Raw genomic sequence first — 72,089 nt, forward strand, 5'->3', positions numbered from 1 at the left:
ATAGAAAAAATTAAAAGATCAACTGGTAAGGAATGATAATGAGTAATATGATAATTATAATAGCATTGCAACCAGTAGCATTTGCCTTTTGGAGTTTAAGTGATTGCAGAAAAACAGCTATCCACAGATTTATGGGGAAAACTGAGCCATCCACTTTGCTGCAGTGAAGTCCATTTATATATATGGAGGTACAGTTGACATTCAGACAGATTACTAGCCATCAGTTTCAAAAAAAGAAATTATAAGATGGGTTTCATGCAATTACAGAAGCTTAGACTCGAACTTCTACATTATTCATTCAACGTAAACTATATGCCTGGTAAAGACTTGTACATTAGAGGTCTTTTGTCAAGATCTTACCTCAAAAGAAATTAGACAGAGATGTTAAGGGATAAGGTGGTAGTTCCAGTAAAACCTTATTGCAAAGATGGATGGCTAGCCAATAAAATTGCATCTGAAATCTTGTCACTTTATAAACTTCAAATTACGGCTCATTACTTAGTTAAAGCTCATATATTATTATTTAATAAAAAATAATTAAGCGCATTTTTATGAGAGATTTTGATTGAAATATTTCATATGGGTTCTTCATTCAAGTGCTATTTTAATCGGCACTTTAAAAATCATAATAGGTTGGATTGACTAATCAAGAATGCAACATTTTGGGATTCGGCAATTTAAGGACTTCTCTATGCAGAGCGAGGGATTGATAATAATGAATAAATTAAGAACAGTAAAATATTTTAAAGAACGAAAGAATAGCGTATGAAGTATAGTTTAAACAGGCTATCCCATTGAAGTTTTGTTCGGCGAATCTAATTTATACAACTTCAACGGTCATGCTTGCACAGCTTTGATAGATGTACCCAGACGGCTCAGTTGGGCGTTTATTCTTCCCACAAAGCCGGAACACCATCGGCATAAGTTAAATATTATAAAATTTGACGTGGTTTTAGTTTTTCCCTTCATCCAGTCAAGTGAAAACATTTTGGCTTGATAAGGTTTAAAACCATTTAACATATTATTCTCCGAAATTCCATTTATGCTTGTATTGTTTCACTATGGCAACGGCAGTTACTTACACAAAAGTCGCAAACATAAATGACGCCTTTGAATTTTAATAAAAAACAAAAGAGCTTTATAAACTTATGGCGCCGGATTGAAAGGCATGAATCAGCGGTTGCATCCCGATGGAATGCGTTAACAACTGCTTCAGCAATTTAAAGACGTCAATTACAAGGTGCTGCTTGTTATGCGTTTGCCGGACTAATCATAGACCTGTGGAAAGAGGATCATGTAAGTTTCCTACTTAAAAACGTGGTTTATGGTGTGTTCGTTTCCTTATGATTATGAACCAAATTTCCAAATTGAACCAAAGATGCATTATTTGAGGGCACTAAAGGTGACTATGAGCGACAAAGAACGGGGTTCTTTGTCACTCATAATTTATCCCTAGCCTCTATTCATGTCTCAAATAATATTCTTTAAATTATGGTAGTTTTATAATCTTGAGATCTGCAAATGAAGTATAAATAAGTTCGATTGTTTATGGCTCAACTTTGTGGAAGTTCATGTTCATTAAATGAAGAACGCGATGTATTGAGTGTTGAAACTAGTAGTACCAAAACAAAGAACAGTGGAAGAATACATTGTGTTCTTCATTTATTGATGTAAATAAGTTATTTTTCAGTCATTTTTCCGATTTGAAAAAGTTGCATTCAAGGCAAAATATCTTTCTCTCTATCCAAGTGATAATATTCTTTAGGAGCTGCCATGTTTTTTGCTTTAGAAGAATTAACCCAGAGTGTTATATCACATTTGATACACTACTAAAAAAATACAAGATATATATTCATAAGTATAGACACATACAATTGGTTTCCATATTCTTATTATGTATAATACTTGGCTAAGCTTTGTGTATAGTTCATTTTGTGAATACCTGTATTACTGGATAGCCTTCTACTTGACTAGAAACAAATATTTAACTGATTATATTGCATACCTTACAGTTTCAGGTTTCACTTTGTGAAAGTATTTAGTATCTTTATTAAAATATTTTATACTTTTCCATGCCTTATTTTTAGGTACAATTTATTTCACTGACTTGTGTCATCAGCGATTTTGAACCTGATGATGCCGCGAATCAGTGAACTGCATTGTACCTTAAAATAAAGTCTGTGGAAAAGTACAAAATATTTTTATGTGTATGTTTTTATTGTGCTTTGCTCTGTTGAAAAGTTACTCTTAATTTTATTTCCATTTGAGAGTAATTGATTACTTGCAAAATGTAACTCCCAAGGGTGCTTCTGCAATGCAATGATGAAAAAATAATATGATTATGATTGTAGGCTCCCTGGTCGACGACTATGGGGCAGGTCAGGTTCATTGAATACACACATTAAGGCGATCAAAGCAATTTTTGTGATTGGTTGTACAGGCATTTTTTTCATCAAAGCTATTTTCTCCGAGTGAGTCTTTCAGCATACCATTTAATACCCAATCATCAATATAAAGCAAGACCTCCCTCCATCTAAAATGCTAAATTTCCCCAAGTGTCATTTTACGTTAACAGGGATCTAAAACTGGAATGAATAAGAGAATAGTTGTTCTCAGCAACACTCTACAATAATAATTTTAAAAATATCCAAAGAAGACAACAGAAACCAAAATTTAAAAACTATTAATGATAATAATCGATTTAATGTTTCATTTTGATGCCAGGTTACATATATTGGAAATATCTTGTACTTGCAATATGTACTAATTACGGGAGTTAACCAAGGTGTAAAATCGTTTGTATCAAGTATCTTCTACTTCTCTAGACTCGAACATCAAATTTTATCTCTCTATGATCTATTTTTGCATAGTAGGCAGAGAGCATAAATCTATACACAATTTGTCCATCTGCTCACTTATATAACACAAGAACCAAGCAAAGTTTATGCATTAAATAGTGGGGGCTGTGTAAGACATACTATCAGTTCGCCAGCTTGGCAATAATATTTTTCAATAAGCTCTCAGGTAGATTGTGCTCAGTGACCAACTTAAATTTTAAAAAGGCAATTGAGGAATGGCTGTTTACCAATCCTTTGTGTTCTATCGGTGAGTATTTTGAGCTAGACCATGGGACGGTTATATTTTAAATGTGCAGTTGTCCATTGCTCTCATAGCATCCTTATGGATATTTCCATGGCATAGATTAATTAAAGTTTATTATTAAAAATAGAACTATGTTATTCAGATGTATAGGCCACATAATTCAGCTGTAAATAGTTGAAATTTAATGTAATCTCTGTTTTATTGTGCAATTTGACTGAATGTCATATTTCTTCTCAAAATCATTACTTTAAAAGAGTGCAGTATTCAATAAATAATGCACCAAGATTTATCCCAGATGCATTTACTTCATTGATTTTTCATCAAGGTAAAACTTAATTAATTTTGGAGGAACTTCATATATTTTCATAATCCTATTATTGGTATTCCTAAAATGTGTATCCATGTTTTGGATACCTCTGATTAGAGTACATTTTCTGTAGTTAATGTGTTCACATGTCATTTCTGTATTCTTAAAAATAACTCCCAGTCAGTAGCCGTAATCATTTGACATTTTGACTACCTATGTATGGGAAAGAACCTTATTCAGTCATGTTTAGTGGAAATGTTATGAAATCTATTACAAGATCCTTATCTTATTCAGGTCATCGTAGGGATATGATCGAGCAACTTTTGGAGGACAATTATCTGCTATTATTACCCCTGGATATTTTAATTTTAAATACATATTTACATTATTTTTCTGGTATTTTCTTTTCTTGTGATGGCTCATATATTCATTTTAGAATTTTCTGAGTTTACAAATATTATTTGTTTATGAAAAAAATGGTACAGTTCTCTTGGGAAATGCAATTAATTTTGACTACATCCAACTACGTCTTCAAAAGGTTTTAATTTAATGGGGAAAAAAAATTATTTTATAGTTTACCGACCAATCCGTCGTGGACAATTTTCAGTCACTGCCTCAGAGTACAGACGACCCATTAAGCACAGATATGCCCCATGTTCCCCGAGAAACTTAACGCCAGAGACCTTGGAAGTTATTTGTAATGCGATTGAGTCCTTAGAGAAATTGGACAAAAAGGATGTGTATCCTGCCGATGGAGATGGAAACAATGTACAAGATTTAAAAATTTGAAGATTATGAGCTGCCGTTAATTTTGAAGCTTATTATACTTATCTGAGATCACAGATCAGATGTCTTGGTTCTACTGACTATTTTATTGTTGTTTAATTTCATAGCCAAGTAACTTTGTATGTGGAAAAATGACATAAGATATCAATCTTCAGAAATTCACTGCTGAAGTTTCATCTACTGTGGTCGTAACAATGCTAAAACTAAAAAGAAATGTTCAGGGCTATCGAAACAGGATGAAATGGAAATGTATTTAAAGCAAAGGGCATTGAAATTTAAGTGGTTGTAAATATGTGGTAAAATTGTATGTGCACTACTCTTTGTTACCAAGTCTTTTATTTAATAAAATTGGAAAATGTCATTTGAAGGAAAAATTCACAATACATTACATGAAACTGATTGGTGCGTACACAAGTAATCTCTTACCCCTGTCAAAATGAACAGCTATGTATTATTGGCAATGTAACACGTTTCTCAAGTGAGAATAATTGTAAAAAATTGAAAAATCAGATAATTTTCTAAATTATACCATACCCACACTCTAATGGGGTAGTATATTAAAAAAATATAGTTACAGCATGCCATTTTTATAAAATTGTCCGAACTATATAACTGTCATTGTGCGATGAAGTTACATGCCTGTAGGTTTTATAAAAAAACTCTGTGAAGGAAAAATTCTACAAATGAAAGTTAATTTAATTAGGCTAATGACTAAAATTCATGTGCTTTTGATTTTTTCATGGATTGGTTTCAATTACTAGGATTAAAATAGTATTGTAGAAGTTTTATTGAAGCAGACACAAAAAATGACTCTCATTCCGGTTAATAATTAACTTGGAGATTATAAGAGGCTATTGAGAAGAACTTTGATGAAGTCCACTGGTGTGTCAAAATCTATGTTCAGATAATTCTTTCAAATCATTTCCTTTTCCCATGCCACACAAGGCGTCTATGATTCCCTGCAAAGCGCTGAGAATGGACTTGAGGTGTTTGAGACGACTCTGGTCTTGAATCCAGTCCATAAAGTAAAATGAGGGAACCTTAGTGCAGAAACAGAGCGTAGAAAAATTTCCATGAAATCACAGTTTTTATGTTTTAATGCTTAACATTTTATGTTATGCTGAGGGGGTATCTGTGGCTGATGATGGGAATTGAGATGGGCAAATTGTTCCAGAAAGCACAATGAAAAACCACGCAAATAACTCGAGATAAGTTGAAGATTGGTGCTCCAAATTAATGTTGAAACATTGAGATTTGATCAGTATAAAATTCTTACAGCCAAATTTATCAGACTTAATGCTGCATGAGCATTTAAAGCTCTCGTCTATGTTGAAGTGCCATAATAATGCCCTTCATTGTGTGGTGAAGTGGAACCTATCAAATAAAACTTAGTTCTTACAAAATTTCCTCATCTGAATGAAATAGCTTCCCTACTTCCTTATTACTGTACCTTGGAATTTTTAGCTTAAAAGCCTCAGGAAACGGCCATGTGGATATTTTAAGTAATGTGGACCTTAAATTTACATTTATGAGGGGGTGAGTGAAAAAATGCATGTGCATCAATATGGTACACAAAGAACATTCAATCCCAATTTGAGACTGGCTTCACGGTGAGTTCGGCTCAAGAATGGTGGGTGTGGTATGCCTTATATATTTTTCATGGCTCTAAATATGAATGCCCTCCAATCGTTAGACACAGAGCCAGGGTATTGCCTTAATATATAATACATGGCTTTCGATCAAGATTGAGAAGTGTTAAAGAGCATAAGATTTAATGCCACAGTAATGTTATTAAAACATTAGAGGGAGTGAAGCCATGTGCAATATGGAATCGTTACTCCTGAATATTGTAATCTATGCCATATTAACAGGAATGTAAACAGGGCTGAATGAAAATTAAATGGACTAATTCTACTGAGCTGCATTATTGAAACAATTTATTTTGGTTAAGTACTCAAAATATTGCTAATGCTATTCCTAAATGGAACTATTATTGTTTTAAATTTAAGAACTATGTTTTAATAAGTAGAGGAGCTCCCTTAATGTAAATCCTAAGGGTAAACAAATGTTCATGACCTAATAAGAAAGGGATGAAGGGAATAATATTTCACAGTGTCCTTCCTGCATAAGGAGACATAAATGGCAAGTGCATCGGAGGGCTGAATACATTTTGAACATTTAAGTGATTGACAATTGAACAAGTGTTATTTGAAATATGGAGGCTAAAATACTATTTTTTAAATCAATTTATGTCAACTTATTCAGCTTAAATTTTTCATGATAGAAATGGCTGGCATGCTCTTTGACTCATGTGGATTGTTTAAAAATATACCAGGGTGTCGCTAGAAGTCTGTTCAAAATTGGCAGCTGCTTATTTTTTTGGGATTTACCAAAGTAGTTTTCAAAGTAGTCCCTTTTAGGCTTTATACATTTCATCCAATGCTGCTGCTCCAGTTTTTTGATCCCTTCCAAATTATTTGATTGTTCCACCTGAGCTAAATAGGAATTTGTTTCCACAATTGCCTCCCCGTTAGAATAAAATCTCCTTCCCGCCAGCCATTTCTTCATACTGGAGAACGGGCAGTAGTCTGAGGGAGTCAAATCTGGATAATAGGGGAAGCAAATTGAAATCATCTTGCCAGCAAATTTGTGGCCAAAACCCCAGAGGTTTGAGCTGGTGCATTGTCATGATGGAAAAGAACATTTTTGTGGGGAAGATTGCAGATACATTTCTTACAGCTCAGTTTTCAAGTAGTCCAATACATAATGCATGGCATGCACCTTTAATGTTTGGACTCTTCTCCAAAAAGTCAAAGAAGATTATTTCTTGCAAACCTCAAAAAAAAAACTGTCACCATCGCCTTCCCAGATGAACGAATGGTCTTTACCTTCTTAGGTGCAGACTGCCCACTGGCAATCCCTTTCTTGGACTGATCCTTGGTTTCAGGCATGTAGTCTATAACCATTTTTCACTTACAGTGATGAAACATTGCCTGAAGTACTGTGGGTTACCCTGGCACAGGTACAAACCAGCCGTGGAACATGCCAGACAATTTAGTTTCTAGTCGAGAACGAGAAATTGTGGAATCCATCGCACAGATAGCTTTCTGATGTTAAATCTTTACACAAAAAATTATCTACCCATTTACTATAGATGCTGACAGCATTAGAAATCTCATATCACTGATTTCATCAGTATTTTCTGGAGTAAACGTCAAAAGGACATCCAAAACTTTTTTCATCATTGGTACTCGTATAGCCACTCCAAAAATTTTGAAACCAATTATAAAGGGTGCAGATTCACACCATTGTGTTTATCAAGCTCCTCTTTTAATCTCCTGGGGTTATTTGTACATTATTAAATAATGTTTGATGAACACATGAAATTCTCTTTCATCCTTTTCTTGAAAAGCTCTACTTGCTCAATTTAAATGTATGCTAAATAAGCACAGAGTAAAGGTTGAAGGAATATGGCTGAAACTGGGTGTGTTCCTTCTAAGAAGGTAATAATAAAAATAATTAAGATATGCACCAGTGATACTATCTCCCTGCCTTTGCATGAACTTTTCGAAACATTTGTAGGCTGCATTACGAGTATATCAACCAGTGTATTAATCTGGAGGTGTAAGGTGTTAAATTCATTCATCAGGGCAAGGGGGGGGGGGTTGTTCGTTTCCTTGTGCAGCCTGTGATTTTCCTGTAAGATCTAGTTCCAGAAAACCCACTCCACAGCTTGAGGGAAGCTGAGGTTGACAAGAGGCATCAGTCAGAATCGATCCTGGGCCCTCCACCCAGTAACCCAGTTCTCTACTTATCGATCTATCATGTCTTATGCATATCAAAAGGTTTTCAAAATATATATAGCCCAGGTAATATTTGCTGAATAAAGACAAAGTTAAGCTAATAGAATTTGGGAGACCTTTGTTCTGGAAACAACACATGATAGCCAAAACTTGTTACCTGCTCATAAACCAAAGTGTACCTTTAATCTTTTCCCTTTTCCTTATCATACCATTGCTGTTTTCTCTTCAATCCATTCTCTCTATGGTGAACTGTAAGATGTTATCATAGAAACCACTGGTTCTCTGTTCATTTAGGCATATTAAAACGCCTTAATTCTTTAAGTTATTACTTAAATCTATATGTGCATAGAAGAATTTGGGAGACCTTTGAGGGATAATGTGCCATATTTTCTCAGCTACGTGAAAAAGTTTATTTAACAAAGATGTCATTAAATGTATACAAAAACTAACAAATTACAACAAAATTTTTTGGCTGATTAGGACTTTACATGATTGTATGAATATGCATATGTGTATGATGTGATAATAGATAATGAATGTAATCACATGAATGAAGGTCATTATGTCCTGTCAAAAAATCCACAGCATATCAAGTACATACAATCTTCATAACAATTTACACACTTTCAGGATATTAAACATTAATTATGTTATCACGATTGCTGTTTCCACTTCCTTCCTGAGGAGTTATTCCATCGGAGGAGTCATCGCTTCTCTTTGGTCCCGAGTGCTGCTTTTTATACACTGGCTCATGTCCAGAGGCCCTGAGTTTCTCCTGCATTTGCGTGAGTATGTCTTGCATTCTTCGAATCTGTGGATTAACAAAAGAATTTTTAATTATAGATCAGTTAGTTGCATGAAGAGCTTTTTTTTGGTGTTTTACCAAGTCTCCTTTTGAAATCAGGAATTTGTTATAATTTATAACAGAAAACCTAGTGTTGTGTGGTGGAGTGTATGTGGAGGAACAAAGTGTGTTCTTTTCAAAAATGACCCTCGTTGTCCCCGCCTACCTTACTCCTCACTCTTTTCTGACCCCTCCCCTTCCTCAAATGGGTATAAATATGATGTATCACATTTTGACTCTTGTCTTGTACCTGCAGATGATTCGATGACCCGAAACGCATTGTAGGTTATGAATTAATATGCTGGAAAGTGCAAATTTTTTCTCATAATGACTAACTTCCACTGCATCTCGCCCGAATATGTTGAATATATTAGAAAACCTATTACTTAAAAAGTACTTCGTGGTTAAAATGTGATACATCTCTGATATGAACAAACCACATTTATTGTTTCCATTGGTCATATTTCCATTGGCTATAATTCCTATGAAAAGCACTTGAATGTTGGAGAACTGTGGCATAAACAAAGATATTTGATGGGACTTGGTTGAATTTTATTGATTTGTTGGGTACATTGAATGCATATCAATGATACACTTAAGCTGTCAGTCCACTAGCCTATGAAAAACTCCTCACTGAATGAAAACTCCTATTTTTAAATTGTCCTCTTTCTCTCTCTCTTGCTCTTTAAATCTGTTAAAAATATCCACTAGAAGGGCACCGAAGTGATTTTCAGATTGTATTAAGATGTTAATAGGCCTTGGCACCATCCTATTGGTTGTTTAAAAAATTATTTTCACATGTTACGGGCATATCTTAAGTTAAGGCAATATGTCATCACCATTCAAAATTGCTTCTGATATTAACATATAAACTTACCTCATTTTGTTATAATGATGAAAGAAACTTATTACTTAAATTATGTAATGACACATGACAACTAATGTATTATGCGAGTACAAATATATATAATACATCACTTTTGTATTTCACATACACACTTACGCTGCTGATATATATGATTCAGTAATTACTGATAAACAATTACTGATACTCCAAGAGATCATGAAATATGTGCATCAAAATCCATAGTAGTGTGTAGCAATTTTTCAAGGAATACAAATCCATCATATTAAATGTAAAATGATGACTAGCAGTTTAAAAACAACACACTTGATAGCACGTTTTTGCAGGACCAAACCCTGTCATAAGTGTTAGGTAAGCTTGTGTCATATCAACATTAAGATAGTTATACGCATAACTCTTTCTAATGGCAGTGCTTCCACCACCAATAGAAAGAAACAAGCTGATTGAGCCATAGCCGAGTATTTCCAGCTAATTATGGAACGACAGAAATATCTCACCTCTTCATCCTTCTGTTGCAGCAACTTATCTGTGTCAGTAATGGTTTCAAATTGTGGGCCGGAATCTCTTTTCAGTTTACTGAAAAAAAATCATTAGGACAAACACGATTAGCTCAGAATATAAATATCATAGACATTTGAAAGATCTAATTCTACTTGTAATTGTAAAAAACATTTCAGATCAATCTATCTGATGATCAATATGGTATATTTATTACCTTCGTTCTCTGATAGCTTGTTGAGAGATCTGAGATATACACTGCGTACGGAAGTTCTCATAATGGACATCTTGTGTGATGTCCTTAAGGTCCTGCATGTGGGTGGAAATGAGCATTGTCCGAAGTTTAAGAAAGTCACTGTGCTTAGGGTTGTCGACTGTTAAAAAGAATGAATGTGAGCATTAATTTTGGAAAATATTATAATTGGGTATGAAATCGTCTCTTTAAGCATTATGGTTAACGTGAACAAATAATCTCACACTCGAAATGAGAGAGTGAGTGTAAAATCTGCCATCAATTGGGTTTAACAAGATCACTTAAGGGACAATGGGAGAGAGGAGTCTTGAATCTGAAATTAAATCTTTGTCCTCAGAAGGCTGACAGCCTCATTTATAACTCAATAGACCACAGGTCTGGAATCAACTGGAGAAATTGATAAATATCATGGGTTTAAAAGTTTGTATGCGATAAGTGTGTAGGCTCAAGCATTTTATGATGCACATGCATTATGTAGAGCATTCCTAATTCATTTGTAACTGAAGTGATGAAAGTTTATAACATTCCATGTTTGAGAAAGCTTAACTTGTTATTTTCCAAATATCAAACTTTCATTATGGCATTGTGTAATTGGGAAAAGTAAAATACGGCTAGAACTGGAAAATATAAATCACTATCACTTCCCCCTACAAAACATTTTTGCTACTATATATTATTGTTTGTGTTGACCATTGAAATGGTTGAAACTTGAATTATTCATCTTTGCATTCTTCAAATGCAATGCTTCTTGGTTTATGTATCACTGTGAACATATTCAAAATCCTCCTTACCCTCCACAATGCCCCATGGATACTGGCGTCCCCTAACCTTCTTCCCTGCCACCTCCATCACTATGTTGCTCCCAATGACCGCAAAGGGAATGCATGCCTTCAGCTCTCTATCTTGCTGTTGAAATTCTTCATCTTCATCGCTGTCACACTCTGGGAACTGGTATATCTGTAAACATATGGCCATAGTATGTATGCAGTTATTATTATTGGTTCAAATGATGGATAGCTTCGGTGTTGACTCATAAAAGTACACTTTCCTTTTATTATCATATCATCATCATTTATTCACCAGTAGACCATGCTAAATAGGTTTTGTCAAAGCAGAATATACATATCCGTATGTAAAACAGTAGAAAAATGAGGATACACTTCAAGCTGAATACAGACACATTCATTGATTATGCATGTGGGTGGAAATGAGCATCGTCCGAAGTTTAAGAAAGTCACCGTGCTTAGGGTTGTATTCATCCACACTATAAAACATTCTTTCCAATAACATACATCTTAATTTACTCGAAAAGGTCACTGAACACATATTCCAGAAAAGAAGGAAGTTTATTGTACAAAATAAGTCTAGTGTCCTTGGGCCCTTGATAGGTGCATCTTGTGCCCACAAAATTGATGTGTAGATTGCTTATATTGTGGGAACTGTGATTGTGTGAACGTCAGCATTGGCAGGGAAAGTCTTTAAGTTCATTCTTGTGTATACTACAGTAGCAAAAATATAAGTATATACGGAAGAGGTAAAAGGTTAAACTGCCTAAATAATGGAAGACTAGGAGCATCATATCTAATATAAGCTATCAATCGTACAACTTTTTTTTGTAATTCAAACCAAAAACCATGAGTAATCAAACCTGCAGTTGTAGAAAACAATGGTGCCTAAAGCAAATGAGACAACATTTGCAGTAAAATTTGTTTGACTGTGGACACTTAATTATGCATTATAAAATATATCCTTTAGTGTCTCCCAATTAATCAAGACTTTCGTGTAGTTATTTAAATTCAGTATACCAAGTAATACAAAGTGTGGCTAAAAGAATTGGTATTTTAGGGATGATCGGTAATAAAAGAAAGCAAATATTAATCTCAGGCATATCCCAGAATTGTGAGATCTTTTAGAAATGCTGAAAATGTATATATTCAAAAGAATGCAGCTTCCTTCATGTGAAGCTAAGTCTGCCCATGGTTATGGAGTGGCCCGGCATTGCTACATTTAAAAATATTTCACTATGTAAAATAAAATTAATTACCTGAATTTTGTTCTCTTCAAGGTCAGCCATAATTTTGGCTTTAAGTCTTTTTACTTCCATTGCAGTCAATGTGTCAGCTTTCCCAATAACTGGAACAATATTGACTTTGCGATGTAACCGACGCATTAATTCCAGATCGATTTGCCTTACACTGCATACGAGAATAGAAATTAGAAAAAAATGATTTAATTTTCAATACTCAAGTGTGATGATTTTCAGTATTAATAAAATTATACTTTGCACCCATTTTAATCGTAAATTACTTAGCATTGTGGCATTCATGAAATCGTGAACATTTTGTTCCATTTGAATCGAATTAATCTCTTTGGGATATCTCCTTTAATAGTGAAAATATCCATCCACATATACTGTTGAATTTTTGATAGCCTTTTGATTTACAGCTTAGGTACTTGTAAGATTCTTCAGAATTTTTGAATGGAGTTAAATTTACTCTCAGAGGCTGTGATAATTGTTATCATCTTGCATTTAAACAGTGGGCCAGAATCGTATTGAAATAATTCGTATATTACATAGGCTTTGAGATGTGCGCCTATTAATTAAGATGGCTTATTTCCCCATCACTGATGCTTTCTCCATCACAAGTTAATAATTATATCAATTAATTAGTGATTACATAAAGTGAAAGAGACACTGCCAAGTCACTCACCTATGGCCATATGGTGGAATAAAATACAAGCAACAGTGCACTCGATTGTCTTGGATATTTTTTCTGTTAACTCCACTCTCATCTTGGAAATACTGTCTAAACTGCTCATCCACATAATTACAACAAGCATGCCAACTTTCTTCACAGTTTATGGCATCACCAAAACCTACAGGGTCAAAATAAAATCTCTTCAACATTCATTTTGCGACTGTATGATCAGACATTACAAATGCATCATGCATCAACTATTGCTGTAAATTAGTTACCTCTTACACAATAATTATTATATGTGTGTTATTTTCACCCATGTGTACCAACATAAAATAGATTTGTTTTGAATAGATTATTTGATTCTGATTTTCATTCTACGAAAGAGTATAAAAAAACTCTCCCATAAACAGATTTATGGACATCTGCTACAAATTTTATATTTGAACTTCATTAATTTATCCACATTGTAAATTCATAAGGACAACTTAAAATTTGACCTTTTATTGAAAGAACTGGTCATTGCTAATTAAATACTTATGAATCTATGCTGTTGTTTTAATTTTAAGCTTACTGGTTCTCTCCTGAGTGTTAATTTTTCTTTTCAAATCTGAGTAGGGGCTGCATTAATTTTCTGTTACAGTTACATTCCAAATATTTTCTCCTGCCATTTGCAAAATTATAGCTATCATTCATAGGCATCATATATCAATGCTAGTAGATATCTTTTGACTCCAGGTATAATATGTTTTCGTTTTGTTTTTTTTTTGCTTTGTCAGTATCTTAGGTCCATCAGTATGGTTAAATTTTAAAAATAAGATTATTATGCTGAAATAGGGTGCTTACTGTATTTGTTTCTGACTCATCCTATTAATGAATAATCTTTGCATTTTAATCAAATATCTTTTGCACAGAAATCCCCTTAACAAATTGATTTCATTTGCTGCAACTTTTAATGTGGTTGATTACTGGTGGGAATACTTTTCGTGGGACCAAAGTTCTTTGGATATGGTGCGGTAGTATCTATTTGTTTAATTTTCTCTGGTACCAGAAGCCACTTATCATGTCTGACACATTGTTGTAGATGTAAATGGAAGTTATTTCAATCGTGCCTTTGAAATAGGAAAATGCAGCATCAGAAACCAGGTCTGGACAAATGATTTTGGCATTTTTATCATAAATAAGACCAAGAAATGTAATGTAATAGCCATATCTTCTCTTCTCATCCATGTCTCTTCATCAATGGTAGGCAATTTCATTACTAACCCATGTAAAGCCATCATGTGCCTGCTTAAAACGTCTCCCTACCACTTTTGGAAAAGTGGTTTCTACATGAAATTAAAATTTAAAAAAAATAGATTCCCAACTTTAATATTTTAGAAAAATACATTACTAGCAGTTAGGAGATGTAACATTACAATTCAAATATATGGATCATGAACTCAAAAAAGCACTCTTTTGGATTGTGTAACAGGTTCAAGCGGAATTGGAAAGTAATGACAATAAAATATGAATTTATACATATTTGCTTTTAAAATTCAATTTTAATGCCCAAGCTGATGTAATCATGTACTTGAAATGCAAATGCAGGGAGTGACTTTTTATAAAATGAATAATATCTAAAACCAAGGAAAAATGCAGGAGTGGCAAATGGGTATAAAATACTGCAATTAAATGGTGCAAGGAAACTCACCTGGGGTGTCAACAATGGTCAGTCTTAGTTTCACTCCCCTCTCCTCAATCTCCATGGTCTTCCGCTCGACCTTTGTCGTCCTTTCCACACGTTCTGTAAGAAATAGATTGGTAAACGTGGGGACTTTAAGAGGTCTTAAGGTACAGAATGGTTTCAGGTGTCACTTTGTGGAAGCGATTCATTTCATAACCAAGTATTTATTTTTCTGAAAAGGTCTTAAGGTCTTGGTAATCTGTCCAAGGCAAGTGGTGTCATAACTAGTCAGGCAAAAGTTAACCGAAATGCTCAAATCTAGCATGAGTGACCATTTATTTGAGGAGGCAAACGTTACTTGGCAATGCTACTAGGTTACTTTTCTATTAAACTAATTTAATCCATATTTTAATGTCCATTACAAAAGAAATACTTATAATTAATTTAATTTAATAACTTCTAAGTCTCCTAGCATGTAGTGCAGGGGTAGGAAAGGGAACTGCATGAATTGACCTCCTTCCCTTAACTTCCCATCCTGGACTTTGAGCTATCTGTTTTCAAACCTCTTCAAAGAGATGAGTTCTTCAGACACAAAAACAAGGAATCAATTCTGACTGTCACTATGGCGTGAATAGCTTTCCATAATTTTTATTTTAATGGATTAGAATGTAAATATATATTCTCCATTCCTATTTGGAGTTAGGGATCTTGCAATTCATTGAGAGTTCCGAGTATTGTGGATTTAAGTGCCCATAGTATTCAAAATTTTTGCAATAAATTACTTCTTCATCCATATCTACGTTGAAAATTAACTAAGCCATTATGGAGTGTTTGGCATAGAATTTTAGAGCACCATTACATAATCGCAGGATGAGGTGATGTGTTCGTTAAAGGAGTGTCTGCTTGCGAATGAATGTGTTATTCAATGGAGCATCTAGGGATAAACCTTGGTTTTGCTGTAGCTGTAAATCATGCTCAGGAAGAAAGATTTATATTTAGAAAAATCATGACTGCTGCCGTTTGTTTTCCGTATTGTCACTGCCCAGGTGATCTGCTCTACCAATATCTCAAAGGGCTCTAAAAATTACCTTGTTTCTCACGTGTAAGTTCGAGCGTTATGTGACTTTTTGGGAGTTTTGGTTTCACTCGCTGTCTTCATATTTGGAGGGACTCCCTATATCCCATGGTAGCCTGATCATACTTCATTAAATCACACAATATATAATACTACTCGTAATTGCTTTGTTTTCACCAATATAAATGCATTGGGTGTTTGTAATTGTCTCTGTTGTTATTTTCAACTTTAAAAATGGAATGTGAAGGCCTTGAAAAGGTAATTTTTTTGGATTAATGCTAAATTAAAAAAACAAGTGACATATTTATTCCATTGATTGCCTTTGTCCTGGTCATATTGGACTTGTATTAATTAATATGATGGTTCCAGTGTTGATTAACCCTCTTTAAAAACTGCATTATTGTAAATTTTGAGGAGGTTAAAAGGATTTGCTTACATTCTTGTCTGCCATCATGTTAGGTATCCGAGAAAGGAATATGGTGCAATCTTAAGTGAAGCAAAAATTTCTAATTTTAATTGGTTTATGAATATTATGCTGTATATTGTTTATTAAATAATAGCAATGCCTTCATATATTTTGAAGTAGTAAAGTAGCTCTTTATTTGACACGATAAGCAATTATAAGAGGAAATTTTAGAACAAAAAAAGCATATTTAAGAAGAAATTGATTGATATTTTTAACTATAAAATATGGAAACTGATTTGTATAAAGCAAAGTGGTGTTTTCGAGCTTTCAGGTGCCATTAGAAGCCATGTTGTGTCATCCATCATGAATATGGTGACTTACGCTAGAAGTTTGGAACATGTGGTAGCTGTACGTGCAAAACACCTATTTTGACGCACAACAAATAGTTGCTAATCACACACTTAATCCACCACATGGCTGCCCAGAAAGAAACATATATATCCTACTCTGGGGAAGAACTAATTGTAAATATGTATTGCCCACCCATCACCATTTATGTCCACTTAAGGAGGAACCACTAAATCCTCCTTCAAAATGAGAAACATACTTCAAAAATATACCCTCTCCATTAATTATTTTCACAGTCAAATCCAGGAAATTCAAGGCACTGTCTGATTCCAAATCACTTGTGAATTGTACACATTCATCAAAAGAATTTAACAAAGTCAACTAACTTAATGCGGTTCAACTCAAGGCGGCCTGAGTGAGGTTTTTCCGGGTTTCCTCACTCCCTCGGGTGAATACCAGGCCACATGCCACCCCGGAGAAATATGCAATAAGCACCTGTGCAATAGATCAAACTTTAAATTCTTCTCATGCAACCGCATTAATATTATATTTTTAAAAAAGTCTTCCTTCTCCAACCCGAAGAGGCTCCGGCCTATAACGGGTATTTGCCATTTGCCATTTATGTCCATTTCTGTATTGTATATATTTCTATGTTGTATCGTCTTCTGGCAAATAAAAACATTTAAAACTGAAAAAACTGACAACAAAGTCAAAAAATTGTCCAATTGTCTTGGGGATCCAGTCCAAACACAAAATGTCGTCAACATATCGGAACCAAGATAATACATTTTTTTGTGATTGACTGTGAAAATAATTAATCAGAGGTTCGACCTTTCCATATACAGGAAAAAGTGTTACTCTGACCAAATTATCCACTCAAAATCCAAGCATGACCATTCACAAAAATTTACAGCCTTTTATGACAAGTTGCACAGGGTATGCAACGTCACCATATCACAAACAAGGGGAACTCCATATTAAAAAACAAACTGCCGTCAGCAATGGGTGCAGGTAAAAAAAAATTGACAGCATGTACAACAGAAAACAAACACAGGTAGCTCAGAAAGCCAACGGATCTCAATTTGCCAAACTCCTCTTGGAAAAGAATCATCGCGGTAAATTCCTTCACCGGGTCATTCTTCACTCAGAAAAGAAAGAATGCAAGTTGAATGCTTTGAAGGAGTTGGAAATTTGGCAATCCCTTCAGTCTGATAGGCTTGAGGTGGACAACGAAACAATATACCTCTCCCGTTCTCTCCTCCTAAATTTCCTGAAAGACTAAAATCTTTCCGCACTAACCCCACCCTCACCAAGGCAGTGATCACCATCGACCGTCCCTTAATGGGGGGTCAAACCATTGCGGACAAACACCCCCACCCTCCCCTAGCCCACTAATAGGTTGCTGCACTAGTACTCAACTTACCCCCTCTCCCTTACTCCCCTCTTGGAGCAAGGCTGTATATGTTGAATTATTTTTCATGTAGAATGCAGAATTCTTCAAACCACCGCCGTGAAAATCTACGCAGCCATATTTTTCATGTATTTCACCTGATGATGATGCGAAGCATCGAAACCACGGTCGTGTGAAGTATTAAATCTTTATGTGGAAGGGCAAAGTTTCTTTTTCTACCCTCATCATGAAGGAATTCCACAAAGATAATCCTGAAACTGTTATGTATACCTATAATTAATTTTTAAATTTTCTAAGACTTAGATATAGTTAGTATTTGTGTTTGTTTAAGTATTAATTCGTACGCATGTACTTACGCTTGCATACCTTGTGTCAACGACGCATCGTGTTGTGAAAAAAAGTGCGCCCGTAAAAGGTTTGGATTGCTAATAAAATGGTTTAGTGCGCAGTAAATTTTCCCACGGATTTTAAACGTGGAAGGAGGAACAATATACGAGGGTCATCCGGAAAGTAGTACCCGTTCGTGCCGCATGAAGTGCTGACGACGCGAGTAGCCGCTGGACGAGGTCAGATAGCTTCAGTGGCTTGTCTGCCTTCTCTGAGCCAAGTTGCGTGACGCTAGCATTGCCTGTGTTGTTTCTGTGATTGTTTACAATGTTTAAAAAAATTGAGAACGCCGCCAGTTGTGAAGTGAGGGCAGTGATTAAATTCCTCAATGCAAGAAACGTTCGCCCATGTGATATTCATCGCCAATTAAAGGAGGTGTATGGAGACAATGTAATGGACGAGTCGTCTGTTCGGCGGTGGTGTCGCAACTTCAACATGGGGAGGGGGAACACACACGACGATGAGCGTTCGGAGAGACCGTCTGTCATTACAGACCAACTGGTGAGCTCAGTTGACGAATTCGTGAGGAACGATCGGCGCGTCACAATTGATGACATCTGTGAGCATTTTCCCAATGTTTCTCGAACAATTGTTCATGAAATTGTTAAACACCATCTGCATTATGCAAAAATTTGTGCAAGATGGGTCCCTCGCGTATCTCAATGAGCTGGCGGCGAAGGACTATGCAGCAGGAATACAGAAACTTGTCACACGTTATGACAAATGCCTTAATTTGCTTGGAGATTATGTTGAGAAGTAGTTTAAAGTATCCTCTTTCAAATAAAATTTTTTATGTTTGTTAATATTTACTTTTGTGTCTTTATTTCACGAACGGGTACTACTTTCCGGATGACCCTCGTACATGCGGCGGGGGACGGGGGGGGGGATAGAGGACGGGGATCGGATGTATTTCAATCCAGCCTCACTCACGTACCGCTGGCGTCGGGGATCTTGCGGTCTTTGTAGAGGTCGCTGAGGAACAGGCTGTTGATGAGGGTGGACTTTCCCAGGCCGGACTCGCCGACCACCATCAAGGTGAAGTCGAATCCTTTCTTGACAGACTTTCGATGGACTTGCTCCGGCAGGGTGGCGAATCCGATGTAGTCCCTCGTGCCTCCCTGGAGAAGCGTTCCTCCGGATCCGTCTACCTGGAACAAAGCGAGAAACGACTCACTCTCCGAGCATATCATCACTTGCTCACTCACTTCTCATAATCCTCGCACAGTAGTCACATCTATTATACGAGGGTAGGCGTTGACATAGCACTAAAACACGTCTCCATACTTCCGCTTCTCAAAATACGAGTTTCGTGGTTGCGAGCCTGGAATAGCCATAATTTTTGATGAAACACGGGACGGACGTCCGATCACTGCCACAGACGATAAACATCGCAAAATCGTCGAAGATTTAATTCAAAATTACCGGCGAATGACTCAAAAGCCTATCGCAAACCTTATTGAAATATCCAAGGAACGTGTCGGCTTCATTATTGAACAATTCGGATATCGTAAAATCTGTGCACGATGGGTATCACGCCGTTTTGAACCGATTGGAATTTGAACCTATTCCCCCCGATCTTGCGCCTTGCGATTTTTATTTGCTTCTCAACTCAAGAGGCACCTCAAGGGTTGAGGTGCCTCTTGAGTTGCACACCTCATCGTCCGAGGTGTAATCCTCAAGGGTTACATCTCGGACGATGAGGTGAAGGCAGCTCTCAAGTCCTGGATTCGAAAAAAAGAAAAGTTAACTCGCGTTGACGTAGCACAAGAACACGTCTCCATACTTCCGCTTCTCAAAATACACTGAATGAATGTAACGACCTCAATCATGCGCATGTGCGGGTTGAGGGGAATGTTACTTCCACATACCACTAGGAGTGTTTCTGAAGTTCATATTGTTTGTGGTCTACAAGCAGGTGTGCATTATATTTCAGCCTACCCTCGTACGTAGGAGATATGAATAAATTGATGGTCCTATAGTAAATATACAGTAGTGGATAATAGCGTATGTATTTTTCTCTCTTTAGACCTTTTTAAGTACCGGGACATATCCACGATGGATAATTTATTATTTCAACGAAGTTGAAAATCATATTTATTGGCTTTGTTAGGTGATTAAAATGAGCGGATTGTTAAAAATTATTGCCCATTATGATATATTGATAGTCGATATCATTTGGGAACGAAAGTTCGGGTTCACGACAGGAATTTCAATAAATATGAAGCATTTTACAAGTGATTACAGATACGAAAACTCTTGCAATTTTCCACTTAGTAAAGATTTATTTTCGACTAATTTCGATGTACTAATTTCATAATTTTTTAGAGTTTTCGTCTCCATTGTTACGGAACTGTTCCACCACATCACACCTGAATCTATTATTTACATTTTACAAGTCTTAAATTATCTCAGCAGTGGTGTCTTCAGCTGTAAATACTGTAATTAATTTATTTAATTATTCCATGACTGATGCATGAAACATTAACTACTATAATGTTATATTTTCTACCTCGCCACTCTTGTAAAATTACACGTACTACAAAAAAGTCTTTTAATAACTTTTTTCCATCTTGCACACACCTGTCCCTTGCCCAAGTATTGCTGATTTACCCAAGCACCACGATGTTTTAGAGCGAACCCTGGGTGCCGCTCACCAGGACTCGTAAAACAAAACAATAGGCATTTCAAGTTTTCTTTTTTCCCTAAGGATTCGTGAACACGTCTAAAGGCGAGATGCGCTTGATGACGCGAATGAATTGCAGATGCAGCTGCACTCAATGTCAGTGCTAAGGAAAAAATTGCGAAAGGAATAATAAAAGAGTGGAAGACCTCGTTAAGAGTGGTTGGGTCGACTCCCTATCCAGTATTGGACGAAATACTGTTATTGCATATCTTGAAGATGCAAGGGCAGTTAATCTCAGTGACCCCAGTTATTGACTGCAGAGTAAAAGAAGTTCTTAGCCCGCCTCTGAGGTTGGTGCACTCCAGCGACGCTGCACCAACCAAAAGGCCTCGATGTTAGGAACTACTATAACAACTCTTCATAGCCTTAATAACCATGCAAATAATATCCGTATAGGGTGTCCATGCAAATAATATCCGTATAGGGTGTCGTGATCCCGTCAAATATTATTATTAAGTAATCTCCCGGTTTAGGAAGTTTTGGATGGACACAACTACCAAATAAATATTTTGTTACTCCTAAAAAAACACAATCCAGAAAAATAATCTACATCAAGAGATGTAGTTATCTCTGTGCTTTTCCTTCCTCCCTTCATCCCGTCCAACATCCCTATCCTGTTCCTGCCCTTTCCTCGTTTGCCTTGCATTCTCCCCTCAATTACAGTCTTCAACATCCCGCCGCCGGTCAATACCCCCTTCAGCCACTTTTCCTGCTTCGATAGGATTTCCCCCAACAAACCCCTCTCTTCGCCCACCATACCCAGTACTTCCTCGTTTGTTTTCTCCTCTGTCCATTTCACCTTCTCCATTCTTCTCCACACCCACATTTCAAAAGCTTCCAGTCTACGTCTATCCTCCTGCTTCAATGACCACGTTTCCGCGCCGTACATAGCTACGCTCCATATCAAAGTTTTTACGAGTCTTTTCTTAACATCCTTACTCAATGTCCCCGTCATCAACTCCCTTCTCCTTGTGAAAGCCTCTTTGCCTAGCGCAATTCTTCTCCTAACGTCCCTACTACTTTGACCGTGTTGGTCCAAAACACTACCGAGATACGTAAACTGTTCTACCTACTCTAGTTTTTGCCCTCCTATTTTAATGTTTAGCTTAGTCTTTTTCTTTCTAGAAAATCGCATAACCTTTGTTTTATTAATATTGATTCTCATCCCATACCTGTCGCACTGAATTTCCAATTCACTCAGCAACGCTTGCCCGTCAAATATTATCATCTTGATAATCAGTATTTTTCTTCTGTTTTGGTACTTTTCTGGCTGATGTTCTGAAACCATTATTGGAAATATATTATCAACTGAACGATGCACTCAGCATTATATAAGACCACTCATTCGTATAGCAACAACATCAGACATTCGGGCTCAGCCTTTGGGATAGCCGCGCACATGGCCAGGCTGTATTTGCCAGAGAAAATCTATTAATAGTTTCTTTTCTTTTAAATCTTATACCCGCGCAGAGCATAAACAGCTTCGTGTGCATTTTGAGCGAGTGTTGACCTATTATGTCGAATCTGTGGACCATAAGCACGGTCCGGTGCTGTCGATTTTTTTGATAATTTATCAAGGCATTCTGGCGTTAAATAATTACCGCCGGTTTACACGAATGTACAAGGATTTGAATCAAGGGAAGGGAGACCTTGGCTGCTGATTTTCGTCATTGAGGTTTAATATCGTCACGGGGTCAGGCCTCCTTGTAATGTGTGGGTGCTGTGGGCCGTGCTAAGAGACGAAAATGAGGCTCATGAGTTCCTTTTGTCTGAGGGAGCGTCCATTAATCGCGCCTATTTCGGGACATATTGTGACCCCTTCCCTCCCTTGCCCCCATGGGATGACCCCCGCGATATTTCTTCGACCCTCCTCATAATCACGAGTTTATTACCACTTCCCAGTCGTTTCAGTCAAATGTCGTACGTTCGAGCGAGCACTTCGAACAGACCTAAAGTTTTACGACTGGCGTGGATTGTAGTGGGATTTTGTTCTTAAAGCGTTTACTTCTCAGAATGTTGCATTCATGATGGAACACTGGTATTATTCAAGCCTCGCGTGAATAATTGATTAAATGGACGGGATGAATAAAAAAGATGACTGCCTAGAAAATCACCCCTCACCCCGTCCAGCCGGATTCATGCGTTCCTTCTTGACTGTAGGTCAAACTCCCAACGCCCGTCGCCGTGAGTTTGAACGGCCCTCGTAAAGAATTTATGCCTTGTCCTTCGCCTTATCATGTCCCCTCTCTTGACTGACATGGTGAGTCATGAGTTCTTTTACCCCGAATTGTACTCATGGGCTCTCTCGCGTCGAGTATCGGGACACACGCGAGCTTTGGAAATCTCCCTTGAGCGCGTCGAGGTCTCGTCCGAATCTTTTTAAGTTTCATCTCTGTGGCCAAATTGATTTTTTTGGCTCTTTCGCGCAATTAAAGTGACATTTCGGTACGAGCGCTTCTTTCTTCAGCGGGAAATGACCTCTGAAATATTCGACCGCACGGCTATTGATCATCCTGAAATAAGGAACGATACAATTAATTTTTGTTTTCTCCGTGCTTCGAAATTCATTCGCTTTTTCAGAAGAGATAAGCGATATTTTTCAATCGTGAGAAATCAGTCGAGGTTAATGTTTGCCTCGTTTAGTTTTGTCTGGCGTTCTTTAAATTTTGATCAGATTTATACCAAAAGTTGGAGGGGGGGGGAAGTCTGCGAGTTTTCCCAATTTTTTTCGATGTCATCCCGCTGCCCTTGAAATTCTCGTCGACTTGAAGCGGCACTCCGCGTGGAGGAGGAGGAGTCGTGGTTATCTGCGGAGGGTTTTTGCGTTCCGGACAGAATGTGCCGGGGGAGGGGGTCTAGTTGGAATAAGGATGCTGATGCGTCCATGATAATCGCATCGCATACCTTATACTTCCCACCTCCTATCCTGAGTTGAGCTCTGGCGTCATCCTCCTGATGGATACGCTTTCAACATGTTGGAATAATAAACACCACTGCGGGGTTTCCCAATTTTCTTTGCGCATTCCCTTATTCCACAATGAAATTCAATGTTCCTCCTCACAATACCACTTCGGAAAAACAATCAAATATCATTGGTGAGAGAGCAATTACATTTGGGAGGCAATATGGGAAACAACGAAGGTACCACAACGTCCAATGTTAAAAAAAATGACATGGGTCGTTGATTACTGCGAAGGCTGAGATTAATCCGAATGGGAAACAGAAAATAAAGTTTGAATCGTGTCAAAATGTATCGAGGCTAATAATGTGAAACGCTTGTGTGATGCCAAATTAATTACTAATGACCAACGTTTTCCCCGACCTCCTTACGTGGGCCTAAGGTTTTGCCGAACCGGAGTACACCAAGCTCGGCAATACAGGCGATAATGTAACATCATTACGCTACCGAGAAGGTGTTCGTTCTTAGGGCATACTTTTGAATATTATTTCTAAAATTAAAACAAGAGTCACATTATCTTCTGAGGAATCAACATAGTTTCATGCATGAGATTACCATTTGATGATTTTCCTCTTAAAGGAGATAAAAAAATATTTTGTGTCTACTCTTTATGATATTTGGATTTGAATTTTGGCTCAGGACAAGAGCGGCTACACGATTCTCTTATTATTGTACCAATTGATTTTTAGTAACATGTTCTTATTTTGGGAAAAGGTATGATCTCAGTCATTGCTATTAATACTTGAGCGTATTGCTAACTATTTCAGAATTCACTTGCAGTTAATTCTTCAGTCATTCAGACTATGGAATTAAAAAACAGTGATTGAGGGATATTCTCCATCTCCTCCTGTATTTTACATTACGTAGTAGGGATGTCCACCCGCTCAGTCGACCCCTATTCAACCAAGTTATCACCAGACCATCTGGTTGGTGATCATCATGCCGATTACTAATTAGAGGTTACCGTTTCCAAACGCGCGTCGGTATTTTGGTATTCCGATGTGATAATTTTATCTTGGTCGAGTGTAGACTACTTATTACCCCGGCCGCCTAAAATATTTTAGGGATAGTCGAGGCCGATACTTAGTGGAATTCCATTTTAACGAACGAGGAAGAATCAAATAATTTTGCGTTACAACGGAATAGAATTTATTCTGTTGTTTGTTAATTTTTTTATTTATTTATCCGAAATAAAATTATATTTTTTGGAGCCAAAAAGTTATTTAATTCTTCCCTGATCATTATCGTTAAGTGAACTAAAGTTTGTAGTTTTTTATGGGGAGGCGACCGACAGCTGAGGTCATTTGCGCCACTAGGGATGTATGGTAAAGGGGTAAGGGTGGAGAGAAACCCGGCGTCTGATTAAGCATTGCTCTTGTCTAAAGGCGCCAAGGGGTCGAACAGTTCAACGTCCCATCCGACGGACGTAATACTCACTCAAAGTGCTCTCCACAAAGCACCTCAATTAAGGATCGGAATACCACTGAAAAATATTTGTTGGCTCCAGGATTTGAACTCAGGCCCTCTGGGTGGAAAGTTGGTGCCACCGCACCAACCAGAACCGCAGATAACTCAAGAAAAAACCTCATAGGGGGAGGGGTTCCCCAACTGTTATGATTATTTTCAAGTACACCATTTTTAATAATGAAATCAGATTCACAGTTTAAATCCATACTAAAGAATGACACAACTAATGGAAACCGAAATCGGGAATAAATAAAAAAATGTCAATTATTTTTTTCCCTTCGGTATATTTCATTTGGCTGGACAGTTTCTCTTAGTTTGATTCGGAGTCGTGTTGCATATGCAGTTGAGGATTACGCAGCTTCCTAAGCGTGTTCTGATTAATTCTATAATCGGCAATCGTCCATTGAGTAGTGGTGCACGTCTTCTCCGGGAGCACATGCAAGTGCATTACACCTTCCTGGGCTTCGGGATGGGTGTTCGGTGCGAGGGAAGGCCAGGCAGCAGTCTTTCATTAAGCCAATGGAGGGAATGAATGCTTCATTTTTTTAAGTGTCTGTCAAAGTAAGAGGTAGATGATAATATGATTCGTGTTTGACAAATTGGTGTTGGATGAAATGTTTAAATTTGGTGTAAATTTTGATTGCATTTCGAACGATGGGGACGCAAACACGTATGTATGTGCGTAATATCATGCGTGGAGGAGTCTTATTTTCCGATTGATTTATATTATATTGGAGATGTAATTATTGGATATAACAAGAGGAATTCCCCATTTTTTTATCCTGTATTGCATTGAAAAAAAAACGACGACGGAAAAACGCTCCATACGACGCCTGCTCCAATTATTCCTATCAAAATTGGATTTTTTTGCGCCGTTGGGGAAAAATGTCTGATTCGAGGGGGTACAGGATAAAGCCAATTGGCGTAACTAGAGGCCCTAATTGGCCGACACCCACACGCGCTCATTTCGCATTAAGTCACGGCTCGTTTAAAATTAAGCGTTGCTCACTGCGGCCTTGGAGTTTTTTCGAGGGTGAAGCCCAGCCACATTGAACGCAACTATGATGAATTCCATTGCCTCGGCACCTACCCCCTCCCTCCCTCCCTCGCACACCCCCTCTTCAGCTTTCGTCCGTTTTGCATTGTAACCGAGCCGTATGGGTCCTAAAATACAGTTGCCAGGACGTAGGGGAAGAGTCGTTATTAGTCGCCCGCTCCCTTTATGATGGGCCATTTACAGCATTCAAGAAACTTACTACTTAATAACATTCAGGTAATTTCGTACGAACTACGACACTACGCCCACGAGCCCCAAAACTACCGTCAGAACTTAGGAAATTACTTTGTTATGATATTCTAGGCAGCCATTGATGGCATAAAGTATTACGACGACCTTTTATCAGTCGCTTCGATCAATGTTACGTGAAATGATTCGTGTAGCAAAGGTTGTGAACCATGTTGCTGCTCCTTGGAAGTAACCGTTGATATTTCTTCCTTAGTTATATACATATATATATATATATATATATATATATATATATATATATATATATATATAAACCATAAACACAGGTATCAACCCGAAGGTCGGTTTAGTAGGTGATGGTAGAGTTCACCCAGTACTAAGCCCTATACGGCGCGTGAAATTTACACATCAGGGTAGGGGGGCCAGTTCCTTTCCCTGTGCCGGTTATGGTTTCCCAGGAAGATCTGGTACCCGAAAAATCACTTAGCTTGGGTGGAGCTACAGGTGCCCTGAGTGCCTTGCCCGGGAATCGAACCCAGGACCCTCCGGTCAGCAGTCCAACGCTCTACCCACTGGACTACCGCGACCCACATATATAATTATATTTCTATTTATGTGTGTATATATATATATTTGTCAAAGTAGTAGGGACGTAAGGAGAAGAATTGCGCTAGGCAAAGAGGATTTCACAAGGAGGAGGGAGTTGATGACAGGGACTTTGAGTAAGGATGTTAAGAAAAGATTCGTAAAAACTTTATTTTGGAGCGTAGCTATGCACGGTGCGGAAACGTGGTCATTGAAGCAGGAGGATAGATGTAGACTGGAGGCTTTTGAAATGTGGGTGTGGAGAAGAATGGAGAAGGTGAAATGGACAGAGAAGAAAACAAACGAGGAAGTACTTGGTATGGTGGGCGAAGAGAGGGGTTTGTTGGGAGCAATCCTGTGGAGGCAGGAAAAGTGGATGAAGGGGGTGTTGACCGGCAGTGGGATGTTGAAGACTGTGATACGGTAGGCGACCGACAGCTGAGGTCATTTGCGCCATAGGGGATGGACAGGAAAGGATGAAGGGTGGAGAGAAACCCGGCGTCGGCATTAGGCTACTCTTTACGAAAGGCGCCAAGCGGTCCACAGCTTAACGTCCCATCCGACGGACGGCGTACCCACTCAAAGTGCCCTCCACAAAGCACCACAGGTAGGGATCGAGATACCTCTGAAAAATAATCAACACCGCTGGGATTTGAACTCGGGCCCTCTGGGTGGGAAACCAGTACGATAGCCACCGCACCATCTCGCAGGAAATATTTGTCTGTATAACTATTTCCACTTAGGGGTCACCTTGAAAATGTCAACCTACGCCTAGGTTCATCGGATGAGCAGCGGGCTGTGTGATGGCGTGCAAAATATCTTTCCGGTGATGTCATTCGCACCTATCTTTTCGGCGAAGCCTTGAGAATAAAGGAGGCGTGACAGTTGAACGACAAGCGACACTGAGAAGAGCAGTCCTCGGGTTTCGGCGGCGCGTTTTGTGTGGGATATTCAAGCATTCCACGGATTCAGCGAACTCCTTACAAGTGCAGTCTCGTGCGAACTCGAAAAGAAGCGAAAAGGGAAGTAACAGGTCTGGTTCATTGTGTTTTCACTTCATCCCCTCGCATAAGTATGTATGTATATATATATATATATATATATTTATATATATATATATATTTATATATATATATATATATATATATATATATACATATATAAGGAAAATATGTATAACCTCCGTCCGTAAGTGGATATATCTTCAGTGCGATGCATATATGTAGAGCATTGGAAAATTGCCAATCGATATCGCATGGAGGACATCTCATTTGAGACCGTACCTATATTTGGGCAATACGTTTTGACAGTACGTGGTGATTTGTGCCCTGCCACCTGTGGAGATGGTAGTTGTAGATATAAGAGGATAATACCAATCGAACTTACCCGATGTGGAATTATAATGGGGGACAAGCCAGGCGATAGGTATATACGAAGGTGATAATGCGCACATGCTAGTAGACCACAAAAAAATGAACTTCAGAAGCACTCCTGGTGACATGTGTAAGTACGATTCCCTCTCCACACGCATGCGCAGGTTGGAGGTCGTTATATTCAGTGTATTTTGAGAAGCTGAAGTATGGAGACGTGTTCTAGTGCTATGTCCACGCGTGTTGAACAGCGTGCTGCTATCGAATTTTTGCCTTCATCTCATCGTCCGAGGTGTAATGATTACCCTTGAGGTGTCTCTTCAATTGAGGAAAAAAATAATTTCGCAAGGCGCAAGATCGGGGGAATAAGGCGGGTTTTGTTTGTTCTCGTCTGTGAGACGGCGTGGTACCCATCGTGTTCACGGTATCCCAAGTGTTCAATAATGAAGCCAACACGTTCCTTGGATTCTCCAATATGGTTTCTGATACGCTTTTGAATGATTCGCCTTAGGTCATTTTGAATCAAATCTTTGATGAGTTTTCGAAGTTTATCGTCTATGGCAGTGATCGGACCTCGAGGTATACGTATGATCAGAATTTGGAAACTCCCACACTCCCATTTGCCATCGAACTGCTGTCCGCCTTTATGTCGTATCAGTCGATGCATGCAACTCTACGTAAGTCGCACTGCCCCATTGTGCTGCCTAAGCCACTTTTCTCGCGATTTCTCGGTCGCGAGCGCGGATTTAGACGGGGGCAGCCCGACTCCGCGAGAGCAAGTAGCTCCCGGGGCGGAGGTTCCTTTAACTTTGACCCCGCACGTCCGTGGGCAAACCTTTGAGAGCGGTGCCGTCCTGATCCCTCTCTCCCTGTCGGGCCGACCCATCCAAAAAAATGAAAGAAAGCGGGCGAGCTGTTATGTGAATAAACGGCACCTGTCGCCGGCCATCCCGAGAGCCACGAGCCCTGCTCGAAGTGACAGGGACAGATTGAATCTAAATCCGTCCTTTTGCGGGCCGCATTCTTCATAACTTCCCTGCAACGCTAGCGGAATATTTTTTCCAACGGATCCAAACGAGATAACAGAAAAATAGAGCTGGTATGGTCAAAATAGTCTTGGAATTGTAAGACGTTTCGACCTAATTGACCTTTGATGAAAGGCTGTGGCGACTTTGAAATAACTACCTATTGTAGCAAAAAAGTAAACAATGTCTAAGGAAGATGAGCATTACGTTTGACCATTGTATACTCAATTTATTACACCTTAAATTAATAACATTGACCACTTTGCGAATGCCACTCTCTCTTCCATTATCGTAAGTGGCATCGAAACTAAAAGTTACGATTGCTAAACTACAAAGTTAAGACACTTTTAAAAAACTGAACAATTAATTTTACAAAACAGCCACTCATAAATCTTCGATTGACGACATTTTCAAAAAAAAACTAATTTAAAGCGCGACTAAATTGAGGATATTAATCAGGACCACCGTCGCTTGGAAACGTTACTGGAAAATATATTATTCTAAAAAAAATGACTCTTTGAAAGTGTCGGTAGAGGGACTCGTAGGGTAATGTAAACAGCTCGCCAATATCCAATAAGCTACTCGTGAATTGGAAATCAATGCCAGGCAACAAATCAAGCGTTGAACATTTTCCCCTTTTGCGTTTTCAAGTGCGTTCCTCGGGTATGTCAATCTCGTATTGGTATCGCATTAAATTATTTCCATATTGATACGAAAAGTACTTCGATTTTTTCTCCCGTGGATACATTTTATCAATAACCCATTCCCCCATAAAACTTCGCGAGGTTTCCTCGGCGTAGGCATTCATCTTTGGCCGCACCATATCAAATCTCTCTTCTCGACCTTCCTTTCATGTTTTATCTCACGAGTTACGGCAGTTGTTTTTCAAAACTCTGGCATCGGCCGGTTGAGCGCATGGACGCCGAGTGTTCTGACATAATCCATTCGGATTGGAAGGTAAGCCATTTCAGCAAGTGTGTAAGATATCGCTCTAGAAATTTTAATCACTCAAAATTATTTTCGATCTTTTCTTATTCCAACAGCTTATTTGAACACATTAATCAAAGGCATAAAACAATGGGGAGCAATATTTCGTCAAGGAATCCCAATATACCTGTGGGTATATAAAAAACCATACTCGGTAATCAACCCGAAGGTCGGTTTGGTAGGTGATGGTAGAGTTCACCCTGTACTAAGCCCGACGGCGTGTGAAATTCACATGTTAGCAGGGTAGGGAGGCCAGTTCCTTTACCTGTGCCGGTTATGGTTTCCCAGGAAGATCTGGTACCCGAAAAATCACATAGCTAGGGTGGAGCTGCAGGTGCCCAGAGTGCCTTGCCCGGGAATCGAACCCGGGCCCCTCCGGTCAGCAGTCCAACGCTCTACCCCCTGGATGACCGCGACCCACATATATATATATATATATATATATATATATATATATATATATATATATATATATATATATGTATGTGTGTGTGTGTGTGTATATATATATTATGATCATTATATATTGTGATCATTTCGACGGAATTCTGCTCCGTCTTCATTGGAAGATAGAGAAGTAAAGTAAACTCTTTACTTCTCTATCTTCCGATGAATACGGAGCAAATTCCGTCGAAATTATCAAGAAATAACGTGTGAGTGATCTTTTTATGTGTGTCTATATTGTTTGTGCTGTCCAATTCATTATATATATATATATATATATATATATATATATATATATATATATATATATATATATATATATATATATATATAATATAATATATATATATATATATATTATTAGGTAATCTACCGTTTAAGATAGGTTTTTGGATGGACACAGCCACTAAATAAATATTTTGTGACTCCTAACAAAACACAAAATCCAGTATCTTACTCTATATCAGGTCCAAGCAAGGTTAAGCAGTAGTTGTACCTAAATGAAAAGGTCGACACCGTTTCCTTATAAAGGAGCAAACTCTTGCTTATATAATACGTGAGTGTTAAGGACGTGATATGCTCGTGCCTAAACGAGTACACCAACCTATTACCTGAAAACGACCTCCTTCGGTCGGTTTTGGTACTACACGATGTAACTGCGACAGTGGTCTATTAAAATGATTTAAGGTATATTATCAAGGAATGCTTCAGGTATTAGGTGTCATTTCCTGGGTACCAGATCTTTCTTGAAAATTGCAGTCGCCATAGAAACTGGAACAGCCCCTCCTACACACTGAACTATCAAAATTACCCCTGGTTCAATTTGGCGATGTAGTTTGCGCACTGGCACCTTGACGGAGTGGAGATGTTCTCAGCGCACGAAATGTCTTTTGGTAACGTCGTCGAAGTCTGGCGAATAATATGGATATAATTTCAAACGTTGTACTAGCTTATTGCGTTAGTTTTTCGGGTGTGGTGAGAACGTCAAGCACCACTCCTTAGGAAAACGATGAAGTCGAGACCGTAAAACTTGTTTACTGTTCTTTTTTATTATGTGGATGCATTCGTAATGGTCTAGCATGTAGTCTGGGGCACGTGTTAAGAGTTTGATGTCGCCAGTCGTTATCCTATGTCCTTCAGGGATCATACGTTGGAAACGGAGGATGTAATATTCCACTTCTCAGTAATATTTGCTCTAAAACACTCGTTAAAGTGCGTTTCGCTAAAAAATGGTGCGATAAAAGTGAATTCGGTAGCTGAGAATGACCCTTAAACATAGACTATGGCATGGGGGTAAAATATGACCTTGGTGTTTCCACACCCCTTTGTTTTGCATGCTACAGCTGTAGCATTCGGGTGGGCATTGAGATGAGGGCATACGGGGGAGGATGCTGTGGGTTCATCCTCATTCCTTAGAGTTTGTGACGTCATGCATTTCTTTGAATCATGAATTGGGATGGTGAGCGGTAAATTCCCTTTGTTCTTTCATGGGGGACGGGAGACTCCCGACGTTCTTGAGGCGATGAAGAACTGAAAAATGGAATGCCCATGGACCCTTTTTAACTCCAAGAGCATCCCAAGAGTAACTTCAAAACACGCGAACCCGATTCTCCTGATGTGTCACATATAAAAACACAATTTCCTCATTGTTTAATCGGTGATACAATGTAAATTTCTGGTTCATTTTGAAATAACCTTGAAATGAAAAGAAAGGAGCCAATTTAATATAAAATATATTTAAAATTTGAAATTACCTCAGAAGGAATTAATGGTCAATTGAATTAAACTAATGACAAGCATAGTTACCTCTTTTTATTCTTGAAATTTAAAACTTAACTTCCGCAAGTTCGTTGAAACCTATTCCCAGTAACTTTAATGTATCAGTTTATTTGCTTTTACTGAATGCTTAAGATCTTGCTCGAGTGTTTCCGAGAGAAGTAGACCGCTCGAAAGAAAATAATTCCTGTGTGAATAACATTTCGAATAGTTTTTCTTGGCACACAATCGGTCCATTCTAGGATTATTTCAACAATTTAATGCATTTAAATAAAGATGCGAAACAGACGCTCAATGAAAAATATTGACAACAAAAAATTATAATATGACATACCTTACTTCATGATATTTGTCAATTTAAAGTTACGAGTGCTATTATGATATCATTTGACCAAGACGTAAAAATCGAATTAATCTCATTGGTTCAAGAATCCATTCTCATCTTGGAAATTCTTCCGCCTCGAAATTGGACTTCCATTTGTCTTCCTCTCCTTCATCATCTCACCTTTTACACAATTCCCCTAACCTACACCCCAAAAGCCTCCAATCTGCACCAAACCCCCTTATTCCAAGGTCAGGTATATGAACCACTAATTTCCATATCAATTCCATATTTAACCTGCATATCTTCCCAATTTCCCGATCATTAATTTCAACACATCAGATTACTGGAATTGCTAGGAAGATACGAGGGTAAGCTGAAAACCAATGCCTGCAATAAAACTGTAGACCACAAACAAAATTACCTTCAGAAGCACTCCTGGTGGCAGGTGGAAGTAACATTCCCCCCTCAACGCGCATTTGCAGGTATGAGATCGTTAAATTCATCGAGTGCATTTTGAGACGCGCAAGTAAGGAGACGTGTTCTAGTGCTATGTAAACGCGAGTCAAACAGCGTGCTGTTGTCGAATTTTTGCCTTCACCTCATCGTCCGAGGTTTGATGATTACTCTTGAGGTGTCTCTTGAGTTATAGGGGTCTCTTGAGATACGCTTTTGAATGATTCGACGGTCATTTTGAATCAAATCTTTGATGAATTTGCGATGTTTAGCGTCTGTGGCTCTGATCGGACGTCCGCTGCGTGTTTCATCAACAATTATGGCTTTTCCAGGCTCGCAACCACGAAATTTTACTACCCATCGAATTACAGTAAACCAATCAACAGCATCGTTGTCACCATGAACAGCCTTTAAACGACGATGAATCTCAGTAGGAGTCACTTTTTCAGCGGTTAAAAATTCTATAATAACACGCTGTTTAACTCGCGTTTACATAGCACTAGAACAAGTCTCCATACTTCTGCTTCTCAAAATACACTGGATGAATAAACGATCTCAAACCTGCGCATGCGTGCTGAGGGGGAATGTTACTTCCACATTACACTAAAAGTGCTTCTAAAGGCCATTTTGTTTGTCGTCTACAAGCATGCGTGCATTAGTTTCCAGCTTACCCTCTTATTTAATTTGAAATTTTGACACTTGTACCATAGTTACCTGCGTGATTGCTGTGCTAATACATCAAGGGTTCTTGCTAGGCTACCGTGCGGAGATAAGCGATAGTAGATCATTTGCTTATGCTGATCATTTGCTTTGCTCCGTCGTATAATGCCCACGAGTGAAAGTAGCTGCCTTCGCTATTCTCTAATTCCCCTACGAGGAAGAAGGAATGCCCTGGTTTCTTTTACCTAAATATATCCTTGGTTTCAGTTTCATTTTTCTAAAAAAGCAATCTCCAAACTTAGCGAGCGCTACGACGGCGAGGCGATGGGAAATCTCGGACGCCCGATGCCGCGGGTCGCACTCCCTCCCTCCCCCGAAGGCCTCCTTCCAAGGCTCGCTGCTTTCTCCACGAAGCGTGCGGCTTTCTCGGCGACAACTGTGAGCGCGGTTCAATGTGCCGTGGGGACTTATCTTGAACGTGACGATGTGATTAATTTTTATCGACTTTTACAAGAACTTATTTGACAGCGAGGAATATTTTCCAGAGCTAACTACTTGGTTGATCTCAGTTGTCAATATTTGTAGTGATCAACTGCCGAGTCAATTTGCGCCATTCAGCGCAGGGAAGGGGAGTGCCCACAAAATGCCCGGAGGTGCTAGAGTTCAGGGAGTCGAAGAAGGGGGTGTACTACCCTGCCCAATAAATACGCGAACTGAGGCCATCAAAAACTTTCTTTTGCAAAATTTAATCTACATCGATTTTGTCCCCTGTTCAAAGTAAGTACTCTCCATTCGTAAGCTATGCACTTATTCCATCTTCTTTCCCAATATTAAAATCACCCCCCGTGGAAGTCCTCGGCAGTAAGGTCTTTTAGTTTTCTCGCCGTTTCTTGCTTTATTGTGTCCACATCTTCCCAGTGATGTCCCCTCATCACATTTTATGCATTTTGGGAATAGGAAAACGTCGCAGGGGGCGAGAGATCTGGCGAATAAGATCAAGGATGGCGACAGAAGTTTTTGCCAGAAACTGGCGAACAATCAATGCTGAAAGTGCAGGTGCATTGTCATGGTGAAGGATCCATCCATCCATCATGTTCGGTTAAAATAGTGTGCACTGTTGGTTTTCTTGAATTCAGTTCATCAGCTATCATTCGGACAGTGTTTCGACAATCGGTAAGGACAAGGGACCGCACACGATCAATGCTGTCGTCAAACCAGGTGGTTGATGGTCTTCCTGGCCTTGCATCATTCGTGGTGTCTTGTCGGCCATCTTTAAAACTCTTAATCCACTTGAAAATGGGTGTTTTGTTCAGAGCATTATCACCGTAAACAGCTGTCCACATTTCAGTAATTTCTAAATAACTTTTACCGCACTTCACCAAAAATCTTGATGTTCAATCGTTGCTCCGTGATTTCCTCCATTTCCATATTCGACAAACAGTAAATCCAAGGACAAGAGAAACTAACATAACTGGTACCATACGCACAGCTCAACGATCCGCCAAGCACAGACGGTTCATTGGGTCTTAGGCAACTAGCGCCGCTAGTGGGAGGGGCTGTAGTCCACCAAAAACCAGCTAGTCCTAACCAGCAAAATATAAAATTTCTATTTAACTATGTCTTCAAATTTCCCCAACACTCTTCTAATAAATCCTAATTGTTTGTTAGCTTGTCCACATATTGTGGATCGCGGTAGTCCAGGGGTAGAGCGTTGGAATACTGACCAGAGAGCCCGGGTTCAATCCCCGGGCAAGTCCCTCTGTGCCACCTCAACTTCACCCAAGCTATGTGATGTTTCGGTCTTCCTGGGAAACCGTAACCGGCACAGGGAAAGAAACTGGCCTGTTGTGTTAATTTACCTTGAAAGTACCCTGGTGTGTGAATTTCACACGCCGTCGGGCTTAGTACTGAGTGAACTCTACCATCACCTACCAAATCAACCTTCAGGTTGATTACTGAGTTTTATGGTCCTCATGTTCCATTAATACGACATGTGTTCCTCGTATGTTTCACTCGGGAGAGGTCTTGAGTGAGGGTAACGCCTAAATATTTAATTGAGTCTACATTTTCTGTTTCGGTGTTCCAGATGCAGTAGGATAGAATCGAAATAGCGTTGCTCTTTTTCCAAAAATTCATCACTACGCATAATATAGTATTGGGGCGCACTGCTTAGGGTGACAAAACCCATTCATCCTGAGGGTCCGACACCCTGTGTTCGCGCTGCTTAACTGTTGATTTGACGCAACAATTTCTGTGTGTGTAAATCATTCGTCTTGACTGAGATTCGAACCCGGATCCCTAGATGTACCTCAATGGGCCGAGTGCTTTAGCTAGTTAAGCTATCGAGGCGTCCTCTTGAACGAAGATAATTTTGGGTGCTTCAAAGGTACAAACTGTTGTGACGAAATATTTCGTCACAACAGTTTGTACCTTTGTTCCTTAAAAGCCCCTAAATTTTCAAATCTGAAAAGGGTACCTCGATAACACTACTGGCTAGAGCACTCGGCCGTGCACCGAGGGATCCGGGTTGGAATCCCGGTCAAGGCGAATTATTTTGAAACAGTTGAATTGAAATACTTACGTATCAGCAGATGGCTTCGATAAAATTTACTGTTGCGGCATCTCCCGCCGTTTCTTGGAATTTGTGTCTTTGCCATTTCAATTGCGACTGCTATAGCGATGTATCCACTTTTTTTCACTCCACTTTTTAGCATTAATTTGCGTAATACGTCGACGGTGCCTTGTGGAACATTGCTTGAAAAGTTCTTCTTTTTTCTATGTCACGAATTCCACCGAACCAGGCCGGAAACAATTATCAACGCGCGTGAAATTAGTGCCGCGTGAGATCTCTGCCGCATCCCCCCCTGAATGTGCACGTGTCCGAATCCGAGAGACAGGGCCGGAATGGCGGCGGCCACTCCTCTGCAGTCTACCGCGAGGGGCGGGGGTGAATCGGGATGTCTCAGACGGGGCAGGAGGAGGGTTGATAGAGGGGAGGGGGGAAACGGCGGGTCCGATCCATGCGAATGCAGCCTCCCTCGGGATTCGCGGAACGAAGGTGGTATTTTCGCCTCGGTATGGAGGGTAAACAATCGAAGGGGACGCGCCGCAAACAGCCGCGGTCTAAGAATGCAAAGCGCTCTCTGAAGTGTTTTGGAGTCTGAGAGCCCAAGACTAGTTGTCAAATGGAACGAAAGATTCAGTGCTCGATTCTGCCTTCCCCACCTCTCCTGTTTTTGTCCTTTATATGTGTTCATATCCCTTTTTCCTATATCTATTTCCAGGTGAATGAATATATATATATATAAATATAAATATATATATACACATATATGCATATATATATGCATATATATATGTATATATATACATATATGCATATATATAATTATATATATATATACATATATATATACATATATATATATATATATATATATATATATATATATATATATATATATATATACTCATATATACAGAAACAGATATAAGGAAAAGGGATAGGAACACATATAAAGGACGAACACAATAGAGGTGGGGAAGGCGGAATCGAACGGATCACAAGAGTAAAAATATTTCCTCAACCGGGACTCGAACACCGGATCTTTCCACTTGCCGGGCGGATGCTCTTAACCACTTGAGCTATCGAGGATAGTCAATTTACCCTGAGATCCGTGGGTCTAATATGTCGCCAAGCGCCCCGATTCTTTCAGCCAAGAGATGGCGTCAGGGGGCTGTTTCACCCACCAAAGGAGAAATAGACAATACACAAGGAAAGGAAAGGACAGTGGGTTAGAATTCATACAACATCATACAGGAAAGGAACAGTGCGTTTCGTGGCACGCATAGCCAGAAGAAAGAGATGAGCCACATTGGCCAAATACACATTCAAACACGAAATCCCGCCAAACGTCGAATAAATACTCATATATACAGAAACAGATATAAGGAAAAGGGATAGGAACACATATAAAGGACGAACACAATAGAGGTGGGGAAGGCGGAATCGAACGGATCACAAGAGTAAAAATATTTCCTCAACCGGGACTCGAACACCGGATCTTTCCACTTGCCGGGCGGATGCTCTTAACCACTTGAGCTATATCTGTTTCTGTATATATGAGTATTTATTCGCCGTTTGGCGGGATTTCGTGTTTGAATGTGTATTTGGCCAATGTGGCTCATCTCTTTCTTCTGGCTATGCGTGCCACGAAACGCACTGTTCCTTTCCTGTATGATGTTGTATGAATTCTAACCCACTGTCCTTTCCTTTCCTTGTGTATTGTCTATTTCTCCTTTGGTGGGTGAAACAGCCCCCTGACGCCATCTCTTGGCTGAAAGAATCGGGGCGCTTGGCGACATATTAGACCCACGGATCTCAGGGTAAATTGACTATCCTCGATAGCTCAAGTGGTTAAGAGCATCCGCCCGGCAAGTGGAAAGATCCGGTGTTCGAGTCCCGGTTGAGGAAATATTTTTACTCTTGTGATCCGTTCGATTCCGCCTTCCCCACCTCTATTGTGTTCGTCCTTTATATGTGTTCCTATCCCTTTTCCTTATATCTGTTTCTGTATATATGAGTATTTATTCGCGGTTTGGCGGGATTTCGTGTTTGAATGTATATATATATATATATATATATATATATATATATATATATATATATATATATATATATATACCCGGTTCTGTTAATGTGATATGGATTTTTGTGTGTATACGCACACACACATACATATGTATATATATATATATATATATATATATATATATATATACATATGTATGTGTGTGTGCGTATACACACAAAAATCCATATCACATTAACAGAACCGGGTGTTAGTGCATTTTCTCTAAAACTACCCTGGGTTGTTATAATTTTCATCCTTCTCGGAGACATGGGTATATCAATTAGATAAATTTTACGCAGGTACTTACGGCATTGCTAAAATTCTATAGTACTCTCGAATACCCTTACCATTGATTACCAATTATTGACGATAAGAATAAACCCCTGAAATGGCGAACTACCATAACCTATCTATTTTACAAGTTTGAAATTTCTTTTGCTTAGTTTAATATCGCAATTTTCCTATCTATACTGGACCCTCCTAGCAAATATTATTTTGAAGCGCGAATAACCCTTTCGCAAGCAATAAGATGACACGATTCGACATGCTACACATTACTGCTATCATCTCAAACTGTGCAGAGCAATTAGCCCCTTTATCAGTTTTTCTTCGCGATTGGTGTAGTTACTACGCTTCGTGAAATGAGCCCCCTGACTCCTTCCCGCTCCATTTGTTCAGAAGACTAACACATTGTCTACGAGTTCCCACTCCCCGTACCCGAATCAGGGGGGGGTGATAGCCCAGAGGGCAGTACCATCATTTACTCGCCGGAAGGTCCGGTTTTGATTCGTGGTGACTTCGACACACCGCCGATGTGGTTTCAAACGAACTTAGTTTGGGGCCAAGAATTTCCCGGGAAACCAAACGGTGTCCACAGGGACGTATGGACTGGCGTTGTTATATGCTAACCGCCGTGGAGCGAGGTGAGCTTACCCCCACCCATCAAACTCAACTTCCGTGTGCTTCCACATTTCTGTGGTTTAGTCGTGCTTACGTCCGCAGTACATACATTCAAGTATAGTATCCGTAATTCCATCATTATTACGGCCACTCGTCTCGGCTGTATCCATTAAAACCATGAACACTGTAATCAACCCGAAGGTCGGTTTGGTAGGTGATGGTAGAGTTCACCCAGTACTAAGCCTGGCGGCGTGTGAAATTCACACATCAGGGTACTTTCAAGGTAAATTCACACAACAGGCCAATTCCTTTCCCTGTGCCGGTTATGGTTTCCCAGGAAGAACTGGCACCCAACCTATGACACAGCTTAAATGATGAAAAATTATTGAACATCCTATGGTCGGTCATATCTCATCAAAAAAAAGTGCCGATAAAAATATCCCTGACTTGAAAGTGATCGTTATTTTATCGATGGATTCAAGGGTGGTCGATTCATCTTTTCATTCATTCGTGAATGGCACCCTGAAAGTCACCGTGAGGGTGTGTGGCGGGAGATGAATAAACACGAGACTAAATTTTGACCCGATTAATATTTTGACCCCAACCGCGGTCGGACAATGTTATTCTGATCCCTTATCGCACTTGGGAAAAAACGACATCTTAAATGTATCTATCTGTTCTACATGCACTTGATCCTTCTAATTTTATTTACATGTTCTCTCCTACCGTAGTACGATGGGTGTAATAGCACATTTTCAACATCATTTTAGAAGGTGACATCCTTCCAATTTATCCAGTACTATAATTTGAATTCCAAGAAACTTCAGGAGATGTCGCAACAGTAACTTTTGACGGAACCATCCGTTAACATGCGTTTCAATGCAACAATTACAGAGTGTAAAAATCATTCGCCTTGACCGGTATTCTAAACCAGATCCTTCGATGTTAGAGGATTCAAATTCAAAGTCAACATTTCAGAGTTTAAGAGGACACCTCGATAGCTTAACTGGTTAAAGCACTCGGCCTGACATCGAGGAATCCGGGTTCGTTTCCTGATCAAGGCGAATGATTTTCACTCTCTGTAATTGTTACACTGTAATTTAACCTCCGTTCCGTGATTGATTGCTTGCTTGCCTTGCAGACTTGTAGAAGTCCAAGCCTTTCTACGGTGGCCTGTGGTCGTTTTAGTTCCAGGATGAGACGGGTACGAATGCAGCGGCAGCTAGGTTCTCGGCCTTACGTAAGAAAGACACGACGGTGATGGGCGCGGCGGCGGCTATGAGGCGTCTCCCCCCCGGTCAAACGCCCCTCCTCCCCCCTCCTCGGCCGACACACCACCCGGCCTCTCCGAAAATCTGAATTCCATTCCCTCGGCATTCTCGCCCGCCCCCTCGGTGACGGAGGGGCGGCCTTGCGTCGGCAAACTCGAGGCGGTGAGCGCAGGCGTTAGGCACGCGTCTGCTCGGTCATCATCATTCCGCGCTGCCGTGCGCGAAACGTCACTGCTTTTTTCTTCTTTTTGTTTCTGAATTTCCTTTTTTTCTCTTCCTCCCCTGGCCACCTCGGCACGGGAGATTGAAGATCCGGTCAGAGAGTCGGGGGTGCGGAACAGGTGATGGATGGGTGAGTGAAGCAGCGGAAGCAGTAGTTGACGGACGCAGGGAAGGGGCAAGGGCGGCCGGGGGCCACGCCCCTCCTGCCTTTTGAATTATTAAGATCTCCTGTCCTGCGAGCGTGTGCTTTTGTCCCCGGGAGAATAACAATCCAACTCCTCTTCCTGCATCCTTCCGGCATCGTCGTGACGTGATCCGCCGGCCTGTGGGTAGTAATTACGAGGGTAGGCTGAAAACTAATTCACACATGCTTGTAGACCACAAACAAAATGACCTTCAGAAGCAATTCTGGTGGAATGTGGAAGTAACATTCCCCCTCAGCACGCATGCGCAGGTTTGAGGTCGTTTATTCATCCAGTCTATTTCGAGAAGCCGAAGTTTGGAGACGTGTTCCAGTGATATATGTCAACGCGAGTTAAACTGCGTGCTGTAATCGAATTTTTAACCGCTTAAAAAGGTGACTCCTACTGAGATTCATCGTCGTTTAAAGGCTGTTTTATGGTGACGATGTTGTTGATAGGTCTACTGTAAATCGATGGGTAGTAAACTTTCGTGGTTGCAAGCCTGGAAAAGCCAGAATTTTTTATGAAACATAGGACGGACGTCCGATCACTGCCACAGACGATAAACATCGCAAATCCGTCGAAGATTTGATTCAAAATGACCGGCGAATCACTCAAAAGCGTACCGTAAACCGCATTGGAATATCTCCGAGGAACGTGTCGGCTTCATTATTGAGCAATTGGGATACCGTCAAATCTGTGCACGATGGGTACCACGCTGTCTCACAGGCGAGATCAAACAAAACCCTCCTTATTCCCCCGATCTTGCGCTTTGCGATTTTTATTTTTTCCCTCAACTCATGAGGCACCTCAAGGGTAATCATTACACCTCGGACGATGACGCGAAGGCAAAAATTCGATAACAGCACGCTGTTTAACACGCGTTGACATAGCACTAGAATACGTCTACATACTTCCGCTTCTCAAAATACACAGGTTGAATTTAACGACCTAATACTTGCGCATGCGTGTTGAGAGGGAATCGTACTTACATATGTCACCATGAGTGCTTCTGAAGGTCATTTTTTTGTGGGCTATAAGCATGTGTGCATTCCTTTTCGGCATATCCTCGTAATTACATGGAGACGCTCTCGTGTCGTTGGTTTTCGCCGAGAGTGCTCCCTCTGAAGCACTCGTCATTCTTTGCGGTGCGAAATCGCGTCTTCGGAGCAATTTGCGGCCATCACGAAAAAAATCGGAAACCGAACTTTCTTGATAGCGAACATTATTAATGCGTTTAATAGCAAATGCGCTCGGAGTCGCCATAAACCTCGAGGCCATATCGACGGGGCGATTCATGAAATTTCGCCAAATGCCTTTTTAGTTTAAGCAAGGTGATATTCGCCAGCTCATTACGTGCACGTGCTCATAATTCAAGCAAAGGTCTTGTGGTTGGCAATTGAGTCCTGCCTACTTGTATGGCATTCAAACCACCTGTAAAAACAAAACTTGATACACTATTGTCTACGCAAAAATAAAAATCTTAAAGTAATAATGTATTTATACAAGTCCACATCGTTACAGAAATTTCTCATCGGTCATCTAGTTTTCTTTAGGGTTAATAAATCACTTTAACGTCGAAATGACCCGCTGAAATTAGTCCGCATGTTGACTCTGATGGGCGAGAGTTGAGAGGTCACCTGCAATGAAGCCCTTGAGGTTGCAAATCGGTATTTAGGGTATTGTAGGGGCAGAGAATTCCCTTCCCTGTGTCACTTGTGGTTTTCCGAAAAGGCCTCATGCTGCACCACCTGGGCATTTAGATGCCTAAAGGCAGCCAGCATCCGTTTAGTCCGAAGGCACTCTCTCTATCCGCTAAGTCACAGATAAATATGGGGTTTATTAATTACAACGAAGGAGTTTCAACGCATGTGACTGCATTGCAGACGGCGGTTATTGTGGTCATTTCATGGAGTCCATTATCTTATCTGTGACTTTGCCCACGCGTGCATTTAATCATAAATAAAGGGTGCACGTTCATTGAAGATTGCATGGGCTGGACCGGACTCGATAAGGGAGGGTCGACTCCGGAATCAAATGATATCCAATCCAATTCATTCTATATCAGCGGCATAATTTGTTTTTTTTTCCGTTCGACTTCCAGGAAAATAAAACAGAATTATCATGTCGTGCTCACATCAGCAAAAAGATTTCAATTTGGGTATCATCGCTATTTAATGAGAGGATAGGTGATGAAATGGATATCCCTCGTCGCCGGCTTCTGACTTTCCGGTGATGCCGCAAGGCAAAAGCGGTGGGCCGGGTGAAAATGTTGGATTGATGATTTAATAATCAATCACGAGAAAATTCTCTCCCACTCCCAAATCGCGTCGAGGAATGATTGCCCAGCGACTGTTCTTTCCGCCCGTCTCGCTACTTTTTCTCGTGGTGCGAATTCCTTCCTTTCTTTCCCTCCCTCTTTTCCACTCTAACAAGTAAATAGCATGCCTGAGATTTATGGGATATCGTTCCGTCGATAGTGCATACAATCGCTCGAGATTTATGGCTCAGAATGGCTTACATAGGCTTCGCAAGCGCATATTTCTTGTGAGAGTCACGTTTTATTTCCTCTTTCTCCGCTCCGTATGACACACACTAACCAGGAACCAACCTGATACCCCCGCGGTCAGTTTTGCTTTGTCTAAAACATTCCTCAGATCGTTTTTCTTGAAGATCGTAACTCAGTTTTATATAGGAAGTCTGCTCATTTGTGAATTATTCCTTCGTCGGGATGGTAACGGGATAGAGTTAACATTTCAGCGATGAATAACGAAGCTAACAATATTAGAAAATCAAGGAATCGATCGAATAAGAAATGATTGACCGAGCTTCTTAACATGGACAAAAAATCATATGTTTCAAAGAAAATTGGAGAAGGCAGGAATTTATTTGATAATTTTTGTACCCGATTAAGAAATGGTTTCCTGCGTGTGCTTGCAGACGAGGTAAATGCGGCGAACATCAACCTTTGGTCGGTTCATCTGTTATGCTCGCAAATCCAAATGTAAACATGCGGAAAAAGTGTGAATTCTAGATTTCCCTCGGCACAAAATAAACTTCAGAGTGCGGAGTTTAGAAAAACTGGAAGCCTTTTTTGTGGGGACTCGGAAGTAGATGGATGGATAGGTAAAAATGCTGCAGTTTGCTCAATTACTCTCACATTACTAATGACAACGACGTGCTTGTAAGTACCGATGAACATTGTTTTGAAAGTTTACGATGAATTTCGTTTATTGTAAATAAAAATTAATTGCAATTATAATTGCGATGGTGCGCAACAATAAAATATTATCATGTAATGGTTCCCGTCGGCCGCCAGCTATATAAGGAGCTTTTGGTTTTACACTGGGTTGCCTTTTTTAACGTGGAGTTGTCAAGACTGGAATTAGTTGCAAAAACTGGTCAAAATCAATGGATGAGCGTGGAAGATTTAACGACATAATTAATGTTGCAGTACAGATCCATGCACTTGACGACACACGTGCTGTCCAAAAAACAAAGAAAATCACCGAGCGATGTTTCAGCATGATATTAGTGTAATGAGGCGGTTAACCAATCAATTTGAAATTCACTTAATTTGAAAATAATAGGAGAGATTGAGATATATATAAATATATATATATATATATATATATATATATATATATATATATATATATATATATATATCAATCTCTCCTATTATTTTTATATATATTTTATATATATATATATAAATCTCTCCTATTATTTTTATATATATTATATATATATATATATATATATATATAAACACAGAAGATTTTCATTTAGAGTTTTTGAACGCTCTCCTCTTCGAGGGAAATCCTGAGAGCGGAAGGGGAGAAAGTAGGGGCAGGGGGGGAAGGCGATTCGATGATGCTGAGTGAGGTTCTTTGCGTCATCGGTCGACCGATCAACCTGAAATTGGTGCATGATTACTATGGCATCAGTCGTTAGGGTCCGTCCAACTGTTGAGCAGAAACGGGCTTGAAAGCGTTAGCATAAATGTAGTTGTAAACTTGCTGAGGTCAGTCTGCGGGTCCGGACTGTCTTGTCACAGGGCAGCGGTAAGATTGGCCACTTTGGTCTCAAAGGAGTTAGAGCACTATACTGGCTCAAGTATTCGAACCCTGATGAAAGTACTACCTCGGGTAAATCCATGTATTCGTCTTCGTAGTTCAAAAAACCGAACAATAAAGACACAATTGAATTTCAAATAGAAAATAAAATTAATCCAGATACTTCACGATTCATACAAACAGAATTTTCGCATGTTTTGGACATTAAACCCTTAGCACTAACTACTTGGCATCGAGGATTAAGCATTTACGGGCGGAAACAGACGCGTCTCACCAACGGATTCCACCGCAGAGAACGTCTGTCTGCAAATAAATCCACGTGCTGATTCATTGCACTGGCAAGACTCAAGCCACCATGCAGAGTTTGAATTGACAAAACCCCCATCTGGGGCTATCGATTGGCAAGCGGAATACTCCCGATTAGGATATACGTATATGCTTCGTTCTTTACAACGCTTTGACGCTGCTGCGTGCGTCGTCTTAGATCGCAACGCTGAGTCATCTGCATTCGAAACCATGGAAAGCTTGCGTCGCGGCGAGATAACGAACCCGTAAAAGCAGCAAGCAACCTCCCGGACTCCACAGCCAGGGGACCTTCAGCGGAAATGCTATCGGGAGATGCATCCAAACGCCATCGATACGCGACCACAAGGACTCCCTCAGGGATTTCTCCCTCCCCCCGACACCGTCTCACAGTACGGAATCCTGCTGCATGATGTCTAAATGGAGATTTACAAATGAAAGTCGATCTATGAACGAACACGTCATGGTCAGCGAACACGACTCCATTTAAAGCTGCACTGTGCATGGAAAAAATATTTCCGGAAGGGTTATTTATTGTCGTCACTGTCAAATCAACAATTATTTTCATTATTTCCCCATTGTACGTACTACGGTACGTGGGATTCGAGAAAATACAATTAAAGAGATAAAGTGTAGAACTGATAGATTTGAGATGTCATTTTCCACACGAACGATAAGAAATCAGAATAACGTTATCCGACCGCTCTAGGGTGGGGAAGGATATTATGTTGCGTCAAAATTAGTCAGGTGTGTGATCACCCACTGCCACTCACCCTAGCGATGGCTTTCAGGGTACCATTTGTGAATGAATGTATGAATTATTACGCTTACGAGAGCAATTGACGATATAGTTTATGTCCGATCTACGAGATTAACCTATTTCATTCCAAGAAGTTATCCGTCTCCATAAAACCCTCACACTGAAAAAACTGCACTCTGCAAAAATTATTGATAGAATTAGCAACATCACGTTTCTCTTATATTTTCTGTAAATTCAGCATTTTCGTTTAGCTGTTTTCAAAATTTAAAGACAATGAAATAAAGTAAGAAGGCGCTCATCTTAGCGGTTGTAATAAAATATCAGTTCCAAGAAACTGCGGGAGATGGCGCAACGGTAACTTTTAACGGAGTCATCCGCTAATATGTATTCCAATGCAACGATTTCAGAGTGTAAACATTAAAAAAAAAAATCTTCAAAATATCAGAGTTTAAAAGAACGCCTCGATAGCTTAACTGGCGAAAGCACTCGGCCGGACATTGAGAGATCCGGATTCGAATCCCGGTCAAGGCGAATATGATTTGTACACTCTGAAATTGTTGCATTCAAATAACAGTTATTCGAAACATGAATGGCATGCGTACACGTGAAAAAAACATAGTTACGTACCTTTCAATTTGGAATAAATTAAAATAGAAATAAATGTATTAATTAATAGAATTAAATAGAAGAAACTGTGCTCGTATGTACCGATTATTTCCAACGAGGAAGGACTCACCGCCGCGCACATCAACGAATTTGCGAGACGGAATTCCCAAAATTTAACAGCGGTCGATGCTCTTGACCGGCGCTGGGTCTAGTTGTATTTTTAGCGATTAATAGTATTTTAGATTCAACCAAAAGTTTTTGTTTTTTCAATACGGCGTCAAACTCGTGTTATTTCACCTGACTCACGTTCAGCTGGATGGTATTTTCTCTCACTCTTCATTTGCCTTATCGCAGCAAATTTTTCCCGCGGAGAATCAATGGAATCAGCCTGTCGTAAAACCGACTTTATCAATTACTCTAGTGCGAGCCATGTGCTAGCGAGCACCCTAGAGCGTACAAATCCGCGTACGCTCCGCAAGAACACGCCCATTTGGGAGTGGAGTGAGGCAATGAAAGTTGCCACGCCGGCTTCGAACTCCTCTTAAGCTTTCACGGTCGTTAAGTTGACGCGGCAAAGCTTTCCTATGGTCATAATAGGCAAACTTAAGCTGGGCATTACTTTCCCTATTACTTATTTTCTAACTGAATGAGGAACAAAATTGTTATCATCTTGCTTTTTGAATCGTTTAATATATTTTCGAATAATATGTATTTTGCGCTTAAGTTAAATTGAAGCGATCGTATGGATTAACTTGATAACCCTAGTGGAGAACAACAAATGAGGTCGATTGATGAAATTATCGTCAGTCACTTTTAAGATTTTACAGATGGAGTGAGAGTTGATTTTCTTTTAAATTTCAATTCCAATCACCGGATTGATCGCTGAAATAAAGGGTTCCGAACTGAAAACAGTATACTATTCCTTCCGATAGCGGACGGTAGGAGTGGATGACGACGAAGACTATTTTGGGGAGTAGCAAAGATTAACGACCGTGCAATTCGTCATCGGGGGCACGCCTATTTGTCTGGGGGAAATGGCAACGTTCGGGATAGGAGATTGGACCCTCGATTATATCGTTTTCGCGAAGTCATAGGGGAGACCAACAACGAAACCTCCCCCCAGCCCTTCTCTGTGGGGGTGGGTGGGGAGGAAGTGGATCGAGAGCGATCGGTAAGGAGAAATCGCGCGCGAGAGCAGATTTCACGGACGCTTTGATTAGCGAAGTCACCGCGTGGGGCGAGGAGGATCTTGTGGGAGAGGGAGACCTTCCAAGTGGCCGTGGTCAACTCCGGCGGTGCGAGTGGCTGCTAAGGCGTAAGGAGAGCGGGAGAAGCGGGTAGGGCGGGCTCACCAGGAACCGGCGAGATTGCAGTCCGCCTGGGGTCCACAATCACGACCGCACGGGGGGGGCCTAGCGGAGGGGAGAGGGGGTGGGAAAGGACCGAAGCGGTATAGCATAGAGAAAGAGGGTGGAGATGACAATGGCCGAGGGACGAGGAGGGAGGACGGCTTAGCCAACCCCTCCCCAACCATCCCTCACCCCCGTAAGTACTCTTGTCCGCACGCACGCATCGTCCCCCTTCCCCCACCCCACCCTGGGTATCCGTGTTGTGCTGCCGCGTTCGGTCGGGGGAGAGAGAGGCGGAAGGCGGCGGCGGCGTCGTCCCCTTCGGCGGAGATGTCACCTCGCCCGCGCGCTTTCCAGGAAAGGGGAAAATTAAAAAAAAATAATAAAAACTCACCTGTCCTTGTTTCGTCGCGATGGCAACGGAGAACTTGAGGTTTGAGGGGTAGCAGGAGAGACAGGGCCCGACCCTGTCGAGGGGCAGCCGGTTGGGACGCGCGTACGGCCTCAGGAGGAGCGGAGAAGTCATCTCCTCCAGTCCGTACCTCGGGCTCACCGAGAGGGATTGGGTGCCGAGGCGGCTGCTCCCAGCCGCCGCCGCGGGCCGCATCCTCCCGCCCAAGACGCTACTACTATCTCCTCGGCGTACACCGCCAACACATGCCCTGCCTCTTCTCACCCTGGGACCGCGACTACTGTTTTTTTGCTCGTCGCTCCGGTAGACCCACGGTTTATATAGCCCTACCACCGGGACGCCGTCTCGCTCGGGGTCCTCCGCTGCAGACCGTCCCCTTCCCCACCCCACCCCCGCGGGCACGGAAATAAGAAAAGGAGCCCTTTATTCCACGGGCCATTTCCCGTCCTCGTAGGATGCGGAGCCCCTCCCAAACAACGGAACCGCTTCCCCGTATCATTCAACCCCGCCATCCAACCCCCCTGCCGAAGTGTGCGGAATTATTACGTGCCATTCTGTTTTTTTCTTTTTTTTTAATTTTACCTCCCTATCACTCCCTCGAATGGTGGAGTCGTCGACATTTAACAAATCCCCTCACCTGACATTTTCGTCCTCCTGTGGGAATAAGGTCCTCCTCCTCCCGAGCGTGTCCTCCTCTTCTCTCTCTTCCCTCCGCCTTCAGCCGATCCGAGTCGGGTTTTCCGGGCGCCCAAGCGACGCCTCCTGGCCACAAGCACACGCACACATAAACACACACGCCCGCGAACAACACACAGAACAACACAATACTTTCTCGGGGCAAGCCAGCACGCTCTCTCTACTCTTTTGCCAGAGAGTGGACGCCCCAGTAGCTGCGCCCGCGCGCAGACCCCCTCACCCACCCCCACACACCGCCCCTCTCGCCCCCGCCCCCTCGGAAATTCCCCTCCGGCCCCTACAAACCCACCCCCACCCTTCCTCCCCTTCCCACCCGCCTCGCTCAGCTCGCTCCCGCGCGCCAACACCCGGAGCTCGAGGCACGGAGAGGGGAGGGATGGGAGGGGAAACCTATTCCCTCCCCTCTTCCCCACACCATTCTTCCCCCATCCCCCCCCCCCCCCGGTGTCGGTTCGATCGATCCAAGTCCGGACGGCTTTACGTTCCCCGCCGCCCGCGGCGCCACAATCCCCTCAGCGCTCTCGAACACGTTTTAAAGCGAACCGAACGCCCCGACAAGCCGAAATGATGGATTCCTCCTCTCCGATTTCGCGTCATTCGGTTTGCATCCCTCGCGTCGAGAAAATATTCTCCCACGGGGATGAACCCCTCGACATCCTCTCCTGCGCCCTGTGCGGTTTTTATTTTATTCACCCGTCCCTTCCTATAATTGGTGCTCGAACGGCGCGCGGCCGAGTGAGGGGATGCGGTGGGGTTTGAGGCGCTGAATGAAATCTCCGTCGATCTTCTGCGTGGGCGAGGCACCCTAAGTATCGATTCGCGCCAAAACCCGCTCGCATGACCATCGCGTACTTTGCCGGTCTCGTATTGACATTTCGGACCGGAGATACGTACTTTGACTTATGTCTCTAGGCAGAGCGTCAATTTGAACGTCTTGAAATGTTCCACCATTGTCGTGCACCATCGCTTGCCCTTCCAAGCACAAAATAAAGGAAGTCAGAGTGTAGGGGAGTTTTCTTTTATTTTACCATGCCCGTCCCGAAGTCACGCCAAAACGGAAGGAAGGAGGGGGTGGTTTCGATCAGCTGACGATGGGCGCGGACTACTCCTTGGTTTAGCAGTATTGCAAAATTTGCGGGAGAACTTGCGTTCAAAATGTTTGTAGTACGGATTCTTCCTCCGTGAAAATGAACGCTTTGTGGCGGAAGCACTAATGGGATTACTAATATTCTGTTTTTAGTTGAAGGATGATTGATTCGTTCTTCGCTAGCTGATGGACATTGGATATATATGTATATATATATATATATATATATATATATATATATATATATATATATATATATATATATATATATAACATTTTGACGGCACAATAGAGCACAAAATAAAATAGATAACACGTAAAAGGACACATTGAGCTTTAGGCCTCCTCTTAGGCCTTCTTCAGGTCCACAAAATATATATATATATATATATATATATATATATATATATATATATATATATATATATATATATATATATATATATATAGTATATGTGTATGATGGCTGACGTAATAAAGCGGGATGAGCCATCGGTTTCGATCCGTGCCAAGAAGGTTTATCCATTTGAAAACAGTTTTTAATTAACAATCGATGCCAAACGGAGTCCGATGAGGATTTGGGAACGAGATGCCGGCCCCGGTGGCGGCGGGGTAACGTCCTCGTCTGCCATTCCAAGGGTCGCGGGTTCGATTCCCGCCTGGGTGAGTTTCGCTCCATCTAGGGCTTGGGTGTTTGTAAATGTGACCATTGTTATCGTTGTTAATAGTTCTGCTGTTTTTGGACTTATACTGAATACATAAATAAATAAATAGATGAGAATTAATTGCTCTTGGCAGACCCTCCAATCGAGTGGCTATTTCCAAATGAAAACGATGCACGATTTTTCCGATTTCACTTAACGGAAATTTAGTTATTTTGGCAGTTTTTACCTTATCGGTATGATGCTTCGGTGGAGCATAAAATGATTTATGTGGGGAATATACTCACGAGATTTTTTCCTCGCTCACTTTATTTCGAAGCATGTTTCGGTGCTGTGTTGCGGACACTATGTCGTATTCACTCTTGTTTTCCACACAGGTTTTGAAATTAATTCGCTGTATGTGAAGTAATAATTTTAAATTATGATCAAGGAGGTGATAATATAATGTAATAAATGCAATTCTGATGAACGTCCAATACCAAAAGGAAGTCATAATGCCCCGAGGCATGTGCTAAGATTGATTTCCATTCACGCCATTTACATGCTCGCGGGATAAGGGTGATAATGCCATGGTGATCCATTCACCGCATCTAATTGGCGCTGGCAAGCGGGATTAGGAAGTTGCCCACTCCACTTGCAACAGTCGAGAGATAGCGAGCGCCCTATCGCAGCATTAACGATTTGGGGTTCAAAATGGTAGAGTTGCTAAATGTCGCTGGCGGGATTACGATTGAAAATCAATTATGTAGATAATTAAATACGTATGAACCATGCGTACCAATTACATATTTAGATCTTATTTGCTTCACTGAGTATTTAGAAACAAGTAGTTGGCATCAATTGCTGAAATCGATTTTCTAGATTCTTCCAAAAGTGACCATAATAAGTTGTTGGCCTATTATTTCCACAAAGATTGCTTTTTTTCAGCTCCCTATTCTACAAAGCGATAGAGCTCCACAAATGGGTGGAAGTCGTGTAGTCTTGGAAAATAGTTTTCCCGGAAAAATAAAGCGTAGGATTTAAATGCACGAGACTAAATATTTCGGCGGCCGAAAATTTTCGAATTTCAGTCCTGAAAGGATTTAATTTCAACTTCTTTTGTGCTCATAAGATAGAAGGTTTAAATATGTGAAAATCGACATATATATGGTGGAGAGTGCTTAGTTTTCCCAGCCAAAGCCAACTTTTTTTCTTCCTCTTGTTTTGCCAAACCTCGGGTAACACTCGGGAAAATGTTATGATATATGGTGACAATCAAGTTGATCCCGGGGAGACGTGCTTGGAAAAAAATATACATATATGTCTGTGTGTGTCTACGCATGCACACACATAAATATGTATTCAGGGTGCGGCATCATAACTTCCTTTTACGAAAGCATTTTGCGTTTCAAAATGTAAATATAAACATGCATATATATATATATATATATATATATATATATATATATATATATATATATATATATATATATATGTATACACACACACACGGGGTCGCGGTAGTCCAGTGGGTAGAGCGTTGCACTGCTGACCGGAGGGTCCCGGGTTCGATTCCCGGGCAAGGCACTCTGGGCACCTACAGCTCCACCCAAGCTAAACTCATTTATCGGGTACCAGGTCTTCCTGGGAAACCATAACCGGCACAGGGTAAGGAACTGGCCCCCCTACCCTGATGTGTGAATTTCACACGCCGAATGGGCTTAGTGCTGGGTAAACTCTACCATCACCTACAAAACACCCCTTCGGGTTGATTACTGTGTTTATGGTTTTTTTATATATATGATATATATGTAGCATCGAAATCCAATCAAACAGTTTCAGCTCTGCATTGTAATGAAAACGCATCATCAGGAGCGAGTAATCAGAAAACAACAAAGCACCCGCGAAAAGGTCCGCGTCACCTTTGGGTTTGTGGATATTCCATCGCCATTTTAAGTGGCGGCCTTCTAAATGCGACTGCACTCCTTCCTCACCACCATTTTAACCCCATCGCTAGGCTCGTAGCCAGGGTGCGGTCCCGCGGGTACGGGATCCCACCGGAACCCCCTTGATTTAAAACATAGGCTGAGTGCCAACGCGACGCATCCACTTTTTGCGGAAAACACAAGTCCTGATTGATACGATTTTTTCGTAAAATTCTTTTTGTTCAGAGTGTTGCTATCTCCACCCGTCCAGAGGCGATGTATTTATGTTGAAGACGCTCCAATGTTTTTTACGTAAATGTTACCCAGTTTTTTTAGAATGTGCCGATTCTCGAGTCAATAAGCTAACTTTTATTTTTTTTTAACTTGAATGTATTGTAATCATTCTTAGAATTAATGAATTGGTATTCCCGCCGACTCCTGTTTGCCGGCATGTCAACTTTCCAGCGTGATTAAGACTGAGATAATGTTTAATACTTTTGTGTCGATGTGATGTATAAAGTACGCTTTGATTAAATTTACGAACCTATTCTTTTTTTACTGCTCAGATCGGGAAATGCACCAAATTAGGAATATCGTACCAATTCCTGCCAGTGGAGCCAAATTTCATATAAAATTAAAGTTGAATAAACACGTTTCAACGACAGGCAGTAATTGGCGAGTCGAAAAGTGGCTTAGGCAGCACAATGGGGCAGTGTGACTTACGTAGAGTTGCATGCATCGACTGATACGACATAAAGGCGGACAGCAGTTCGATGGCAAATGGGAGTGTGGGAGTTTCCAAATTCTGATCGTACGTATCAATACCTCGAGGTCCGATCCCTGCCATAGACGACAAACTTCGAAAACTCGTCGAAGATTTGATTCAAAATGACCAAAGGCGAACCACTCAAAAGCGTATCACAAACCATATTGGATTATCCGAGGAACGTGTCGGCTTCATTATTGGACAATTGGGATACCGTAAAATCTGTGCACGATGGGCACCACGTCGTCTCACAGACGAGAAAAAACAAAACCCTCCTTATTCCCCCGATCTTGCGCATTGCGAAATTATTTTTTTCCTCAATTGAAGAGACACCTCAAGGGTAATCATTACACCTCGGACGATGAGATTCAGGCAAAAATTCGATAACAGCACGCTCGCGTTGACATAGCACTAGAACACGTCTCCATACTTCCGTTTCTCAAAATACAATGAATGAATTTAACGACCTCATACCTGCGCATGCGTGTTGAGGGGGAATGTTACTTCCACGTGCCGCCAGGAGTGCTTCTGAAGGTAATTTTTTGTGGTCTACAAGCTTGTGTGAATTAGTTTTCAGCCTACCCTCGTATTCCCTGAGACGCGATAGGTAGAAATCCTTAAACGACTCCACCCTTTTTTTGGAAATTTTTTTTTTGTTTCATGTAGAAATGTTTATTCGTAACAGTCCCGCAATTTAATTATCCTTGCACTCCCCAATTGGCTTTCCCACCTTAGGTCATGCGTCATGCCAAGGTTGCCCAAAAGTGCACAGGTGGGTTGGTGCATGTGTACTCTTACTTATACGTACTCCCAGGGAGCATCCGCGGATGGTTATGTCACGGATCCCATGCGTCCGCCTTCGAGTGAACCACGGGAAGTAGGAAGAGGAAGACCGGTGAAGGGTTAGCAGACGGATGATGCCGATCGCGCCTGTTATTTCCCGCTCCAGCCCCCCTCCCCCCTTCCTCCTCCTCCCTTTAGCGAGACCGCTTAGCATCACTCGTTCGCGCCGTTCCCCTCTCGCCGCTCCACAGTCGGCCGAGATGTGGTAAGTCGAGGAAACACCTCATCAATGTGCGAGCAGTCAACGAACTTTCGGCAGCTCTGGGGACCTAAGCCAACTGCGGTCTGCGAAATGGTCGAAAGCTCGAGCGGCGCCGTACGTATTATTGACTTTCCAAACGGTCCAAATCTTTTGTGCGGTACCAGTAGCAATCGGTTTGCTTACCAATCGAGGCATTGATTCTAGGTCGTATTACGGAGTGGAAGAGAATCGATTTTTTTCTGTCAACTTCGTCCGCTGCACCAATCATTTCAATACACTAGCCGCCATCTAATTTAATACTTTTTTTTAACAAGGGCAAAGTAATTGGGTGCATATCATTGGTCAGCTTAAGAAATAAGGGACTTTCCAGCAACGAGTAAACACAAACACAAAGGTTACGAATAGTATACATAGAAGAATTTGAACTTGAGTCATGTCCAGGTTTTCTTATGTTTTTACATTCGTAATGATTTCACTAAATGCTCAGACAGAAAAGAGAACCTCATTTCAGCAGAAGAATAACTTAGAATGTGAGATCATTTTTTACTGATGAATAAAATATTTTGAAAATAATTTATCTTTCCTATGTACGAATTAACGCTTAAGGTTGATCCGGTCCAATACACATCAGAGGACTTACTTGGACCTCCACCAAACATATGGTACCGTCGACAATACCGCAAGCCACCATGGGGTTTCCACGTTTCATGTTACTCTAGTGGAAGACAGCGTCTAACTTTCCATCAGTCTGGGAGGAAATTATATGTAAAGGCTTCTAAATTATTCATTGGTGAGGGTTTTCATTGAAAAGCCGGAGGAGCAATTTGAATCGCGGAGAGAGGCCAACGCCCACTCTGACTCCAAGGCCCCGCCCACCCCGATCGTCCGGACCCCTTTCCTCCAGCGAGTTATTTTGTGTTTGTGGTTATATACTATATATATGGTTGGTGTTTTGTCCCGGTTATGGTTTACGAGGAAGATCTGGTACCTGAGAATAACATATATAGTATGTACATATTACATATATACGCACACCTACATGTATGTGTGCGTGTCTATGTGTATAACTTATTATAAAAATTTGTTTGAAGTGCGTAAATATTCTTGTCGTAGCGCCTCGTCTTCCTCCGCGCTCCGCCTCTCTTCCCGCAGGCACCGAGCAGAATTGACGGCGGCGGTGCGGCGTTGGCTCGGTCCCTTAGGCCGCGTATGCCACTCGCTCGGGCTCACGTTCGTCAAACAAAACCCGCCGCGCCCATCCGGAATTATCCACCCCGCCCACTACCACGTGGCTAGTCGTAGAAAAATAATAGACGCCATCGGCACGTATCAATGATGGGGCCCGCCGTCGAGGGGCCCGACCACGCACGTGATCTTTCCCGAATGAGCGGAACGACTTGCGTGAAGTATGCAAACCAAAACGAAATTCAAAAATTGGATAGCTCAAGTGGTTAAGAGCCTACACCCGATAAGCGGAAAGATCCGGAGTTCAAGTCCCGGTCTAGGAAATATATTTACACTCGTGATCTGCCTGATTCCGCCTTCCTCACTTTTCCTGTGTTCGTCCTTTATGCATGTTCCCATCTTTTTTCCTCATGTCTATTTCTATGTAAATGAGTATTTGTCCGTCGTTTGAGGGGATTTCGAGTTTGAATGTGTGTGTGTATATATATGTATATATATATACAATATATATATATATGTATATATATATATATATATATATATATATATATATATATATATATATATATATATATATATATATAACACTTAGCACTACTGGACACAGACAAAAACACAGAAACACACAAAAAAGACTCACTATTTTTCGAATTTTCGGTTCGTGACCACCGAAAATTCGAAAAATAGTTAGTCTCTTTTTTTTTGTGTCTTTCTGTGTTTTTGTCTGTGTCCAGTAGTGCTAAGTGTTATACATTATTATTCACGTCCGTGAGACTTTCAAAAAGTGTTATATATATATATATATATATATATATATATATATATATATATATATATATATATATATATATAAACACACACACACAAGGGGAAGAGGTGGAGATCAACTTCAGCTAATACAGCCACCTCTTCCCCTTGGTGGAAAGATACATTGTTTTTTTATGTACTTCAGTGAGGTAAATTGTTTCCCATGCTCTACTTAATGCCCCCCCGCATTGATGTTTCTCTCAGTCTTTCTATATCTTAAAAGCCTCATTAACTTTGATTTTTTGCATTCGTCCTCATTGCGGAATTCAAACTTGAATCCTCTGGTTCGTGTGCCAATTTGTTGATGTTGATGCTTAATGCCTGATGGTCGTCTGTTGCCACGGAGTGGCGCTCTCCCTCCAATACACCGCCCTACGGCGTGCATCTGGGAGCGATAGCAACGACCACTACTCGTGATTATTAATTAAGCCGTCATCTCTCATATTTTATAACTGATGCATTCAAACCATTCGAACATGAGAGCCAAGATTGCATCGCTTCCCAGATTGCTTTCTAAATGAATAACTCAGTTTAAAATTTCTATTTTTCTTGAAGGCGTCCGCGGAATGGGTTTGATGATGATACATTTATGGCTGAAATTTCATCCGCAAATAATGCTTTATTAGCGCAAAGGTTTCGCCCGAGTTGTAGTCAGCTTCTTCAGATGAGGTGCAATTTGTTCCTTTTTCTGTTTATGGAGGCTCGGGTCCAGCATGACCTCATTGGTCCGTCCGTATTTTCTCCCCCAACTGCTGACCTTAGGCGAAACATTATACGTACGCGGATGAAATCCCGAGCAGAAAAATGTATTTATATCACTTTTCCTAACTTTTAAAAAATGAATGTTAATTTTAAATGGACCACGAAGGTTCGCCAAGTTGAAATGATACTATTAGGCGTCAACTTAATATTTGTAAATCGTGAGTTTAAGACAAGTATGTATTCTTAGTCGATTGCATGCCCTGTTTCTCGTCCCATTTTCTTGCCACAATGCCACGAAAATGAAAGCAGTCTCCACGGAATGGATAAGGGAAGTAAGTTGTGTTTCTAATTATAAAAGTCCTGTCGAGTTATTTCGATCCGGACTCCGACTTTAAACACTCGAGCCTCGTGTCCGTGCCACTCCGTGCTTAAAGCCACTTCCCTCCGCCTCCTTTGTTCCAACCACCCCCCGCTGCTCCTCTCAGCGGGGTGATAAAAAAAGTTTGGTTCCCCCTTCGCCGTGGGTATATTTTCGCGAAAGACCCTCTCAATGCTCCTCCTGTCCAAGTGCATAACTACGTACGACGAGCATGCATGCTTCTCATCTCATTGGATTCCCGCCATATGGCGTAACGACTTCGGTAACAACCTTCGTGGAGAGATAGATCCATATTCTGAAACTCGGGACTTGCTCGTTGACCTATTTTTTTTCTTTTTGACGTCTCGCCAAGCGTATGCGACAAATAGGTACTGTTTTTTTCCCCCCCAACTCTCGCCGGTTCGGATGCTCGCGGAAAAAGGAATTCTTCGGCTGCCGCGTTGAACGTTGAATTCAGTCTCTCGTTCCATGGAGATTGGGAAACATGAGTTTCTGCTCTCTCGGAGTGATATTAAAATGGTAACGGCGCCACAGAACGAATGTTTTATGAAATACTCCAGTTTCCTTTCGTATTCATATTTAATCATTTCGAGCGATTTTCTCAGTGATATCACGGCGAAAACTTTGCACCCCCCCCCCCATTCACCATTAATTCCCATAGTAGTGCAATACTAGCGAATAAAATACACAGGCACAAACACCTAAGAATTCACTTAGATCTCTACGCAGCATTAGCCCTGCCCTTGCTTGTAGTTCTAATATCTTCACCTCTATTACTATTAAGCCTTTGAATTCTTACTATTATGATTCCTGATTGTCCGGGGAAAGGACGAATATTTGTATCTATCTGTGCTCTAATCTATCATATTATCTTTGTGGTCTAACCTACGTAAATAGCGCGGGACCATTACGATTCCTTTAGTGTCATCGTTAAACTCTGGTGTTTTGAACCTTGCTATCGTTCTCTCACGCCGGTTAAAATTTTTCGGGTTGAAATTACGCCCTGAATTAATAAAATAACATTTCGGGTTTTATGTTCGCTGTTGCAGTTTGCTGATGAAAATAAGATGCGTTGTGGCATGGCTTCAAGGACCAGATCATCATAAACTCAGGGACTAAAATGATAAGAGTGACTCATTGGGAAAAAGACGATAATATTATGTGCATTCGGACTTTGAACAAGGTATTTCATGCGCGGTCAAGGGTTAAGTGACCAGCCCGGTCAATCCGGTGAGTGGCGCTTTCACGGGTTGTTCACACGGTCGTGGGTTCCATTCTCGCCTCAAACTATGGACTTCGAAATTGTCATGGGATGGGATGTACTTAGCCGAGTTGCGGTACGATGAGTTGGAGCGTGTCGCAGTACTTACCCCATGGAAACCTTATTTACACACTTAAAACTTAGAAAGTAAGGAAAATACTTGCAAAAACACATGGATAGGTGAGTTGAAACTTAGTTCTAAACTAGGTATGCACGTGTGCAATGGGACACATGTTTCTGTATGTAGCATGTGAAAATATATATTTTATATGTGTCTATTCTTTTCTATTTGTGTTATGTTGTGTCAGCCCATTATTGTGCCGCTCGTATGAGTTTTTCCGGACAATCGTTATATATATATATATATATATATATATATATTGTGTGTTACTGTGTATTGTACTATTCGGCACTTCCGTGTTACGTCTACGAAAGCATATATATATATATATATATATATATATATATATATATATATATATATATATATATATATATATATATATATATATGCTTTCGTAGACGTAACACGGAAGTGCCGAATAGTACAATACACAGTAACACACAATATAGAAACACAAAAAAAGAAGAACACTCACACGTTATTTCTTGATATTTCGACGGAAACAATCCGTCTTCCTCTGAAGATATAGAAGTAATGACTGCTGATATATATATATATATATATATATATATATATATATATATATATATATATATATATATATATATATATATATATATATATATATATATATATAGCATTTAGACGGCACAATAGAACACAAATAAAATAACACTTAAAAGGACACTCTCACATTGTAGATTGTTTGAGCTTTCGGCCTTCTTCAAGTAAGACAATGTGAGTGTCCTTTTAAGTGTTATGTTATCTCTTTTATTTGCGTTCTATTGTGCCGTCCAAATGTTATATTGCTCTTAGTAGTGCTTCAACATCATCGATATATATATATATATATATATATATATATATATATATATATATATATATATATATATATCCTATCGTCTTCTTCCTCCTTATGATTGCTCGGTGGATGTATACCTGAATAATAACCAAGTACGTAGGTTCTGCTTTTATATCTACTAGTAATTTTCTCTCCGTTTCTTGCTCTATATTGACTACTCTTCTTCCGACCTCTTTATTCAATTAATTAAAAATAGCAATTTTCCACAAAAATAAAATTTAATGCGACCGGTTTCAATGTTACTACATCATCATCAGGTGATCACATCAGGTTACTACATCATCACCTGATGATGATGTAGTAACATTGAAACCGGTCGCATTAAATTTTATTTTTGTGGAAAATTGCTATTTTTAATTAATCATGATATTCCACCATATCACGCCTGAAACGTCTCTTTTTACTCTTTATTCAATATTATGGCAACCTCTCGTTGGCTCTCGTCCCCTCCGTTTTATATTACTCTCTAACTATCACTCCAGTAATCCCCGCTATCTTTCCATCTCACCTCGCATAGACCTAAAATATCTATTTGTCCCCTTTCCATCTCTCCCTTAACATTCTCCAATTTCCCGGTCCTCAACATTGTCCCGACATTCCAAGTTCTTATTCAAACTAATTCGGTCTTCTTCACCTGCGTCTTCTGTCCTGCTGCTTTCGCTTTTGCTTTACGAGGATTTCGTGAGATCTTGTCGAGATACAAAATGGAATAATATGAACATAGACGATAGAGACCACAGCAGAAACGATAAGGGCAAGTCTATAATAAGTGCTAGTAAAATGAAAATATTAAGAATGGTAAGGAATAGGAAGGAAGGAATGCCCCTCAGACAGCAAAAGAGGAAGAGGAACTCCATTAAATATGGTAGGAATGTTGGACGGCTGATTCCGATTGAGATAAATTGATTGATGGAACAGACAACGGGCTATTGTTTCCTCTTTTATTCTCTCCTTGACTTTCGGTGACGTTTAGTGTAATGCAATGTCAACATTAGATCGTAACGGGTCTGAATGCATGTGCGCCGCATAAATATTTGACGTAATTTGACGAAGTGTTAAAAAAATTGACGTCTCGTCCCGTCTTCTCCTTGTGTGTATGTTATTTTTCCGAATTGGCTCTATGGCCACCCTCTCGTCGAAAGACACTGCCCGCCGTGCCAGCAGACTTCACCGAGGTCGTTAAACCGTAAGGCGTGCGTGCGGTCCCACTCCCGAAATTCCGCGCGGACGTTCGCTACGAGCCCACAGCGATCGGTCAAGTCCCCCAGTCGACTCTCGGTCCCTCGGTCGGTCAGGTCCGGGGGTGCACCACAGAGAAAAACGCACGCCGCGACGAATGGGAAGGGGGGCGGAGAGTAGAAGAGCCGTCACAACCCCTCAATCCCCCCGCCCCGAGAATGCACTCCTCCCACGACCTCCCCGGGGCATCTGCGCGCGCTTGTGGCAGCGAGCGTGTCAAGGACTACATAAAGGGCCGATAAAAATGCTCCTTTTTATATATCGTCAACGCCCACCCTCTTCCCTCCCGCTCTGACTTAGGTGGTCGTGGCACATACCATGCGTACGATCTGTCCAATAAGTACGCGAACTGAGGTGATAAAAACTTAATTTTGCAAAATTTCGTCTCTATCGATTTTGCCCCCTTCAAAATGAACACTATCCATTCGTTGCTATGCACTTCTTCCATCTTCTCTTTTCCACTGTTTACAGCACCCTTGGAAGTCCTCGGCAGTCAGGCTTTTTAGTGTTCTCGTCGTTTCTTGCTTTATTGCGTCTTCCACATCTTGTGACCAGTGATATGTCCCCTCATCACATTTTTGCATTTTGGGATTAGGAAAAAGTCGCAGGGGGCAAGGTCTGGTGAATATAAAGGATGATTAAGGATGGTAATAGAGTTTGTTGGTATAAACTGGCGAGCAATCAATGCTGAATGTGCAGGTGCATTGTCATGGTGAAGGATCCATCCATCCTGTTCGGTTAAAATGGTGTGCACTGTTGATTTTCCTAAATTAAGTTCATCAGCTATCATTCGGACAGTTTTTCGACGATCGGTAAGGACAAGGGACCGCACACGATCAATGTTGTCGTCAACACAGGTGGTTGAAGGTCGTCCCGGCCTTGCATCAACCATGGCGTCTTGTCGGCCATCTTCAAAACGGTTAATCCAGTTGAAAACTGATGTTTTCTTCAGAGCATTATCACCGTAAACAGCTGTCAACATTTCAGTAATTTCTTGATAACTTTAACCGCACATCACCAAAAAACTTGATGTTGATTCGTCGCTCTGTGATTTCGGTAATTTCCATTTTCGACAAACAGAAAAAACAAGGAAAACAGGAACTAACACAACTGGCACCTTACGCACAGCTCGATCATCCGCCAAGCACAGACGGCTCATTGGGTCGCAGGTAACTAGCGCCGCTAGTGGGTGGGGCTATAGACCGCGTCATGGCCGCCAGATTTCCCCAGTTCGCGCATTTATTGGACAGACTACGTATGTATGTGTGCATGGTATGTGTGAAGTCTCTCCTATTGCTCCCACTTCATCCAAAATGCCCTTCTCTCGATGACCTCTTAACCGCTCCTCGCTTCGAAAAATCTCGCGGCCCCTCCCCCCATCCCGCCCGGCGCCACCTATCCCTTACCCTCCCTCTCCACTCCCCTTTCATCGCCCTATCCACCTCCTCTCCCCCTTTCACACCCCTCTCTCCTCCTTAATGGTATCCCTCCCACGGCGGCGAGTTCCCTCTAATCTATCGCCCTTCCGGGCCTCGGATCGAATTGGTGGCCAGCGCGATGGCGTCTCCGGTTCGCTCTCGAGGGAGTTCGGACGGATTTTCCGCAGTGGACTGCGGTCCCGTACGTATTCTGGCGTCGTTTCTGCAAGAGGCGCCTTGGGTACTGGGGGATGAAATATGTAGTAGTACGGTGACCCATTCGCTTCGATAGTGGATTGTGGACTGCGTATAAAAAAGTCATTTTTTTCTCTCTCTCTCGTGAGAACGTAAGATATGTCTTCGTCCACCGATGTGGTTAAACGAAGCCTGAAGGCGAAAATGAAGAAGACAAATGTCCGATTTGGTCAGTGATCGGAGGCTTTGCTTTAAATTATCGATCTTCGGAAAATATTTTTCCTGATCGAGTCGACGTATTTTGAATTTTCCTCTAAGTATTTTCGTTAAATATCTCTACCGTATTCCTTTTTGATATTGGGTACCATTTGTTTTCCTTAGCGTTTGATAATAAATATGAAGCACGATATTTTGAAAGATACCATTTGGGGGGGGGGGGGCGAAATAGGCAAAGCTATTAGGAAAAAATAGTTCTATATTTATTTTAAAAAGCACGCACTCAGCAAGGTAATCTTGGTATATGCTCAGGTTGTAAAATAACGTCACCTATTCGTATTCTTAGCTGCTGTCTCTTGACGATATATTACGTAAATTCAAGCGCTTGAGAGTGTTGGCACGCAAACATTGCGGCAAATTCACCCAACAGTTTAATTGAAATGTCCGATAAAAATCACAAAACGCATCTACTTTTTTTTCGATGCAACAAAATAAATCCCACTTTTTGCGACTTTTGTGACCGGAACGTGAAACGTATTTCGTGAGTACTCGTTGAAGGCAGGATGACGCAAATGTTTCTTTCGACTCGTCACTTTTCCCACTTTCCTCCGTCACCCTGAAATCCCAGCAGGGGCAGTCGTGACTCTGATTTATGCGGCGACCAAGGATCCTTCTTTGCTCGCCGCTCGTCGGATTTTCCGGAGAAGTCAATTTTTTGTCACCTAACACCCCCAGACCAAACACCCGTGGTGTAAGGGAATCACTTCCAGCAAGTCTGGCGGATCTAGTTGGAGTAAATTGGAGTAATTGGAGTGAAACGGTGAAAAAAACTCCAAGTGATGTGACTGATCGTGACCCTCTACTAATGGGACTCAAATAAAAACGACTCCGAGTTTCCCTCCACTCCACGTGTTTAAATATCCCCAGCAACTCCTACAATCAGCTCCTATAATTCCTTCCCTACTAAAAGCTCCTAAATTTCCTCAATCTACTACCACCCTTCACCCTAAACTGAAGCATAAAAATAATGAGCACAGTAATCAACCCTGGAAGGTCGGTTTAGTAGGTGACGGTAGAGATCACCCAGTACTAAGCCCTATACGGCGTGTGAACTTCACACATTAGGGTAGGGGGGCCAGATCCTTTCCCTGTGCCGGTTATGGTTTCCCAGGAAGATCTGGTACCCCAAAAATCACATAGCTTGGTGCCCAGAGTGGCTTGCCCGGGAATCGAACCCGGGCCCTTCGGTTAGTAATCCAACGCTCTACCCCTGGAATAAACTAAATAAACCAAACCAAATATACCCTTCCCACAAAATTTAAAATTGAAGCGAAAAAAACCTCGGAGGCAACCTGGTCCTGACTCACTTGAACTCAATCACCTTATTCCACTCAACCCTACCTGATCTACTTACCAAATGAAACTCAACCCAAACACACTCACCTACCATCAACCATCTTCCTAACAATCCCAAATTGTGCATAAGCAATTTAAAAATAATAATAATAATAAAGTTAAAAATTAGTAATAACACAATAAAAGATTTAAAATAAAATTTAATAATAAAAAAAATAAATATATAATTTAAAAAACCTCCGTTTCAAAAAAAAATTCTAAAAACCCAGACCACAGAACCCATTTATAATCATTTGTGAAGGCACTCCATGCCTCCAGTGGAACCTGGTTCCGAAGGAGTAGTAAAAGGAGAAACTAACTTCGCTTTGGTTTTGGCTTCACTCGGATTTAATTTTCAAATCTGCTCATTCGTGGCCGCGCGGTATGACAGTATTCTTTTCGGCATATTTCCTTTAATTAATTTAAAACTCCAGTTTCATTTTATTTCTGTTTCATGTGATCTCTGTATTCTAGTGGCTATTGATCGAACTTGTCGCTGGAGAATGATTGGAATTTGTTATATTTAATGATTAGATGCAATGAGATAAAATACATCGTGACCAGATAAAAGAAATTTTTAGCAAATTTATTCAGTTAAAAACTAGTAATAGAAGCGATTTATAGTTTTATGACGATTGGTTCCTGCCATATTATGACCGTCCACTTAATGACCAACATCTCACAACCGACTTTGGACAAATTACCAGTAGATATACATAGCAGCGACAGTTATTAACAAACTTTTCGTTAAATTTCTTTTTTAAGCTGTGACATCTCGTAACCAGGTGTAATATAAACATGTTTCCCATAGCAGTCAAGTGCCAATAACGCCTGTTTCGTAACCCGATAGATCTACAGAAGCATGAGAAATACCATAGTAATTAGGAGATAGCTGTTTATGACATGTTTATGTGAAACATGTACGTGATGTCTGGCTATGAGAATCTCGGTTTAAGACTGTCCCTTTACCTATATGTAGCTCGACACGAGAAGTCTGTAACCAAGTGATTGGATGTGAGGGAACGTGCTACCAGATTTTCATCTAAAACTCCGTTTAATTTCATCTGCATTGCATTGAACCATGTATGCGAAACAAATGCCGGAAAATAGGTCCAGTGTCGAGAAATTAAGAGGAAAGCTGGGAGAGATTCGAGCACTTGGATGAAAATCATAATCATTATGGGCCGCAAAATATACGAGGGCGTATTGAAAAGGAAGGTTTTCTCTTTTTTTTCTTGGAAAATAAAATCTATTCTCAACTTTGTTTGCATCGTTAGAGAGGTTGAGCATTTAGCTATTTTTCCACATATTCGCCTTGACGATTGATCACTTTTTGCATCCTGGTTACCAGTTTTTCAATACCGGCGGGGTCTTACCTTTCTCCCGCCGCGTCGCGACGCCAACTAACCTTGGCTTTGAACTTCCTTGTGTCCTGCTTGGGATTGAACTTCCTCGTCTGACTTGAATTTCTGTCATCCAAGGTGTTTTTTGAGAGCGGTAAACGAGTGGTAGTCGCTGGGGGCAACGTCCGGGCTGTAAGGAGGGTGGCCGATGATATCCCAGCCGAATGCATTGAGTAGGGTGGTCGTTTGATGTAACAAATGTGGACGTGCATTGTCATGATGCAAACACACTCCTTTGGTGAGACACCTTGTTGTAACCGAGGACCTCCGACACAATATTCTGCACGGAGAAGTAGCCACTCTCTTCATTAAGGTCTTCTTTTATCTCATGAAGGGTAATTCTCCGGTTATTGCCCACCATCTCGTCAACTGGAGCCACCATTGATTCCGGCAAACTCGGCCGCCCCGACGACTACTCATCGTGGACGTTTTCCCGGCCATCAAAAAACTCTCTGCACCACTTCCGCACGTTTTTGATGTCCACAAACTTCTCACCGTACACTTCCACTAAATGGCAGCAGTCGTCAGTTGGCTTCGCGACGACTAAAAGTGATTGATCGTCAAGGCGAATATTTAGAAAAATAGCTAAATGCTCAACCTTTCCAACTATGTACGCAAAGTTGAGGATAAATTTAATTTCAATGAAAAAAATAGGAGACCTTCCTTTTCAATGCGCCCTCGTATGAACAACAAAAACTCCCGCGATAAGATCTCCCACGGCATCTGGGCTCCTAGCTCAAGGGTTTCCCACAGTCACCCCAATGAGGATAAATGGACCCCTGTAGCTAGATATCGCCATAGGGCACTTTTTAGCGGATTCTGGACTTAAATTTTATGCCTTCAGACCCCTCTCTCACGAAAAAGACTTGATTTGGCGAAGAGGCCAAAGCCAGAGCTCCTGTTAGTTGAGCGGCTTGTGGTTTAGACTGGGCAGAGTCATGGTCTCTAACAATGGAGGATCTTTGAAGTCCACGTATTTTGAAACTTAAATGTCGTGTCTAAGAGACGCGTACTTAAATGATTCGAAGTAAAGGTCATGAAGGCAAGAAAAGGTAAGTTTTCAAATTTTTTTTGAGTTTGCATTCCCCGCGATGCGATAGCGTGGCATGCCTCGAAGCAGTGAGTGGCACGAGGCCTCACCTAAGGCTTCTATTTATTCGAAACTGAGAAAACTACGTGCTGAATGTAAACCTGTATTAACATCTCGAAATAGAATCGTTGAAGTCTGTCCGAATAGTGGTTACCTGGACGACATTGGATTGTATATACATAGATCGGTATTGATTGGAGGCTTTTGAGATGTGGGTGTGGAGAAGGTGAAGTGGACAGAAAGGAAAACAAATGAGGAAGTGTTAGGCATGACGAGGGAGGAGAGGGGATTGTTGGGGAAATCGTAAGGGTATAGGAAAACTAGATGAAGGGCGTATTAAACGGCAGTGGGATGTTGAAGAATGTAAGAGGGGGGGAGAATGTCAGGCAAACGAGGAAGAAACAGGAATAAAATAGGATAACTTTGATATTGATCGTAGTTAAGTACGGCGCGGAAACGTGGTCACTGAAGCAGAATGATGGAAGTAGATTGGAAGCTTTTGAAATGTGGGTGTGGAGGAGACTGGAGAAGGTGAAATGGACCGAAAGGAAAACAAATGAGGAAGTAGTAGGTATGGTGGGCGAGGAGATGGGCTAGTTGGGAGAAATCCTATGGAGGCAGGAAAAGTGGATGAGGGGCGTATTAATCGGTAGTGGGATGTTGAAGACTGTAATAGAGAGGAGAATATTAGGCAAACGAGGAAGGGGCAGGAGCAGGGGATAGGGATGTTGGACAGAATGAAGGGAGGAAAGAAGTATACGGTATTGAAGGCGTTTATTTTGATGCAACGATAATTTTGTCTTTTGCGCGAGGATAAGAAATATACGGGTGATAAACTTAGCAAAATCTACCCAAACGACAGACTACCAAATAATAATAATCATAATCACAGGCATTCAAGTTTATGAGTGCTAGCTTCTCCAATTGGCGTTTACGCATAGCAGTAAAACTCCTGTTTTTTTTACAAAGTACTTTGAATAATTTCATTGTAATTAAAATTTTTAAACTATCATTACAATGATTAAAAGTTCTTTGCGAATTCTCTTCAACGGACTGTTTGTAACTTCTTACTCGGGAATATTTCTGTTTTTTTTCCCGTGAGCAATCATGTAATAGCAACACTCAACCACGCAAGCATACACCTGGGCGCCTGTGGTCAGTCAGACACAAACGGACTGACCCGATTCACTCCCACACGCTCTGACTCGTGAGACGAAACTCCGAAATTATTGTCACTGTATTTCTCAAAAACCAAAGAATAACTTTCATTCCTTAATTCGGACGCATTAGTATTCGTCCGAAGGGGGCCACTCGATTCGGAAACTTCTACATTAAATTACCTCAGAAAACAAACTTCTACGCCTAATAAAAAATTCACTTCTCCGTCCGCAACTTTTCTTCCTTTAGAGATAACTCTAACTACACTTAGTTTCTCAAAAAAGTATTAGCGGTGATAAATTGAGTCATGCACTGGGTGCGACAGTTTTAGCATTATGATAAAAATAAAGATTATAAGTGGGCGTGTATATAAATGGTATGTCCTAAAAAAATAAGTAGAATAAATCGGGGAAAGCTTTTTTGCCAATTAAAGCACCAATTACTAAAGCTCACCAAAGCAGCACCCTTGTGCATCAACGCACCGATGTCAGCGCCTCTGCCATGATTCTGTTGTGCTTCCTGTAAGGCATCAACAGAACCCATGATCTGGCACCTCGTCCTGGCCTCTTTGACATAATCCAGTGGTCCAAGATGGTACTCAAAAGGGGTGTACTCGGGTCGTACTCAAAGACCCATGCCCCGTTACCAGTGGCCAACTATTCTAAAAAATTCGAGTCACTTTATCCGTGGTCCAAGAGGTCCAAGGCAAGTTTGTCACACGAGCAGTCTTCCCACCGCACCTAGGGGACCATCTTAGAGCACCTTTCTCACGGCTTAATCTTCTGTAAGAATGTAATGCACTGTGATTTTCTGAATACTGCACTCTTCTGCTTCTAATATATCCTGATACTAGGAGGTAAATCGGAATTGAATATGTGTCTCTTTTTTGGCACGCTTTCATCACACTGTTGTGTAATTGATGGGCATTCCTCATCGTCATTACCTCCTCGTTACCCTCCCAGAACATCTGGTGCAAGCAGAAAACCATCACTTGGGACATTTACTCATCTCTATAAGCAACCTTAACTATGGTCTTGGTCTCCGAACTCAATTTTCCAAGCTTACATGCACAATTTTATCGCATATCATTGCTCCAAGGAAAATGGCATCGTGAAATCGAGATTTAATCGTGACATTTTAAATAAATGTGCATACGATACCTGGGTAATATAATGTACGCTTATATTACTCGGCAGATTTAGTTGGCATAGCAGTCTTATGACCCATTCATATAGGGGGGTTTACTCTTTGCTCCCCAGGGATTTTCTCGCGGTGACTCTCGATCCCGTTTAAGTGGACGAGGCGTCCTTGGACTAGAACCTGCGACGGAAAACGTCCGTTATTATTATTTTATTAATCATTCTTTGAAATGAGGATAAAGATGTTTATGCCGTACGCAGCTTAACCTTTGCATGGATTATATGCCCTTCAAGGATTAAGTGTCCTTGCATCCGCGCTGAAACCCAGTGCTTGGAAGTCGATTAAATATGGTAGACGCTGGGAATGAGCTCAATGGATCCCATTATGGGCGACGGGCGCTCGAGGAAATGGAAGGTATTTAAATCAGAATCGAGTGAGGAAGTTGGTAGTCGAGAGACCACCGTGAAGATCCCCAGATGAAAATCTCAAGATAAAATAACGACTTTGAAAACTAACGGCATGCTTTTCTAAGTTAATATGGATGAAGATGTGAAATTCGAATTTCCGAAGGCATTCGTCAGGATCGATGGCGTTTACACGATTTGATCTCGGGATAATTTTCGCAGAGCGTTGTTCCATCGCCTTGAAGTTCGTGTCCGTGATGATAAACGGTACTCAGTATTGCAATTGTGTTTCGGTGTTTCTCTCTTTCGTTTAAATGCGTACTCTTTACCCTCCGACTAAATGATGATGATGCACGTGTTACAATAAAATGGCACGAAAACTTCAAGGCCATCCGATGTAACTCTTCCGGTGAGAGTAGAGCGTCATCAGCCCGTTGGGTTTTTATGGTCGTTCGACTGGGGGTTTCCTCGAGATATTATTGTACTTTTAAATGAGTCTTGGTGAAATTTGGGAACTGCACAAAATAATAAAATTACCAAACGATGGACCATAGTAGTGCAGAATGCAATGTGCGAAAGAAAATAGACGAATGCACACACAAAGAAGTCCCGTTGTGTATAATACGAGGGTAGGCTGAAAACTAAATGCACATATGCTTGTAGACCACAAACAAAATGACCTTCAGAAGCATTCCTGGTGGCATGTGGAAGAAACATTCCCTCTCAACACGCATGCGCAGGTTTGAGGTGATTACATTCATCCTGCGTAACTGTGGCCCTCAACCGCGTAACGACCTCAAACCTGCGCGTTCATGTTGTGGGAGGATGTTACTTCCACATTCCACCAGAGTTGCTTCTGAAGGTAATTTTGTTTGTAGTCTACAAGCATGTGCGCATCAGTTTTCAGCCTACCCTCGTAATGCCGTTGATATTTGAAGCAATAAGGTCATTATTATGTTTAAAAATCCAAAAATAAAAGCCTGCAGCTTTCACCCGTGTGGTACAGAATTGAATTTATCATTCCAAGATCGGATTCTTTCTCCGGATGTCATCAGCTACGAGGATAATTTGAAAATGTCTTGAAATGGGATGGAAATGAAGACCTTACCTCAGTGAAACTTTACTTCTCTGTGTAGTCTCCCTGTACATGAATGTACATGGTCCAGTGATGTTCCAATGTCTTCATCCAGTTTTTAAAATTAGATTCCTTAAGGCTTGCAAATTGCCCGTCTACTTCGGTTGTTAGTTCTTTATTTGACGAGATTATCTGTCCACCGAGGAAAGGTTTGAGCTTAAGGAAGAGATGGAAATCTGACGGAGCCAAATCAGGCGAATAAGGTGGCTGTGGCACCAATTCGTATCTTAGTAGACTTATTTTTACCATGGCAACGACACTTGTGTGAGAGCGTGCATTGTCTTGATGAAAGATGACTTTCTTCCTGGCTAAAACTGGCCTTTTTTGGTGTATTTTTTGCTGTAGTTGGTACAGGAGGTTAGCGTAGTTTTTTCCTGTAATATTTTGACCAGTGGGTAGCTAATCCATTGGCAGAATCCCTTTCACATCCCAGAAAACGGAAGCCATCACCTTTCCGGCCGACCGCATTGTCTTTACTTTCTTCGGTGGTGGTGAATCACCATGTTCCCACTCGTATAATGATCGGGGCGAGGCTCAGATCTTCGTTAAGATTTTTTAGCAGCTCCTGCCTAGAGAGGTGGGGATGAGGGATTTTGTAAAATAAATTGCTTTTTATTGTGATACATTTTTAATTGGCCAATACAATTTTCCTCTCCAAACGGAATAAG

General features: G+C 40.8%; 1 protein-coding gene across 1 annotated transcript; it reads right to left on the reverse strand.

Moving 5' to 3' along the window:
- Positions 1 to 8,390: 8,390 nt before the first annotated feature.
- Septin4 (septin 4) lies at positions 8,391 to 49,884 on the reverse strand. Its single transcript, XM_071593303.1, has 9 exons — positions 49,786 to 49,884; positions 19,385 to 19,594; positions 14,851 to 14,943; positions 13,170 to 13,335; positions 12,503 to 12,653; positions 11,250 to 11,415; positions 10,423 to 10,579; positions 10,205 to 10,283; positions 8,391 to 8,809 (listed from the first exon to the last, which is right to left on the reverse strand). Exons 1-9 carry the CDS (start codon positions 49,790 to 49,792, stop codon positions 8,633 to 8,635), a joined length of 1,206 nt encoding a protein of 401 aa, XP_071449404.1. The 5' UTR covers positions 49,793 to 49,884; the 3' UTR covers positions 8,391 to 8,632.
- Between the last annotated feature and the right edge of the window lie 22,205 nt (positions 49,885 to 72,089).

This window comes from Hetaerina americana, unplaced genomic scaffold (genome assembly GCF_022747635.1).
Source record: "Hetaerina americana unplaced genomic scaffold, ioHetAmer1.1.p SCAF_55, whole genome shotgun sequence".
Taxonomy (NCBI): domain Eukaryota; kingdom Metazoa; phylum Arthropoda; class Insecta; order Odonata; family Calopterygidae; genus Hetaerina; species Hetaerina americana.

Coding starts and splice junctions, on each gene's coding strand:
- Septin4 (XM_071593303.1), bottom strand. Junction 11,416..12,502: donor TTGAAGAGAACAAAATTCAG/GTAATTAATTTT, acceptor ATATGTTTACAG/ATATACCAGTTCCCAGAGTG. Junction 10,580..11,249: donor TCCATGGGGCATTGTGGAGG/GTAAGGAGGATT, acceptor TCTTTTTAACAG/TCGACAACCCTAAGCACAGT.